At 41.6% G+C, this 72,089-nt stretch overlaps 1 protein-coding gene across 1 annotated transcript; it reads left to right on the top strand.

Moving 5' to 3' along the window:
• The first annotated feature begins 38,032 nt into the window (after positions 1 to 38,032).
• zgc:171482 (zinc finger protein) lies at positions 38,033 to 71,705 on the top strand. The gene is made up of 6 exons (XM_054600645.1): positions 38,033 to 38,137; positions 41,384 to 41,476; positions 48,398 to 48,539; positions 52,637 to 52,894; positions 60,255 to 60,351; positions 71,636 to 71,705. The coding sequence occupies exons 1-6, from the start codon at positions 38,033 to 38,035 to the stop codon at positions 71,655 to 71,657; spliced, it is 717 nt and encodes a 238-aa protein (XP_054456620.1). The 3' UTR covers positions 71,658 to 71,705.
• The last annotated feature ends 384 nt before the right edge of the window (positions 71,706 to 72,089 follow it).

The following is a 72,089-nucleotide window of genomic DNA, read 5'->3' as shown; positions in this document are numbered from 1 at the left end:
CATTGTTTCATTATCAGTCCATATTCTGCATCTCACCACGTCTCCGCTTCCAGGCTTTGCTTATAATAGTTCCGGGATGACAGTACAAGTAACTATAAGACTTAGGACCTTGTTTTATCACTTGAAAAATAATGTGCTTTTTTGACACAGAAAGTCACTGAAATTATGCGATTACAGAACTTGTGTCTTTCAGGTTGACAAAAAAGGGTGTAAGCACAGCCACATATCTCTTGTGATGATGCAGGAAACCTCAAAAATGTGTTTGGACTTATTATGTAAATGAAGAATTGAATTTTACAATATATCAGTAAGACCTAAAAACTCTTGCTATCATTTTTGTAATAAAGCCTTCAGCAATAAATATTCTAACAAATCTGCAATAACAAAGTCCCTAAATGTCCCACACTGGTCTTTGTGTGAATACAGACTGCATAAGCTTAATCATCTGATTCCTTTCCAAAAAACGGTCTGTTCTTTCCCCTACTGCCTAAAACAATAACCCCACCAAATGCAACTCCAACGAGCCAGCTTCAGAGCTGTTCGTTCTTTAGCGTTTGAAGTGTTTATGGACATTAATGATCCAACTTTTTAAAAGAGCAGCACATGTTTGGCATAGAGGATCACTTGGGCAAGAAGAGAAAGCATGTTTCAATAGAGAATATTTAGTAAGAAGTTTGGGATGTAAGAGTTGTGTGGTGAGTACCCTGTGAAATCAAAATATGAACTGTCCGACCGAAGAGACATCTAAGAGATTCGATGTAAGCAGCACTTGAAGTAGAGGTAAGAGAATCTTAGCTGTAAAAACAGATGTCAGGTGTACAGATCATGCCATGCTTCTGTCAGACTCCTGCTTAACACACATCTGCTCCTTCAGGTGATGTACAGTGCTACTGAATCATAATGTCAAAGCATTAGTCGGTCGTAAATTGTTTAAACGGGACATATCATAAAAAAACTCTCTTTTTCAGTGCTTGTACACAATTTGGGTTTCTGCCTTCCAACCCACAAACTATGAAATAAGACGACCCAGTTGGATCTTTTGTTGACTTGTGAACACTTGTGAACCAACAAGCCACTCAGAGTTAGCTCCTCTATTCTATGACACTTGGAGGTTCATTAGAATACACTACCCCCCATTCTGAGTCTCCTACCACAGCTAGTGATTTACATTTGCAAAGGTGTGCCAACATTTTCTCACAAGCCAATCAGAGACGGCCCTAAAGAGAAGGTGGTAAAACAGAGTCTATCAGAAAGAGGATGAATACAGGTAGACATACAGTATGAGAAAAATAATGTGTTTTTTGAACATTAAAGCTATTACGAGGAACTATACTTTTGTGTTGATTTTGGCAGTGAATGTGGACAAAAATGGTCAGAAAAGTGTTTCTCAGAACCAGTCTCTTTAGAAAACCTCAAATTTTACTTCAGCAGTAGGGCTGCATAATGTATCTGATAATAAGGGAACAATTAAATGAACTCAATCGCCTGCAATACTGCCAACTATAATTTGTGCTCTGCTCATAGAAAACAGCCAGCCACCAGCCTGTGTGGAGTCTGAGCTGAAGGAGTTTCTGATGAACCATGATATCATCTGATTTTGCGTAGAATGTGACCCGGTGCAGCCAATGACATTACAGTGAGCATTAAGAATAACAATATAGAAGTCAATCATCTTGCTGATGGTCTTGTTTACTTATGTAAGTCAGATGGGCACATCAGTATTAAAGTGAGACTGTTTCAATAACCAGTCAAAAGTATCTCCCAGTAACTTTAAAGCATTTAAACATATTTTAGTAGAAACCCAAAATACAAGTACGTATGAACCTGAAAATGAGCCAGATATGACCTCTTTAACGGATTCATCCAGCAAAAACGCCCAAAAGTTGCTGTGTTTTCATCATACCTTTGTCATTAAGAGTTTAGTATTTTTTGAATAGTTGGTTGGACACAATAAAAAGTTCAAAGATGTCAACTTGAGCCCTTGGAAATTGTCTGGCGCATTTTGTCATTGTTTCCTGGCATTTTTAAATTATTAAAAACATAACAGATTAACCGATTATAAAATGTATCATTTGTAGGCATAGATAGAAGGACAGGGAGTATGCAGATGAGTAAACAGATACAAACAGCAGAGGGCAAAGGAAAAAACAGAGCTTTGTATTGCACCACAGAGCTACTGTGGCTGTCTAGTAGGACCGAGCCAGATGTAAATGATTTATGCTGCTTTTTTTGTTCTCTGCTCAGCTTACATGATTTTTGGAAAATTTGTGATCCACTCGAACATGTACTGAATGAAGGAAATGAATGCTGCTTACTATCTGCCATGAGTGGTTTTCTCATGTTCTGCATACAGATCGCTGGCCAAGACAAGCACAGGGTCAGTCGGTTCAGCGGGCCAATTCTCTATTAATCAAGCATCATTTTACACTCTGGTTGCCTTTGTCCCGATCTTAAGTCATTTTATTCTCTCTAAATCACTCTCTTTTTGATTCATCTAAAATCTCAACTTCAATCTGTTTATCTGTGTCTCTGTTTAAGAGATTAGAGTTTAAGGGATGACAGACACAGAGCAGAGTTTTCTGGAGACCTTTAGGACAGACGGAGACGACACAGGAACATACTTTCACCACACATCAGTCAGCCTCCATGAGGCCACACTGAAACTATGTGAGCTCTAGAGCTTGTATTTCAAACATGGGAAGGTCTCGCAACTTTGTAAAGGATGCAGCATGAATATAACCAAAATTGGGCATAAAGGACTGAGAGGAAGAACATAAAACATACACAAACTGGGAGAGGGCTGAGATAGTACACCCTGACTTCTAAGTTTGTGGTTTCTTATGTCAAAGCACGTTTCGGTGATGACACGCGAGTGCCACCTTAATCGCCCAAAAACGTTTATTTATATACATTACATTGAGAAATGGTGTCAAAATCAGATTTTTTACAAACACCTTGTGTGGTACAAACCCACAAGGTGAAACTAATATAGTGGAACAGACACTCAGCATGTCCACACTTATCATGTGTAGATACAGTGAAGGCAACTGCATCTGAAAGCACTTAAATCAATCATATACTGATGAAGTCATTGCTCTGTGGATTTCTTGAATGACTTAAATGACATGGAAAAGCACTGAGGTCTGCACATAGTGACAGAGTGAGTTTGGACTGCGTGTTTGGATGAAGAAAAGTTACATCGGAGGTACTTCAACATGTTGCAATCTCACATAATAAGTCACGGGACACTTAAATCTCCATGCAGCGTTTTAACCAACACCATACTCCAGATTTTTCTGGTATTATATCATAGTATTGTGTCTTCAGGTGGGTCGGGATGAAGCTTAATGATCAGCAAGGATTTTGTAGCTCAAATGCAATGAAAAGACGAAGCCCTATAGGCCAGGTACTATATATGTATGCGTCTTTTCCTGATAACCGTATCTCCTCTTCCTCCCCTTTAATACATATTTCATTATGCTGCATGGTAAAGATTTATCTCCCCCACTTGCAGTGTCTGCCCCCCACCCTTCAGAGGGATGAAATATTTGTTTAGACAGACTAAGAAGGATCAAAGTCTCTGAGAGGGAGTCGGTGCAGATATCCAAACCGCATAGTGGATCATTAGACTCCTTTTTAATTACACTGCACCACACAATGTTCTTTACGTTAGCCAAGCACGTCCCATAGCTGTACTACCTTATGCCATGGCTGCAGGGGTTTAGCAGAACAGGAGCAGGTTAATTCATCATGTAGAGAAATAGAAAATATGACAGAGAGCTCAAAGGGCAAACAACTTCCTACGTAAATAATGGGAAAATGTCCACTAAGTGGAATCCAAGTGGTGTGTTAGTGAGAGTGCCATAAGGCGCACATGCATTAGTATGTAGACGCTACATATTTTATGTCATGTGTTGGTTTATGTCAATTTGTCAGCCTTGCTTTCAGATGGACCACCATGCATCTTTGTGGTTTTCTAAAGGTCTTTAAGGGTGTTATGAGCCCAAGGGATCATGGGATAAACATGATCAAGGGATCTTATCAAAAGACTATATAATCCTTCTTCTTGCATAATGTATATGTATGTAGCTACCTTCTGCTCCCCCCTTCATTAGAACTGTAAAGAGGTCCTCCTCAGCAATACTTTAAACTGATCCTTTGACAAAGAAAAAGTCCCGAAAAATGTACAAATCCAGATTAAGAGCAATGAGTTAGCATTCCAATCTTCAGTAGCTCACACACTTTCATGTATGTTGCCTGAATGCTTGCAAGTACTTCGCAGTGAAGGACTCTCAGCCACTAGGAGTCTGAAGACGCAAAAGCAAGGCTGTACTTGGAAGCATTAAGCATTAAGACACAACTAGTTGAGCTTGCCTGTAATGATAATCATGATTTGTGAACAATTTTTGTGCTGGTCCCCCTACTGTAGTTAAGTGCAGGGGTGTTATTTTTTGTGTTTTATTGTTGATTTGGTCATGGGATTTGCGTATTAGATAATCTGTATATTTAATAATAATCTAAAATAAATTGTAATAATATGAATAATAATTTTGAGATATAAATTTGTACGCCTGAGTGTATAATACAGAGTTACATCAGAGGACAGAACACAGTCATCTCCTGGTCAGTGCCGTCGATAGACCAGTAAGTGATGATGAAACCCTTGGTAGTTTTGACCTTCAGCTATCTGAAAGAGCTCCCAGAGCTCCTTCATCACACTCTTCACAACCTCTGTCTCTGCCTGTCAGCACCAGCTTATAAAGACAGAGGCGTCACTGGTCGACAGCACACACACAAACATACACACATCTGCAGACACACATGGCGATACGTTACCTAGACTAGACACTAGCAGTTAGCTCAGCGGTTACAGAGTAGACGTCTACATGGTAGCTGCATCGTGTCTGGCAGAAACAAAAGGGAGAATCCTGTGTTATGAATGTGTGCTGCTGGTAAAAGGGGACTGAACCAACACTACCAGCGTGACACCTCATCCCTTCTTGTCTTGTATTGTTGCCTAAACCCTTTTCCTGGAAGCATACTCTCTTCCTAAGCGACATTCATAAACTAGCCGTCCATCCACCATTCATTCCTCACTCTGACCTCCGGGCATTGACCAGTAAGCCCCTGCTTACTCATCCCCCTGAGCCTTTGATGAGCTGTCCTTGGTGAATGTGTCATTGGCTCTACCCAGGCGACCAACCCTTGCCTGGAAGGCACGGCGTCAGGTTTTGATTCCACGCCAACACTCATCGCCCAAATATTCAGATGCTGTGACCTGATCTTTAGAAATTTCACTGCTATGAGAAGCTTCATCATGTGTTTTTGTCCTCTATAAGCCTTTTGGTGAATCACACTTTACAGAGATAATCAAATAAGATTACACAGTGTACTAAACGGCACAGTGGTGCAAGATATGAAGTACTGGCATCTCTTTCTACATGTAAAAAGAAATACATCTGGAATGTGTCTTAAATATTTATAAAGGAAAAGAAGATAATGGATGATGATCCTTTCGATGAATCCTGAACTTGAGCCTTTGCAGTGTTGAAAAATTTAAATTAAATTGAACTGACGACAGTTTAATAATTGATTGAATGCCCTTTGCCCAATATTTGCTGGTTACATCTTAAAATGTGAGGATGCTGCTTATTGATCATGGAAAACAAACCATTAAGTCGTTACCCTGTGCTTCTCGAATGTGGTACCAAGTTGATGCCAAAATTCTGAAAACATGATGGTACTCGTCTTTCTACAGTACCACGGGTACCGGGGAGACGCGTTCAATTCCAAAAGACTCAGTAAACTCACTATTGACAAGGGTACATAACCTATTTTCCCCCGATGATGCTACATTGTGAACCAAAAATCTATGTTGTGTTAGCCGCCGTTTTTTTTCATGCTGCTCATTCGGACAGTGTGGCTGCTCTAACTTGTTAAAATGGGCGTCGAAATTAAAAAGCCAGAGGATCTGTGACGCAACAGAGCGTCGGTACCCTGTACGTCACCATAGCCAGTATAAACTGTGTGAGAGTGACGTAGTTTATTAGGTGTTGTATCTCCCTCATCCTTGTGTGTGTGCTAAACCCAGCCAAGTGTGTGTGTTTATCAAGGTTAAGATGGTATTGCACATTTCATGTCTTGTCATAAATGACACCAGTGATGGTGATGAAACTGGTATACCGCCCACCCCTACGAGAAAATAAATAAATTATTTTTTTGAAGGTGATGACTTCACAGCAATATAAAATAGATACTATAGAGGTAATAATGGCCTTTTTGACCTACTGGGTTTCGGTTACCGAGAATCGTGGACTTTCCACTGGTACTGGCATCAACTACTAAATTTCCAATATGGTTACTTCCCTAGATGACAGTTTGTGCATGTATCCTAATTGCGGCCAATGTGTGCATGTGTCCTCAGGTCCAGGTCTGCAGGAGAATATGATCAGTTAAGAACCAGTCCAGCCTCAACGCCCCTCACCTTCTCTTCTCCTCTCTAGCTGCCTTTTCACCGACTGTAGATCTACTGCTGGCAGCTCTGTTGATGTAGAGGGTCGAATCAACAAATCAACAGCTTCCTATGCCAAACTCATCACACAACGTCCAAACTGTGCTGTACGGGCTCATCCACACGTAGACAGATATAGACAGGAGTTTACACACATACATGTATGTACCTGCAGCATAAACACACATGCATTTGTACATGCCTGTGATTAACCTCATGGTTACACTTGAAACACACAGGTTTGTAACTGATGATGTGTGAGTGTGTTTATGTATGTTTGCCAAGCGCTAACATGATACAGTCACTCAGTTCACAGCCAGCAGCTCGGCGGCTGCCTGATTTAATTTTTCAAAGGCTAATAATAGACTTTTACAGGTTTCCCCACACCAAAGCAAACACAAACACATTTTCACATCAACAGGCGCTCTGAGAGTCAGTCAGATTAGCCGGAGACGGCGCACCAGAAGCAAGCTGAATCAGTTTCTAGCAGAAAGCAGTGAAATTCTTCAAGACAAATAAAATAATCTTTCCTCATCATCTGTTTCTCTAAATGCAATTCATCCAAGGATAAAAAATACTTAAAGGAAAAGTATGCATTTACCATAAAAAGCCTGTTGTGATAAAGGCCTTAAGGGTAAAAACTGGGTCATGTCTTTGTCAAAATAACTACAAGTGAGATGGATGTGTGTATTCAGTGAGACAGAGACAGGAGGTTTGCAATTATTCATCCCGTCCCCCCAGAAAATGATCGCTTTATTGGCTTGCTGTCAACAAGCAATGCCTTTGAAGAAGATACCGTATCAGTATGTGCATGTATATATGTGTTTGTGCGTTATGACCGGTCATGGTCAATGACAAATAGCAATCAATAAGGGTGTGTATTGGGTAAAAAGTCTTGGGTAAGTCAAGGTCAAAAACAAAAGAAAAACATAAGGCAGGTGTCACAAATTATAATCAGAATATATCTTTCCAAAAAGTACATGGGTGAAGGATGAAATGTCTCTCATTCTCTGAAAATTCTGGTTGAAATAATATCAAGGACTCCCATGTGGTAACCTTGAAGAAAAGCCTGTGCTGTGTCACCTTAGTGTATGTATGTGTGTGTGAGTAAGAGCAGGGGCCTCTCAGAGCACTAATGACAGCTGATGATAGGCTGAGGAGAACAGCTCTATGACTGATGAAAGCTGCTGCGGCACTGAGGCAGAGAGAGGGGTCAGATTGTGGCAGGGCCGAGCACAGCGCACAAAAGATAACGCTAATGACACAGCTATTTCACCGTTTAACACTTGCTTGGCCAAAACGCTGACAATGATAGTGGCTGCTTGAATGAAAGTTGATTAAATTTTAAAAACCCTGAAAATCTCATTTCTAAGTAGCTTGTTACTGGGAGTGCTGGGAACCGACCGGATAGGACCAAGTTGAGTTTGGATTTTTACACCCTCAGTTTGTACTTTGTAATTATAAATAATGAATGTTATTCAAAATACATACCATTTGTAAAAATAACTCTTCAGAGGCTTTCAGCGTTAGGTGCGTAGGTCTGACGTGTTTTACATCCATTGAGTCGCTGCAGGTCGAGGGAAATAACAATAAACGCATTGCCAATCTGGGTGAACCTATTCATTCCATGAGTTGATGGGAGTGGTTGCCTGCAGGATGACATTAGCCATAAAATTGGGCCCCGGTGGCCACTAAAGCAGTTTGATGAGAATAGGAATGATGTGCGCGGTATGCCAAGGCCTTGTCAGTCACATCTTATTAACTGGGACATTTTGGATTGGCATCCAAAGCAGTGCTTCCCACCAACTACCAACAGCAATTGAAAATTCCAATAATGTAATATCGCCTGGGTGGACGCTGTTATATCCTTCAAGCGGAGTGAAAGATACTCATAGAAACAGATGACAGAGTTCAAACTGTTCAGATGGCTCAGGAGAGGTCCGACACGGTAATAAAGCTTAATATTGTTCTTTTTTTTGTATCCTGGCTACCTGTGGAGCAGTTGGTTTTAATAGGGTAGCTTATAAAATACTTATTTGAGGTACCAAATTAGTTGGATCTAAGACCAGAACATATTTACACTCTTGCAGCATGTTGTTGGACAGCTGAAAAAAGGCTGATGGCCTACTCCATCAACAAAAAACTTCAAAGGCCAGTCGAGACTCTACTGTATAGCCTCAGGCAGATTACTCATCAATCTGGAGACAGCACTGAGGTGGTGCTACACATCCAGTAGATAGCATCATACATCAAACAAACTTTGGAAATACTAGCCTGCTCTTATGGCTGCTACAAAAAGCTATCTGGTTTTGGCCCACACACGGCCTCACATGGAAAACATACATGGGGAATGCTTAAATACACTAACAACTTGGTGTGTTTTTTAACTGGGGATTCTTGTTTGATTTTCAAAATCTACAATCTCACTTCACAATCAACACACTGAACAAATATATTGGTTTTATACTCCTACTACAAGGTTATACTCATTTGACAGTTGATCCTTCTTTAAATTCAAGGGTCAAATATGCACCTGGTGCTGCTGGATTGTGAATAAAACCTTCAGTACTCCCCTTTCTTGGTAGGTTTCTATCCACTCATTCCATTGCTAAATAGTTGGAGAGTGAGTTAGAAGGGAGTAGGTGCTACACCCAAAGAGTGGGCTAGAGCCGTGGTGGTCATTCTCTTACTCAATTACACCTGATAAGACCTGTTTGGAGCTGATCTGTCAGAACTTATCTGATGTGATAAAAAACATAAACTTCTGCAGTGTGTGTGTGTGTGTGTGTGTGTGTGTGTGTGTGTGTGTGTGTGTGTGTGTGTGTGTGTGTGTGTGTGTGTGTGTGTGTGTGTGTGTGGCGCAGACACAAGTACACATGATCAGTTTTAGAGACGTGAAGATGATTGGAGACACGGAGCCATAAACTCTAACCAAACTAATGTCTCTTCTAACTCATTACTAAGTGAAATGCAGCCCGCTAATACTATCCATGCAGAGCGCTCTGTGTACAGTAGGTGACAGCATACAGATACTCTGTTGATACAGTATACACAGACAGCAGACACATCCTGTATGTATTATGGAGGATACGGCACCAGTGAGCCCACACGCCACACACAGAGTCTTCAGCCTTCAGGCTGAGAGCAGAAGAAGCCTCCATGGTTTAATGCTGTAATAGCAGCTTAACTGTCCGACACAAACACAAACAATATGGTCATATCCTGCACAGATGCAACAAACAAAGGAAGGGGAAGAGGAATACAACAACAACAACATTAAATACCCAATGCTGTCATTACAACTACGACTTTCTAGTGATAGTATTACACCAGTCCACTAGTACTTTTACACATTGTTACAGTACTAAAAATAAGATGAGCGGAAAAGAACTGCAGTCATTAACATATTTCATGCAGACTGGACTGCTAGCAGAATAATGAAAGGAACAATAGACAGAAGTAACAAGAAAAGTGGGCAAAAACAGTAGAGAAGTGAGGTTAGAGAGAGAGGGGGGGTGTGAGAGACCAAACAGGAGAAACGGGAGGGAGAAGGGCAACGTCTGAGTGTAGGAGACCCAGGAATGTTAATCCTCTTTGTATGTCTCCCACCAATGATTAAACTTTTCTAATATCAGGCATGACAAGAAAAAAAACAGGTCATATATGGGTCAGCTGTGGGAGAAGAGGAAAGAACAAGACCAAAGTTTTATGCTCTCAGCAGCACAGCTTTAAAATCATACGATGCAAAGCCACAAACAAGCCGGTGTTACTGCCTGCAGGCGTTCGTGTAGGGCAACAGAACAAAAAAGCCTGTTGTTCGTTAGCATGCCTCATGTCTACGCTGAGTGTACATCAGTGGTAAAGCGGACATGCGTATCTGCATCCTAAATGAATCCAAGTTACATTGAACGGTAACATGCTGGCCTGGTTATCCGTTCACCACAGCAGCCGGGGCCACGTGACAAAATGTGAAATACATCATGCCTGCTGCTACTGTGTGAAAGCTGCCGGAGAACCTGGCAGGCTGAGTGGAGGAGTCACAGAAAAAAAAACCACTTAGCGGCTACGCTAGGCTAATCAGAGGTGAGAGGTCAGCGCCAAACTGTGTGTGCTTAACCCCTACGCTTCCTGGAAACTGTGCTCACTGGAGGAGGATGGAGAGGCGACGAGCGCACATTTTCCATAGCTCGGGAATCCCTGTGGCTCCAGGGACTGGGCCTATCCCTCTCTTTCTCTTCACTTTTTCTCTCTCTTTCCCCCTGCTCTCACCACTTTCAATGAGCTGCATCATTACCAGCAGATTTAACCACGGGGCAGATGAAGAGCAACACAGGGAAAGTGTGGGGGCATGGGGTGAGTTAAGGGGGGGGGGGGGGATGTTTGTCTCCGTTACGCACTGGTGTCAGCAGGGAGACAGATTGGAGAAGTATTTCCTTGCCTGTCAAGAGGAAAGGCCCTCTCACAGGAGGGCTCAGACATCATAAATCCTCTGTGATTCTTTCCATGCCCCTCTCTCTCTCTCTCTCTCTCTCTCTCTCTCTCTGAGCCCGAATTCTAGTTGTAGTGTCGAAAACAATCCGATTCATAATTTCCCCTGAGTGGCTCTGTGAGTTAGCCCATCAAACAGCTTAGCGGGCCTCACTTTCACACAGTCTTTATTCATCAACGTCTGTGGTCGCACGCTCTAAACCTGCAGTAACCTCCAAGACTGTCCGGCACCCAGAGCAGACGCACTGGACTGTCTCCACTGATAGTTCATTAAGTTCTAACGGTGCCATTTGTCTCTCCGAGTGTGTCATGTATCACTTTGTAGAGTATTTTGTTCAAGTACTTTTTCACGGGGCCTTTATTGTGAAATACCATAGACACCCATACACTCACTTAGGCTCTTTCACACGCTCTCGCTTGGCTCTATATATTCTTCCATCAAACGCAGCGCGGCCCGGATCATTAACATTCTTACATTGAAGAGTAGTTTTATCACTCCAACCACACAGAGCAGCCTCGCTCTTTGAAGTCGTGGTTATAGTCGGCATCGGCTCTCGTGCCAACTGCGCGTCTATCTGTGTGACGTCCAACTTCTGCTAATCTAGTGAGAACTCCGTCACTGTGTAAAGTAGACACACGTGTTTCATATCGAGCACCGCAAACAACGACGAGCAAAAATAGTCTAATCAGGTTGATTGAGAGCCAGAGAGCCACTGTGTATCTGCTAAGTATCTGACAGGAGGAATTACACCCTTACCTCTGGAACAGTTCACTCACCGGGCCATTCATGATCTACAGATTCTTGGCTGGATGGTGGAAAACCCACTGCATTAAGCCCTACCACTGGAGCCATCATGTGAAAGTACTGTTCACACATACAGACACATATGATAAAATAAGACACTTTATATAAAACGTTATCTATAGAGATACAAGGGTGTCAGCCAACATGTATTTATCCTGCACATGACTGCCCTCTTCTGGTATTTGTACCTTTAAGTGAATTCTGAAGTGTGTGGTTTAATGAGTTTTACTTTCGAAGCGTACGTATTAGAATTGCTTTACAGTTTACAGTGATTGTTCCAAAGGTTGTTGGTCCAATCATGATCCAGTCGTTTCTCTGTTTATTAACGAGGTGTCATGAGGATTTGGGTTTTATGAGAGGGAAGACGTGATACTCTGGCCTAAAACTGTAGCTCGGTGGCTCCCAGCTATTTATCCTTAAACAGGGAACAATGAACAATAACTCCTGCTCTGACTGCAGGGACCTGGTCAGGCATTCACTGGCACATCAGCTCATACAGATGTGAGGATGCTACAAATCCTACTTTTAAAAATCCAAATCCTACTTTTCACTCTACCCACTGCTTGGAACAATGTAGTGGTGATTTGCAAATCTGTACTGTTGCTCAACTCTCAACAGGAAATGTTTTGAATTTTAAAAAGTAATTTTTCCTCTCTGCCATCAGAGGGCACAGAGCTAACGCAACACAGCTGTAAGCTACAGTGTTTTGGAATACTTAAGTAAGAAGAAGCCTTTTAGCCACTGAATTACACAGTTAACAGATACATCTGGGGATAATGTAGGCTGGAAACCTGTGTATGTCATACAGAAAGGTCAGGTGCAATGAAAACAGTCCTCTTCTGCGGTCTTCTGCTTGTGGACTTTTTGGCCTTTGTCGTCCCCCCCTCATCACCCCTTGTTGGACTTCCTCCCCTCTCAGGTGCCTGCAGAAGCAGAGACAGTCCCATGTGTTCGCTCATCTGTCCCCCGACACACATTCCCTAAACAAGCACTCTCCAAAACACTGCTGGTTGTCATGGCAGTGCTCCTGGCCTGAGTAAATAAGAGGGAATGATGTCCTTAGAGGAAGGGAGTTTTGAATGTAGTTAGGCAGTAGTGTGTGTGTGTGTGTGTGTGTGTGTGTGTGTGTGTGTGTGTGTGTGTGTGTGTGTGTGTGTGTGTGTGTGTGTGTGTGTGTGTGTGTGTGTGTGTGTGTGTGTCACTGTACGGCCTCCATGGGAGAGCTGCCTGGCAGAATCATTGCGGTCTGTGCAAACACACACTGACGTCTCGACTTAAGTCAGCCATGCCAAACACACGAACATTCACACACACATACTATACAAACACACAAATTTGAACATACACATTTTGTTCGTGTCCATCATATTTAATTGGTGTCAGTGTTATGCAGATGTTCGCTACTGGCCACTGTAACTGAGCCACATGTGCTCATTATTGTAATTGCACATTTCCTCATGTTTGTTTGCTTGTTGATCTGAAATAAACCACATATACTGTCTCTGGCTCTTTATCTTGTTTAGTCTGAAACAACCAGAGGTTAAGCATGTTTAGTCTGACTCATTATTTTCCCTTTAATTTCCTCAAAATGCTATGGCACTTAAAAAAAGAAGGGAGCTTGGAGCATCCAGTTGCCCAAAAACAGGTTATGAGTCAGCGTTAGGTAATGACTAATTACAATGCATCTAAACCAAGACACACACAGACACATTTAACCACCGACATTAACACACTGCTGGGCTGAGGCACAGATATTGAAATTTTTTATGAGCACATTTGTTGTGAATTATCATGAGGGTGAAGTAGCAGCAGTGTGCACAACGAGGCACATGTTGACTGAAAAAACACACATTTGTACTTCTATATTTCTGAGGACCCTCATTAAGAGAACTTAACAATAATTCTAGGTAGGAACGTTCCACTCTCAAGGTCTACCACTCAAAGTGTACCTCACAAGATAGACGGTACAGTTCACAGACACACACACACTAAAGCAGCTAAATGCCAATTAGACCTCGATGAGAGACATGAAGTGAGGAATGTAAGAAGAAGTGAAAGTTTAGTTTTTTCGATCTCAGAATTGGAACATAGTGGAACCTGCGGACCGTCCTGCTACACCTCAACCCCGCTGATTGCAAACCACATATTCCAACATCTTTCCGGGTGGGATTACTTGATGCCCCCCTGTTTTGGTTATTACTGCTCTATGCATATATATGTGCACGCATATGCACTCATATTTATGTGTGCATGTGTGGGTGCAGTAATGTAACTGTGTGTGTGGACTCAAGTCTTTGTTATTGCTTAAATAAACCAATGATTATGTCTCTGGTCTTTGGGGATTTTGTTCATTCGGAGTGATGTAGAATAAAAGCACTCAGCGGAATACTAAGGTTGAGCTGAAATCATCTTTGATTCACTTTGGCCTACTTTTGAAACTTTTTTTTTAGTTCTCCTAATCCCGTCAATTTTCGAAAGACCCAGTTCTTGTGCCAGCTGTCTTTAAACTTACATGAATATCGTGTAATATAAAATAGGCTTCATTTGAGTACAGGAATCATGATATAAAAGACCTTTAACAGATTTAAGAGCAGCTCATGTGAGCTGCCTGTACAGTGTTTTTCCATGAAAGACATATATATGACAACAGAAAGAAAAGGCTAGAAAGGACGTTTACTAGTTCCTTGGTTACCACTAGGTAACTTAAAAACAATCCATAAAACGCACCTCAGTGCACTTAACAGACACATAAAGCACGGCTGGAACACCCACCGGACCAATTCACTTCCATGGCAGAACTACACATTGCGTCATCAAAAAGCAATGACGCCCGGGTCTATCTAAATCATATATATGCCCAGCTCTCACTTCTGGCACTAACCAAGTCCAGTTGGCCCTCCGTTACACACCTAATCATCCGGGGTCCAAAGACCACATCTGGAGCAAACCAAGACCTCAAGGCCTGAGGCGAGCCAGAGTGCAGCCCGTCATGGTCAACAAACGCACCGGCAGAACAGCTGAAGCACCTCGGCTCCAAAGTCTGCAGGACAAGTTCAGAGTGATGTTTTAATCTGCTTCTCCAATTTGTAACAATTAAATTGTCCATCTGCAGCTAATATAATTTTTAAATACTAAATATAATTCAACCCTCCCTGTCCCTGTATGTTCATTAAAACGTGTTTGTGTTGTGTAGACAGAAGACTGGCGAGGCTGTATTTTTTAAGTGTTTGGGAAAAATGTGGTTCTATATTTGTATGCACATACATACAGTATTGACCTTGTGTGTGTGTGTGTGTGTTGTTGGGAGGCTTTGTCTATAAGTGTTTATGAGTATTATTTATCTCCAAGCCTACATCAGCATTAGCAACATGAGTAAGGACTGTGTCAGTTTCAGCACCCAATAAATACCCCCCCCCCCCACCCCGTCCCTGGTGATGACAGATGTCCCTGTCCCACTAAAAATCTTGTTCCAAAACACAACTTCCAAATGCCACGTCAGTAAGGAACACATTTTCATTAATAGACTTGAACACACACAAAGCACTACGCTTAAATATATATGGTTAAACCACACACAGAACAGGTCTGTGTGCTGAGAGAACTCACACACACACACACACACACACACACACACACACACACACACACACACACACACACACACACACACACACACACACACACACACACACACACACACACACACACTTTACAAGGAGACAAAGCATAATGGGAACAATCCGAAAATGTAACAACACTTTTTAAAGAAGTTGCTTCACAGTAGTCCCACAGTCAGAGGAAACTTTAGAGTGGACAGGCAAAGGAGGCTTTCTGCAACGTTATGAAAAAACGTATTGAGAAGAGCCTCAGAAGGGCAAATGTGAAGCAACAGGACGCACAGCAGCCAAACAGAGAGAGTGTGTGATGCTGCGTTCAGCACTCTGCTGCATGATGGATCTCCAGGTGCAATTAAGCCAACAGCCTGTTATCAGCAGCTATGATGGATGTACAGTACAGTAGCAGGAAAGCAGACATTTCCCAGGGATCTTACATTTTTTTCTCCAGGATGCTTAAATGTGTATCCACTTGAGAGACACAAATCACTGACACCAGACCTATTGATAGAGGGCCAAACAGAAAACACACATCAGGGAGAACCACCTTGGCACAGCTGCCAATCATGTCTTGGAAGAAAGAAAACAGAACAGGAGGAGAAAAAACTGGAGGAAATGATTGATATTGAACTAGCAGAATAACACGGACACATAGTCACATATATCAAACTCATACAGTGAGGTTAGCATGGCCCTTCACAGGTAATGCTGTTTTTGCTTTAACAAGCCACCACTTCCATTTCCCGTAAACTTGTCTGTTTAAACATTTGCTGTGTAATATAAAATGTTCTGTTTGGTCAGGCTAAATAGGCCATATGGCTAACCTACATGATGAATAAGAACTATGAGCCACACATTCCAATGTGCAGAGCAGCAGGTTGTAGAACTCCTCAGAAGTGATACTGTCACATTAACATCATTTTTGAGGAGTGATGGAAGACGACAGATTGAGTAGTTAATATTAATTCAGAATTACTCTTCTTGTAACACATTTTGGTGTTAACACAGCAGTTCCTTGAGCACCTTCAATTGAGAGTTCATTTCAGTTGGCCCGTGTCTTACACGTTTCAACATATTCTATTTCTTCAGTTTGAATCAACATCGGGGAAAATAAGGACGTTAACTGGTTTCACTTGGCCTACCCGCAGACATTTTTGTTCAGATTTACAGCCAAATAATTAAATGCACTAGATTTTTAAAACTAGGAAAAACATGCTATTTCTTTGTGCTGCTTTGCCCGGTACTAATCAATAATGGAGCACAGATAATTATTTCCAGACAATAGTATGTCTTCATCAGTGTCGAGATGAACACAGACATGAGCCAAATCGAGTCAAGTCAATCAGTGTGCTTCAGTTTTTCCATTTGAATTTGCTTTATGTGATCTGAAAGGCGCTTGATCCAGCTGAGCATTGATAAAAGAAAAACTAAGAGAGAAGCCAAAAAAGAATAACCATGGCACAAAAAAAAACAAAGAAGAGGACTAAATTCCGACTAGGGAGCAAACCATCAGCAATCCCAAAAGGGACGACACAATACCGGACATTTAGAGGTTCATACCGATACCAGTGAAATTCCAACAATTCTAAATCCCCAATTCGATACCACTATTAAAAAAAAGAGTTAGAGTTAGTGTTTTAAACAGCTCCTAATTTCCCACTCTAATATTTATTTTATATTGAATTTGAAACATCTCCTTCAAACAACTGTTCATTGAAGTTTCTTGCCAAAAACAATATTATAAAGACATTTTGAACACATCATGAAAGTTATAATTTACCCTCACCCAGTATTCATTTTTGCTGAATAGAGAGTTGTGTTTATGCCTGTGAGTGAGGGAGAGAAAGTGGAGAACTGCATGCAATGTTTCGGTCAGTTAATAATAATAATTCAAATGTCACCGTTATGAATGAGGCTTCAGAGCTTCTGAGCTTATAACAATTCAATACATCCCTAATAAACTGGTTGATCCACATGATTTGTCCGATTGATGTTTGTGGATAGTAGATTTGCATATTCTGTTGGATGTTGGATTAGAGGATAGGAGTGGAGATTTGTGGTGTTTACATCTTTAGTCCCGACTTGTTTATTGCACAGCTTAAAAATCACTTTGTACACGTCCTCTGGCTCTCTATTTAAGTTCGGTTAAATAACAAACTCAAAATGCTTAAATGCTTTATTTTTGCTAACAAGGCCCGGCACCTTTCCTGCTACATGGGAAATCAATTAACAGCTACCGACGTATGCTAACATGCTACTTTTCTTTTTTACACACTGCAACTATGCAAGAATAAAGAGAGAGAGAGAGAGAGAGACTGACTACGGTGCGAAATTCATAGCAGGCATTGCATAGTTGATTATATTATCATGGCAAACCAACATTGCGTTGAGAGATAATAATAATAATCAGGTTTTATCACCCAACACTACCGAGAGACATTTTTTCCCAAATGTTATTGCCAAAAAACTTATCTTATTTACAACACTTTTTAAAAATAATTGTTGCCCTGATGTCCACATAAAGTCGGCAACATAGACAAAACTGGACAGCAAATAACTTTGCAAAGATGAATGCATTTATTAGTAAGTATGCTGTTATTGTTGTTGTTTGTGTGTGTGGTAAGTGGGTGGGTGGCTTTGTAACATGAGTTTATTGACTTCCACTTTATTTTTATGAAAAGTTTTTCCATCCGGCAAACACACACTCATCCACACGCACACACTCGGTCCCTGGGGTCATTGGTGAGGGTCCCAGATAGACCCTCAAACCACTTCTGTAATCTCATCATCTACTGGGCCAAAGGACTGCTGGAGAAGAAATGTTGAACACAAGTCCAAACCTCAACAAACACTCAGAAAATAACTCACACACCCACAGAGAGAGTCACGGTCACACACACACACAAGCACATACACAGTGGGAACTATGGACAGACTGTGCAGCAAACAGTCCCTGTAAATGTTTTTATTCAGTTCCAACCACAAGACCATGAGTTCAGTCTCGTTAGCCAGAAAGCTGAGTCCCTTTTGTTTAGAAGAAAGAGACTAATGTCTTGTTGGAAAGGGTTGCCCTGCTTTACTTTCATGCCGGTGGTTGTTACGGATTTCTGGGGATTTAGAAATAAAGCCACGTGAGGATCATGTCATTGTTCGGAGCGGCATTGGATACACAGGGAATGGAAATTCAGAGAACTTAGGTAGAGCTTGCAGTTCAACATGTTTGGAAATGATGATTGAGAGATTAACGTAAAGTCAAAGTCAACTGAAGGCATGCCTATTGTACCATGCGTAGACATTCATTTAAATGTGTGTGTGCATCCATGCATATGGGAATTTTTATAATCTGATGCTTGTGGGAAAATGTATAGTCTCAATACAGTACTCCAGAGATCTAGATCAGATCCTCAGGAGCTAAAGGAAAATATGGGATTCTGGGAGTGAATACGTGGAGTGGAAGGCTGGGATGTGCAGAGCTATAAACTGAGGTTTAAGGGGTTAGAATGACACCGTCCAATCAGAACCCGAGAGAAGCTCAATCATAAAGGAACCAAAGTACTACACATGCCCGAGAACATTAGTGACACACTGTAAAAGCATGCTCAGCAACCAGCAAGGAGAAGAAGACAAACCACACACAGAATGTAAATGCATGTGTGTACTGTAACATAATTAAATTCCTCCAGGCATACGAACACACACACACACACACACACACACACACACACACACACACACACACACACACACACACACACACACACACACAGGCAGATGAACAGCAAGTCAACAGAGTGTTTAAATTCCAGGGAGACATCTGTAATGAGGACTGAGTCATTTGGATTTAATTACAGGCAACCAAGTGGAAAAGTTGGAGTAAATCAACTCAAAGTGATTTCAGTAAAGAAAACTCAATTCCAGAGTGTAAACTTAATTCGACCATAAATTTAATTAATGTTGGTTTAAATGGAGGCACTCATCTGATTGTGCATCATAATGCATCGCTGAGGTTGCGGCTTCACTCTCTCCGTCTCTCGCGCTCTCTCATTTGTCCTTTCTCGTCTCTCAAACCACAAGCATGGAGCGAAAGAGCAGTGCTCTGGTTCCCTCTTGTGTCTTTCTATGTATCCTACAACAGGCGAGACAGTCCTCTACTCTTTGTTTTTATCAGAAAATTAAGATGTAAAGAAAATATATTTAAGTGTGTTCAGTATTTTTTACATCTGTATATTGTTGTATTAAACCCTGTTGAATAACCTACGTAAGGATGGGCTGTATTTGTGGATGATCCTGATGAAAAATGGGTTAATCATACAGAATGAATATGCATATAATATATATAATATACATACAAATATACTAACTTGTGTTTCTGTGTTACTCAGAGCCAAAGATGTTTTCAACTTTGGAAGGCTTGAGTAAAAACTATAAGGCAGAGGTTCCCAAAGGTTGTAAGATAATTATCAAGATCATTTAGAGGAAAAGACCTCTTTTTGTGAATCAAAAATATACGTTTCTTTTTTCTTTTTAGGTAATTTACTGGATAAATTTACCTCTACAGGCCTCTCAAAATAAGTCAAATAAGAGGGAAGTGTCACATACAGTGTATCACAACTTGTAGAAATATGTATCCTTTAACAAGGGGTTAACAAGTAGACTTAGCTGTCTTTAAGGGGTTCACAAGCTAATAAAGTTTGGGAACCATTGGTGTTAGGGCACATTGATGGAAAATGCACTGTGCTGATTTTACCTCTAGATGGCCACAGCCACCAACTGCATAACCGGAGGGTCAGAGAAAGGAGGACAGTATTTGCAGCGCAGCAGGACACATTTATGTGCAGTGAGGTCATCAAGAGTCGTCACTTTCCAAAAGCAGCATCCTTTTGATAATATCCAGAGGAAAGTAGAGAATTGTAATGGGTGTAACTGCAAACTTGTGCATGCTATTATGTGAAGGAAAAGAAAAATGATTTGAAAAAAACTTGTTGCAGCGACTAATGTTGGCAAGTGTTTGCCTTCAAATTAAGTTTGGGTACAAAATGAACAAGATAGACTTTGTATTAGGTAATTTGTTCCTCACACATCCACCACATGACAGACTCTCATGCATATTCCAATTCTGCAGGTGTTGTTAGTGTAAAAATACAGCTCCAGACATCTGATGACAAGTATCATGTTTGTACAGTGGGGACGACATAGATCCGTCTGCCACCTCGCTGTGAATCATGTTAAGCAATTTGAGTTGTGAGAAAATGGGAAGGTTAAAAGCTAATGACTTGAAAAATGATTTAATTAAATACTGGCAGGGTCTGAATAAATTAAGCCATTTTAGGGGGGGATGAAATTAAGTATAAGGAGAGCTGTTCATGCATAGAAATGTTCCATATAATTGCTTGCGTACAGCATAAGGCACATACATTTATTGCAATATTTGGGAATGAAAGTAAGAGCAGGGCTTTAACGTTTGAGTTGCTATAATAAGATGTGGATAATAAAAGGAAGAAGACATTAATCACAAGGGTAAAATTGTGTTGGAGTTGACACAATAGATATCAATTACTCTTCTGTCCTCGCTCCTTCTTCCTCGTCTGGTGTTCAGGGTGACGACAAGATCACATTAACTTTGATTTATCTCCTTCTCGGCGCTCTCAGTGTCAGCTGTACTCTATATGTGGCTGTTTGTAAGTGATCTGAGCTGTAAGTGTTAGACATGCTGATGCTCCTGAAATCAAATCTCTATCTCTGGATCACCCCCTCACCTGTTGCCAATAAACACATTGGAGAGAGAACATGGACCCATATTTGTCCGTATCCTCTTAAATCTATGTTCCCCTAACTTATGACAGACACACTCCACACATCCATGCACTGTCTGCATCTCAGTACTCAGTGTCTACTTCTGTATCTCTGACCTGTGGTGGACAAACAAAGGCACATCAGTTTTGTAAATACTTTTTGGACTATGATTCTTGGAGCTGGCTTAACTTTTATTTTTTCAACTACAATGAGCAACCCAACACGCTCGGGCTTGCCACCAACTGGCAGCGCCGGAAGGCTGCCCCCGAACCTTGGAGCGGCATCAAGCAGACGGGGCCAGTGTCCCCAGCAGCCAAAACCCAACAGATGCACGGCACTGAAGCCGACATCACAAAAATCTGGGGACCAACATTTGAAATGTTCTCCCTCACACATAAACACACACTTGTTCACATCTAAATATAAACACTCCCTCAGCTAGGGAGTTAGAGGATGAGTGGAAATAAAATCTGGTGCGCATTGATTTAATCTCTGCTGATTTCTTTTCTGCCTTTGTAGTATCTGTTTCTGCATGGCTTTACAGAAAGTTAAACTTGTAAGTAGATGAAGTTCCAGACAATACTGCAAGACTATTGTAAAGCCTGTGTTAAGAGTGATATTATAATTAACAACTCATTATCAGTTATATTTTAAGACTGCAGACTTGCCTAAAGCTTATATTTGATGCTAGCATGACAAGTGTTCATACAATATGCTTTGGGTCATTATTAATAATTCATAACACTCCATATTTTGTGGATTACATGCATACATCAGATGGATTTGCAGCACTTCTAATCATTGGGATTCAGATCCACCGCAACGATTATGCAGCATATACAATCTGGACAGATTAATTTATAAAAATCAATTATTAATTTACAAAAGAATCAATGGCTAGGTGGGTGAGCGAATGAAGGAAATGTCAAAAGAGTGTAGTATCTCACTGCACACAGTTTTGCTGAAGCTGTCATCCAGGGAGAGCCTCTATCATATCACTATCTAATATTTCAATATTGGCTCTGTCAAAGTCAAATCTCAAATTCTAGCTCATATTAGATTCTTTTTTCCATTGTGTCTGTCTGCATCTCTCTACTCTCTCCTTAGAAAGACACTTTCAAGACTATACAACATCTCCTGACTTATCAATGCCATGCAGTGAGGATTTCCTTACACAATAGTGTGCTGTGTCAACCCAGTGATATGCTCAGAGAGAATATATATATATATATACAGACGTAAGACACGTTTTGGTACTGTTCTTGTTTCATTTGAACCCAATCTCTCTCCAAGCACTGCTCTGTGCCTTCTCCGTCAGCCCTCTAATAGTGGATTAGTTTGGGCTTGTAAATGCTGTAAAGCGCTGAGAACTATCATTGATCATGCTGTTTAATGAGAAAGCACAGGGTGATAGACGCTAGCACTGTCCCTCCTTTCCTCTCCTTTGCTCACAATTTCCATTTAACAAACTAACACACTTTCTCTTCTTTACTCCAAAGCACCTGACAAACACAGGAACTATAAACTCTCCCGTCGTGCAGCCACGTCAGCTGGCATCAGCGTTAAAGGTGATGCATTTAGCTTTAGAAAAAAATTACCCAAAGGGCGAAAGTGAATGTTATGTTAGGAGCAATGGCTTGACTGCCAAAGCAAAGGGGGAGAAAAAAAAAAGAAAAGTTAAACACACACTCACACAGGCACATCCTGCCCTCTTTCTCCAGACCAATGCTGGCACTATACATCCTCAGGCACGCCTTGGCTGGTGGTTTGATAAATTGGCCCTTTCATCTCGTCGATGTGCATTGTGTCAGTTGGTTCGTGTGTATTTAGATCTGTCAGTGTATGTGTGTGTGTGTGTGTGTGTGTGTGTGTGTGTATGCGTGCGTGTGTGTGAGTGTATGTGTGTCTGCCTGGGTACATTGTCTGAGCTGTGAAGTGTTTGGCTTCCTCACTGAGGACGGCTGTCACATCCTCAGAAAGCGTATAATAGGTGCCCATTCTCCCGGAATAAATGCATATCCATACAATAGCGAGAAAATGTGGCATTTCAAAAAGACCCGGGATAATCGAACAGAAAAAATATAAAAAGTCAAGAAATGTCATTCTTTTCAACTAAGCTCTAAATTTGGTTCATATGATTGCTCTGGGAAGTGTTTGCGATTCCCACTGTGAATTAATGCCATTCCCCATAGATAAAGGGTGGCTATTGTTGGCGGTGCAAAGCTCTAAAAATTGTGAGGGCTGTGATTCATGGCTATGTAATGTTGTCTTGGTTTGATTATTATTCAAAAGAAGCAGTCCATTCAAATGACTGAAAAATGAATTAATTTGCTGCAATTTGTTTTTGCTGAGATAATGATTTGTTGAATCTGCAGTTTTTTTTTTTACACAAATGTGTTTCATTTCAGTGGGTCCGCGGAATAAGATGTACAGCGATAGACCGCAATCATCCTCATATTGTAACCACTCAGCGTATTGCTTTCAGGTCCTCAGCATAACATCGACATGTCTGCAGTAAAATATGAAGAAGAGAAATTGACGGCATAGAAAAATTGAGAATGGTGGAAATATATCCATTAAGCTTTAGTAGCAGATGGTATTTTGCTTTTTGGTTCAATAAAGTAGGGTGTGTTTTTCGAATTTGATTGACTTATTGTTAATTCCATTAAAAGACAGTAAATAGTGGAAAACGACCATCAAACATTTCCACCAATGTTCTGTCTTCTTATTACAGATTTTGACATTGACAGTGTTTCAGCGCATTAATAAAATCCTAACAATCAATCGTTAATCCAGATGTGATAAAAAACATGCCAGAGGACAATTATCCATTAAGATCCCTGTAGGATAACCACAAGAATCCCTGGCAACCTGTCCAAGAAGACACTGGATATTGTCTTCAGCCAAATGCATGCTGGGAAAAACTGTGCAGAAACTCTCAATACCGACACCATCCTACCCACAGGAAGCATGGCTGAGGAATGAGCCTATTAACAGAAGACAGGCTGTCACAGTGGTTCCTAAATGACGTTTTCAAGGATACAAGCCTTTAAAACTAAGAATAACTTGATGGGTGATCAGATGCGTTCATGGTCACGACCCCAGAGTAAAAAAAAAAAAAAACAAAAAGAAAAACCCATTAAAAACAGCCTGTTCAGTGTAATGCGATAAGGTGACTGTACATTTAATTCGGCTACCATTACATTATGGAATCACCATGTCAATATAACAATAATTGTATTACATGGCATTTTTGGCGCCCTTTCAGTCCCCCTGTTCATCTTTTTATGTAAGATGATCTTCATGTGGGTGCACTGTGGGGGAAACCTACTCACTCGACCAGTGCTCCCACGCACTCACTCACGCACGCACTCACTCGCATTCAGTGTGTCGCACACGCTGCGTGAGCCGAGAGGCGCGTTCTGGCTTTCATTCATCCCGGTGAAGGCTGATCACACTTTTCATCTTCCACCCTCCTCTCTCTCTCTCTCTCTCTCTCTCTCTCTCTCCTCCTCCTCCTCCTCCTGCTGCTGCTGCCCTCCCTCACGCCGGGATAGCTCACTTTGTTTTGGTTATTTCTCCTCCGCGGTGCCTTCCGATCGGAGTAGTAGTGGATGATATCAACAGAGCTTCGTCTCCTCTTACCTCCGCTGTACTACGGACCGGAGCGGAGGGCTAGAGGACGCGCGCATCACGACGGAGAGCAGCGCGGAGCAGGGAGTTATTTTTTTATTTATTTTTTATTCTTTATTTTATTTATTTTTTGGTGGGTACGTCGCGATTTTCAAACAAGGCTCTGAGAAAAAAAGATCTGTATTGCGGAGCAGCGTCACCGGGGACGCTCCAGCTGGCGGGACACGCGTTAAGTTTGGACGGTTTTAACGGCTCAGGTGCGTTAAAGGATTACAGACATTTCTCGGATGGTTGTCGGAGAGGAGTCACTGCCTCTGCGCAAGGTGAGTGATGGGGAAATACTGACAGATGAGTTTGTTCAACAGATGCATTATTGACCGGCACTGACATCCTTATTCTGGCGTCTGGATCATCTTTCTGTCTGTGGCAAGCAGAATACTGAAGGCTTTGGCACCTTGCATCACTCAATGTCTCTGTGAGATGTCTGCTGGGATAGGGGTGTCAGTAGAGTTGGTAGCAATCTCTGCAAACTTTTTGGTATTAAACCTGTAGATAAATATGAGGCGAGGTATTGATCTACATTTTCTAATCTATTGCTGCGTGATTGTATATTTTAGTTTTCGTGCTTAGCCAGTACTATCCTTCTTTGGGTACTTTATTGCACAATTTCTCATTAAAGTAGCACTTTGAGTTATCTATGAGGTCAATGCATGCGTTGCTGGAGCGTCTCAAGATGTTGGTCATGAGGTCCGAGACTTGGGGTTGCATGCAACTTGTGATTTTATAAGTTGGTTATGTCTGGGTATGGTTAACTGATTAATTGTTCGGTCAATAAAATGTCAGCAAACAGTGACAAATGTTCAAGGTGAGGTCCCGTAAGTGTGGTGATTTGTAACAGTGGAGATTTAAAGAGATTCAATTTACGGTGACAAAGACAGAAGAGCAGCTCATCCTTATGTTGGAAAAGATGAAACCAGAGAGGATGGTGTTTCTGCCTGATAAATGACTTCAAATATGAACTGATTATCAATACAGCAACACCTTAATCTTCTGGCAACGGACTATTCAAATAATTCAGCTCATTTCATTTCGGCTCCAGAGTAGTTCGAGTTAATATAGCAACCTTGGCAGCCCACTGTAATTTGAATTAGATGCAGGGATTTTTCCTCATGAGTCAAAAACTTTTCATTCCGATGCAAATCCGAGCTCTGGCCCACGTATAATAATGACTTTATGTGAAATATGAAGACACGTGTCAGATATATTATGGATTAGGTCGGATACTTGCTCCATCTAGTTTCACTGGCTCCTCTCCATCTCATTGAGAGTGCGCTCAATGCAAGTATTTGTCACTTTGGGAAGAATGCGTCAGTCTCACACAGTGCATCTGTGGCAGGATGATACCAGCTTATGGCCTTTACACAGCACTCGCCTGTCTGTCACCAGGACTGAACCCCTAATACACACAAACGCATGCACACAGACACACACATTCACACACACAGTACGAGCTATCCCTAAATATCACTCATTCAGGCACAATGAATGTCATGAAGTTAACAATTTATTTATTTTCTGTCATCACACCCAATTATTCTTTCCGTACTCAGAAAATGACATTTTATTGACATTGAGCTTCTCTCTCTGCAGTCTATACTCTGCCTTTTTCATTTCCACTGAGTTGCACTGGGTTTATTTTTCCACAGCCAAACGGACTGAGCAGAGCTGAGGCTTCATGCTTTGTTGACATACAGTTATTGATCAGCTCGTATTGACTTTTACTGTACATGAGGTCACTGCAGCAGACGGGGCGGCAGTGTGTCTCAGGTTTACAATAGAGAGAAATGCACCTTGAGATGAGGATTATTTTCATTGTTGTGAATCTGTCAAATAATTGATTAACCTTTTTGTCCATGAAATGTCAGAAGTTTGTTCTAAACGCCCATCAAAGGTTCCCAAAGCCCAATAACACTTTTTCAAAGCGCTTGTTTTGTCCAAACTACAGCTCTATAATAGTGCTGGAACGATTAGTTGATTGAATAATTAGTGCAAAGATAGTAAATTTTGATAATCAGTTAATTAAAACTGAACTCAAGCAACAATGCCTAATATATCCTAGTAATATATCCAGTTCCAGCTGCTCAATAACAAGGGTTTTCTTCTTTCCTTTGTCTTTTGTGATATTATACATCTTTGTCTTTGGCTTTTTGGACTTTAGTCAAACACAAAAAGACATTTGATGACATCTTGTGCAAATTTTGATGGACATTTTTCACAATTTTCTGACTTAATGTAACCAAGTAACCAAGAAAATAATCGGAACCAGCAAGTTCTCTGAGGACATGACAATTAATCACTTATCAAAATTGTTTCTGAATACATTTCCTACGTTTGTTTCAGCTCTACACCATATTCCATTAGTTTACAATTGGTTAAAAGTTTTTTTTTGCATGTTTCATCTTGCTTTACCCTTTAAGTTTGATAGAACAGCTGGTTAAACAGTAGAGATAATGTTATTGGAAACGATATAAATGTAACCTGCCACCTCCTGCACTGCATGCAACTTCAGAGCTAATACTAAAGTGAAGGAGGGAAAAAAACAAAAGAAAGTAAAGCCAGTTAATTAGCATGTTGATAATGTGGAACATATGCAGTGTAGCTGTTGCCAGCTTCCAGCCATCAAGAAGTACATAAGCCTATTTCATTCTCCCATTTTCTGTCTCTCATGAGGTGCTGAACGGCATCTGGGGGAGAATCTGATTAACCGACTGGCATAAATTACCCAGTCCTGAAGGAATAAACAGAAAAGCGATGTTGTTCTTGCAAAGTGCCCGCTTTCCCCTTTATACATACAAATAAAGCATATGCACACCCGCACACACAAAGATAGACACACATGCACGCAAAGTCCAAGAGAAATAATTGAGGCAAAGAATGCTCCTGAAAAGTCGCTTTTTATGAGGTTAGGATTGATAGAACGAGTGTGCGTGCGTGTGTGTTTGTGTTTATGGGTGTGCAAGTGCTCTAGTTTCTTTAAGACTGATAGCATTTCACGTGTAGGTGTGTGTCTTTTGTGTGTGTGTGTTTTCCTCCTGGAGTGCTCCATAGCAACAGGCAGCATATCCTCTTCAAATACCTTTATCTCACACACCGTATGCTGTGACCTTTCTGCTCACTGTGTGCATGCCAGTCTTTGCATGGGTGCATCCGTGTTAATGTGTGTGTGTGTGTCCGTGTACATCAATGTGTGGGCCATTTGACCTTTCCTAGTGTACGCTCATTAATAGCTGCATAATAGCTAACATGGGACCCCCCGATGGGCCGGTCTACACGATCAAGATATTGAATCGGTCTCATAGCAGCATTAGTGCAGTGCCAACCTTTTCCAGAGAGCTTTGTGTGCTTCTTTCCCTCTCAAACAAAGCAGATATCGTCAAAATGTTGCAGTATTGATAAGGATCCCGCATGCTTTGAACAAGTGGCAGCTTATAAATCTTAGATTATTTCTTCAGTCTCTCAGCGGGAACAAGAACGACATTTTTAATATATATATGGAAATGGTTGTTGTAGTGTTATGTTAATATCAGTGTTGGATTAATAACTGGTTGCATATTTCATATCCGGAAATAGCAGACAGAGCTCTTTAGAAATCAATTTTCTTTTGCTCCATCACCATGCTTCGGAAACTGGCCTGCTGCCAGAAAGGGAGGGAATGAGGGAAGGATGGGGGGATATTGTGGGTGCATTATTGAACTAGGGAAGAAAAAAATGTTAATCAGATGTAGAATTCATTCTTTTTCCATCTTTGAATTTGTCTAAATAAGTTATTTGCTTTCTCAAAACTTCGTAGACATTCTCACAAACACACTGAGGAATAGATGTGAGTTGAAGAAGCACAGCACATGCACTTGATCATTGGTCATGGCGTCCTATTTATACAGGCAAGGGGGCTGCAAGGTCATGCCCCATTTAATCTGTGTGTGTGTGTGTCTGTGTGTGTGTTGCACAGCATGCAGTCCAAGCTCATAAAGTACATAGCAATAGCATATTCCTTTCTGTGCATGTGTGTGTGTGAGAGACAAACAGCATGCACTGCAAGCTCATACATATATGAACAGCATATTCCTTTGTGTGCATGTCTGTTTGGACATAATTTGCACAGCACAGTAGCACAGCACAGTATGACGTTTATACGTATGCTATCTTTGTAGATGGGGGTATTGTGTGTATGTGTGAGGAGACTACGTAACTCATTTCAAATAACTCACTGCTTTGTTGTAGAATCTGTGTTGTACGTGTAAAGGCTGCTGTCTTCTCTAGATTTTCTTGGAAATGTTTCTGCAAGAGAAAAATAAACAAAGTGTGCCATCTAATTTTCAATTCCCGGATCAAACTCACACTCATTTTTAGAAAACATATTGTTTTTCTTTGAATCAAATGGCAAGGAGGCAGAGTTCATGTAACTGAAACCGACAGTGGTTAATAGGGTGGTGTGTGGGTGAATACTACTGTTATTATTACTTTTTTTTCATTTGATCTTATTTGATTGACCCAAAAATTAATCTAAAATAGATCAAAGTTTTAGTTGCTTTTCTCTTTCGGGTTGTTTTCAACACAGACTTTATTTATTTTGTTCGATCAGATGATTGCATGATCAATGCCTCTCTGTTCTCGTAGCTCCAGTTTGCTGGAAGCACTGTTCTCTAACAAACACTCAAGGACCAAACAAGCTCTGGGCTTAACAGTTAAACCCAAAAGCCAAAATCAATCCTTTCAATGTAATAACACTCACACTGTCTTAGGGAATACAGCTGCCGGCACACTGAATAAACAGAAATGTCTAAAGTGTGAAAGTTAAGTTCAATCAACCCCAAGGTTCATATCGTCAGCTTAGCATGTAAACAATAGTAATAGTCTATGAACACTATTGCTCTGGTCTCACTTTACCCTGACCTTGACCTGGGTAATTATTCCAGAACATTTTCACTGTGGGACATGCCGGCTGCCATGTTTCATCAGAAACCAAGGGGTCTATTTGTAGGTTTAATAGAAACGCTGTAAAAGAGAAAATGCAGTCACACAAATGCAGAGACACGCACATCTTATAAAAGGTGCATTCATGGGCTGTTTTTTCCACCTTTTGCTTATTATGGGGATTCCTGCAGGCATGGCAACTTACATTTACTCAAGCAAACACACACACACTCTGACAGACACTTAAAAGCATATATAAAATCGGAGCCCTGTGATTGACAGTTGATCCTACAAGGATATTTGTGTACATGTCCCCTTAGGACCCAAATACATCATCAACACCCAGCCGTGTCGTACTGAGACTATTTATACTCCTGCTTAACAGTCAAGCCAACAGAATCTTTTACGGTAATATTCGTGTTGGTCCAGCTTTTTGTGCAACTGAACAATGAGCTTATTTAACTAATTAGTAAGAGGGAAAGTGTCATATTTCTAACAAGTGTTTGCAGTCGTATCAGTAAAATAATGGAGACACAGAAAGTGGCTGAGAAAGGACTGAGAGATTTGAAGAGAAGAAAGTCATAACAAAGCATTATTCGGCTTGTGTCACTTCAGTTGTTCCACTTAATGCCAAATTATGCCTAATTTGTTTTACACTTCTTATTTTTATTTCCAATCTCTGAGGTGATGCATGTCTGTGGTGCTGAGGTGCACTGTGTCTCATGGGAAATCTGTTGGCTCCCTTCTTCACCCCGATCTGCCTGCTAGTATAAAATATATTGAACATGGAAATACATTGTAAGATTGCTCATGAATCAGTTTTCGTTTTGGGTTTAGAAAGATACATGTTAAAATATTGAATTATAATATCATTCTAAGGTGCTCTGATCCCAGTTTCACTCTGTGCTCACCAAAAGCAATGTGCATATAAGTGTGTGTGTGTGTGTGTGCTGCCAACAACAACAACCAAAATCCTTGAAGCGAGTATATTTGTGCTTAGTGCAATACCATGTTTAAGACCCTCTTTTTATCGATCACACCCTCTTCCTGGTGTTGTTGGATCCACAAACCACGCTTTGACATCAGTGCAGTCTCAGGTCTATACACGTGGTATTAAATCTGGGTGTGCAAAAAAAGTGCAAAAAATATGAAATAGTTTAAAGCTAAGGGGAAAATATGGAGATGAGAATTGTGCCAAGAAAGTTACACCAAACATTATAAGAACAATTCGACAGAATGTGCCAAAGTATAAAAACAGAGCAATTAGTTGCTAATGGAACAGATAAACCCCAACAGTTTTGTAGCCGATCAGCATAGCACCCCCCATATGTTACAGTAACATAATGACCCCCATTCAAACTTCAGGCCGCCTTTGTCTCCCCCCATTAACTCGGTTACTGAACACACACACACACTCATAGGAAAAGGGAGGTGGAGATGTGCTCGGTTAAACTGGGAAAGATTTACTTTGCTGGGGATAATAGTCTGCATTCACCCTCTAATGAATCCATATTGTGGCCTAAAGCGGTAGATCTGCTATTAATACCATTAACAAGTAATGGCCCAGAGAGAGATTTTCAGAGATAAAAGTACCACAGCCGCACCAATAAAAAAGGTCTGAGGGAGGCAGAGAGGTTACAAAGTCTATGAGATAAATAAATGAGATGAATAGAGTTGACTTATACATAGTTTGCTTCACAAACTGCCTTGCCCTGAGAGAGCACTAGTGGGGACCTTCTGTTCAATCCTATTAATATACTGAAACTAGACAAAGAAGCAAGGAAAAGTCTCACTTGTAAAGTTCATCTGAAAAAAAAAAAAGATTGACTTTGCTATTTCACTGCAATATGTCATATAAATATGACTAGTATGGAACAAAAGAAGGGGTTTTCAAGGAGTAGGAGTCTACAGCCAAGCTCTGTACTTAAGCAATGTGATTCATTAAGCTAAATGCTAACATCAGCATGCTAAAATGCTTACAATGACATCGCCAACATGCTGATCTTAAACAGGTGTAATAATTACAATATTCACCACCTTAGTTAAGCATGTTATCATGTTAACATTTTACTGATCATCACTAAGCACAGAGTATAGCTGAGGCTGAGGGGAATATCACTGAACCAAAATATTAAACAAATTGACATTTCCACCTGGTGATAGCTGGATCAACAGTGATATGATCAGCAAAGTTATTAGAATTTATAGAGAGAGGCACATGAATGTGAGTCCAAACAATTCAGATGTTTCATAAGATAAGTTAAAAACCTGGAACTGCTGCATCACCAAGGTCATTGGGATCCATAGCAGGGTTGGCATGTTGCCTAAGCTAAGATAGTTACCATTAAAAGGTCAGGGGGTCACTAAAGCTATTAAAATCCATCTTTAAGGTTGACAAGGATGTCTGAACAAAATTTCCTAACAATCCATCTAATAGCTGAGATCTGACCGGTTGACATTGCCGTCAATGGAGACACGCAGCTGGCATGGCTTAAAAGACTAAGAACTGAAATGCATCCAATCAACACTTGATTACTCTGTAAGTTTTGATACGTTCTGATGTTCAATAGTCCGGGCCAGTTCTCAAAGTATTAAGGCAAAAGAAATAGTGAGAATGCCTTTTCTTGTTTTTAAACCTTATATATTCAGTAAGTCTTATAAGGATCCTGATCCTTTTAGCAGGTGTGAGCCGAGATTGTACATATACCCTTATCTTAAATATAATAGAACATTTCTGCAAGTATCTGTAAGAGGAATGGATGTGTCCAACTTCAAGTTGCATTGCAAATTAACTGCAGCAGTAAGGTGCATAATACAGTGGCGTATCTGCTTTGCTTTCACAAGAGTAGATAAGTCTAGCCTTCACCATCCCTTATGAATAATCCCTGCCCTCAAGGCCACATCTCCACCATTGGGAGAGAAAAGAGCTAGAGGAGATGTGGGGGGAAAGGAGACAGAAAGATGAGAAGCATAGTGTGAATATGTGTGACTGCTTTTGAATCTGTCAATATCAAGATGCTCCATTGTGCTCTAAAATAGAATTTGGGGCACAACAAGCAGTGAGTAAAGGGAGAGACAGTCATAAACTACAGACACACACACTGACTCAGAGGGAGAAGTGTGTGACCTGACCTTGGCATTAAGTGTGGTTTTCTTTTCTCTGCCGCACTCTGTCTCTTCTAAAGAGAATCTACGGTCTTGGTTTGACTATGCTGAAATGAACAACGAGGGAAAAGGCAGGAACCCTAAACATTTGTCACCCATTTTGGTTCTTTAGCTTTTAGCTCTTTAGTTTTATTTTAGCTCTCTAGTTTTATTTTCCAAAGCGAGACTTGTGTGTTTGCACCCTGGATGTATTGGAGTCTGTGTATGTTTGCAGTTTGCCGCATTTATCAAGAATAGTACAAAGCAAACTCCTGCAGTGCAAAAAGAATGAATGTGGATTTGGGTTCAGACCTGGGCTCCGGCTCCTTTGAAGACGTTATTCCCTCAGTCTAGTACCTCTGATTGCTACTGTACAAAGGCGAGGTTTGGAGCGTGTGTGTGTGTGTGTGTGTGTGTGTGTGTGTGTGTGTGTGTGTGTGTGTGTGTGTGGTGTGTGACGAGAGAAGAGAGAGTGTTGGAAAGATTACATTACAAAGAGTGAAACAGGGAAAATAAATGTAATGTGGAACATCAAAGTGACACGGCACAGTGCCTTTGCTACATAGGGGTTCCATATTATTAACCCTGTAACCTTTTCTTTTGTTATGCCCACTAGTGACTCATTAAACAGGTCATTGGCTCACAGGCTGATGTCAATATTTCATCGACTGTATGCATAATTTGACAGTTAAATCAGAGCAGCACATTCCAATGAGAAAGGAACTACTATAAATATAAAATGTGACCACATAGAGAGGGAGAGGGGAACAGACAGTTCAAAGCGACCTTTCTGATGGAGCAGAAATGGAAAGATGAAATCCTTACTTAAAGTGGAACTTCGGTATATTTTAACCTTAAAAAAAATATTTCTATTTAATTCTATTTCCCATGTTTTTGACTAATGGGAACTAAACTAACAATTTTTTGAAATTAACATTATCATTATCATTGTTTGTCTGCTCAAAGTGTGTGTTTTTGCAACTTAAAGGCTCAGATTCTTATGATAAGTGTCCGACAACATTATGGAAAGGACCCTACAGAAGTATAAAACATTGTTCTTAAACTTTCGCTTGATCTGCTCTGTTTGCTATTGGGTCATGTATGACTTGTTACCGCGGCCTTCTCTCAAATTCTCACCCATGTCTACAGTGTCCTCCTGCAAAAAGTCATAAATGACACAATAACAAACAGACGGGATTAATCGAAAGGTAAAGAAAATGTTCTATTTCTCTTTAGGGTCGTTTTCATAATGATGGCAGACAGTTATAATAAGAATCTGAGCATTTAAGTGGAAAAAACAAGCACTTTGAGTAGACATATATTGATGTAGAATTGCCCAATATCATTACATTCGTTCTCGTTCAATACTCGACCAATTTTTCCAAAAATTGTTACCCCCATTGGTCACTTAGACACAAAACATGGGAAAATAGGGTCAAGTTTAAAAATACCAAAGTTACCCTTCATTAGAGGTCCTCCTGCCCCAATAACCTGCTGTTCTCTCTCTCTGTATCCTTCAGTCTCTCTATATGTCCCTCTCTCTCTTTTGCTCCATAAACTGTGGCCCCATTTTCAGTCTTCCACCGGTTCATCTCTAGTTAAGATTAACCAGCACACCAGGGGCAGCAGTAGCTCAGTCTGTAGGGACCTGGCTTGGGTCAAGGACGGACCAGGTAGGGAGTCTGGACTGCTAGCTGGAGAGGTGCCAGTTTACCTCCTGGGCACTGCCGATGTGCCATTGAGCAAGGCACCATACCAAACTAAACTGCTCGGGGAGGGCTGGGCTGAGATGTGTGAAAATAAAGAAATTTACAACGGACTGAAACAATGATTTCAAAGAGGACAAATGTGTTTTCAGTTCATAACTGAGAATGTAAGAACAGTGTCTCTGAAGCTCCCCGTTGGTAGAATACATTATACTATATCTCTGTCAGTACAATGTGGCTCTCATTAAGTACAACACTATCTAGTTGCAAGTTATACTACACACTAATTAATATTCTAAGCCAAGGCGACAGAAAACAGTCTAAGTGGTTGCATTTACTAGAAATGAACAAAAAGCCACATCCAATTCAATGCCAGCTTTATAATGAATTGTGGACCAGAGGTGGAGATTTGAGGGAGAGCTCCGAGTGCACGTCCATGTTAAATACTTGATGTGGTCTTAAAGGAAAATCCCCTCAAGGTTATTTCTGTCTTCATGCCTTTTGATGTGTTTTTTTCCGCTCATTAAAAACACACAATTCAAATGAAATAAAAGATTGTATGTTTATGGATTAAAACCAATCTTGTCATTTGTAGTTTTAATGATGTATTATAAGCTGCTTAGAGCTAATGTAAATAGGTCATAATTCATCTCTAATATCTATTTTACGTGAAGACATCTCCTTCATACAGTTGGATTCATTCAAGTTTCTCACCAACAACTACATTTTACGAGATCACACGTGAAAACATCATGATAACGTTATAATTTAACTTCGCCTATACTCATTTTCACTGAGCAGAGCCTGAACGCATCATAATGTTACCGAATGGAACCTTCGTTCTCCTCCTGTCGATTTAAACATGGATTGGTTGTTTACAAAGTTGCATTAATTATATTCTTAAAACATCACATGATGTGATACAGTATGGTGGGAATGAAACCCCTTTTCCATTAAGACCAGTAAACCCATGTAACATGAAGACATCACGTCCAGTGCACCAATTATAAACCTCCCCCTCCCTCTCTTTTTTCCTCTCTCAAAACTCTTTCATTATTTTCCCCCACTATCTGTCTCTCCATCTTTTTGCTCCGTTGGGCCTGCCATTCTATTAATCTCACCAACAGATTACACCTATTAATTAGTCCGCATCTCCCATCTTGCATGTAATAATCAAAGGTAATAGAGATATTAGGAAGATAAGGATATTTCTGCAGTAAATCACTTTTAATTAGCTTGAAGATTAGAAGATGGATCAGCTTCTGCCTGGCTGACGTCCAGACAGACAAGGTTTATTTCTTGTCACAAAAAGCAAATTCTGCAGCAAATCTCATATTTCAGTTTGCAAAATATATCTGTCCATTCGTGTCTTATAAGACACTTCACAAAGTAAAGGTGATAATGCATCCATGCCTCGAGACGAAACAAGTTTCCAGCTGACATTTCAGAATGAATATTATCCTTTTTAGATGCTTGTAACTTGCCTAGCACGCATTAAGGTAATATTAAAGTGTGCTGCTCTACTACAAATGTATCTGCATTGCCATTTCATTTTAATGTATTGGGGTCATACTGTACTGATGGTTTAACTAGATAATTGAGGAATTGTCTATATAGCATGTCTGTAGTTAATTGGAGGGTCCAGGGTGCACTAAACAGACAAGGAGAACAGGCAGGGGTAATTACCAGTAGTGTGTTAAAGCGTGTGTGTGTGTGTGTGAGTGTGTGTGTGTGAAGGTGCTGAGCGAGTGCATTGGCTAAAAGGTAATTACACACTAGACTAGAAATAAATAATACCAATTTCTGTCCCTGCGTTTCCCTGCTGACACATGGAGTAGATTTTGTCTGATCTTATCACTAAGGTGGCAATTCTCGGGACACCATGCCGGACTAAAGACTACATTCTGTCAAAGTTACTGGAGCTGACCTCTGCAACATTCATGTATCTCGCTCTATAAAACATTTGCACCCTGTCCTGTCGCTTCCTTGGGGCAAGGGGCTCCTCCAGTTTAATGGTTGATGTTCCTGGACCATTCCCTACAGACCCGTTACTCACCCTCACCCTGTCAGAGCAGTGCCTACAGGGCACACATAATAAAGAGAATAGGAAATTGAACACAAGGCCACAGAGCACATCATTAAACCATTTTCTAATACAGTACTCAGTATAAAAGGGAAAGAAAACACTGCTTTCAGAGCCACGGCTCCCAGTGGGATACTCTGGTCTCTATGGTTTTACTGGTTAGGCAATTCTAGCACCGACAAGGTTTTAAGACACCCTTTCTCAGCGTAGAATCTTGCTGGAGACCTTTTAACAATTTGCTTCAGAGGCTGTAATACTGTCAGAAAGTTGCTATTGGCTACACTGTAATGCTCTACAGCATTTTTATTTTAGAGTATAGGATTTTTTGCAAAAGGGTGGAAAGGTGTGTCTCTCTGTAGTATTAGCTTGCAAAATTAAATGTCAAAATTCTAATTTTGGTTGTTATAGTTAGGAGCTGCAGAGTAGAGCTCTGGGAAGAATGTGTACTAACTCAGTGTGGAGTTGAAAAGATGAAAAAGTAAAGGAAGATGTCGGGAGATGTCCATCAATATTTTGGCCTAATAACCAGAAAGTAAAAGCCCAAGTTTCTTAAACTTTCCCAAACCCATGAAGCAATGTTCCTGCACTTCTTTGTTTAATGTGCATTACCGAAGGCTGCGGTGGAAATGTCAAACATCCTGCTTCACCTCTGTTCTGTTCACGGGTTCATATTGTAGATTTTATTCACTTAATTTATTTGTTTATTTTAATTGATAGTTATGTTGCAGATTATGATGTAAAATACCAAATGTACACACTGATAACCATAACTCCCACCAAGGCGTTATGTAATTTAGATTAGGACCACCTTGCCCAATTACAACATTAAAAAGACTATTCTTCACAATGTGTACATTCACTTTTGATTATTATTAATACTTTGTAATGAAACATATTTGCAATTGGTTGTGAAACTATTGAGGTTTTCATATATATATTATTTTAATTTTTTTAGGTATATATATATATTTAAAAGTTTATTGCTGTTTAAAATTCAGAAACTCAAGCCAGAGCCTCAGGGCAATGTTTCTAAGACGGGAGCCAAAATCATCCATGAGAGGATGTTCTGACAGAGAGGATCAACATATATTTGGGCTGAACTGTCATGACGAATCTGTCATTCTGCAGGAAAACTATTTCTAAATTGAGATGAGATACATGCATGCTCATGCACCTCTAACACACACTGTAAGGTTCACTGACATTCTATTCCGTTCTGCATATTAATTCTATTCATATTTGCGTATGTTTGGGCGTGTGTTTGTGTAGTCTCAGATGAAGATGAAGTCTGCAGGCGTCGTGGATGGAGGCTTGTTCACAGAGAGCTATTGTAACATCTGCAATGCCCAGCTCATCTCCGAGTCCCAGCGCACCGCTCACTATGAGGTGAGTCCGTCTCTGCTCTTAAAGGAATGTTTGCACGAAAAAACGTTTCCACAATCACTGCTTGGAGAAGCAGATTCTTGCAATGTGCACTTCACATGGCATCTCAGCCTTATTTGTTCCAATTTGTGTTTGTGCCGTTCTAAGCAGGGCTCATCCATTATACATAGACTTAATGTAGCATGGTAATGCTAGTCACTTGCAAACAACCACACACACACACACACACACACACACACGCACACGCATATATTTTGTTTAAATTTAGTCTACCTCTCTGCAGACTCCCTAAGAGTAATTTAATTAACAGTCATTCAGTAATCAGCCCTGTGCATTATTTAACGAGGATATGTGTGCACACATGCACATCAGCTTGCAAGCATGTACTGCATTGAGGTCGTCCTTGATTACAAGACACAATTGGGATTAACAGGCTAATGGGGACAAGACCCTTATCTGGGGAGAATTAAGCAAGGACAACGACCCAGTGTTTTTGTCTGATGCATGTCTACCAACCAACAGAACCACACAGCTTTGAGTTTTACAGAGTAACGGGCAAGCTGAGTCAGTGCCGTTCTAAAAGGTCTCTGTAGAGGTCGGTAGATCAGGGAGACAAGGCAAGAAATAATTTGAATACAAGGAGTTTTTGTGTGTTGGTTTCAATAGAGACCCAGAGACAACAACAACAGGCTAAAGATAGGAGTTCTATCATGGGGGATGAATTATGGAGGAGTCCCGGGTTCTGGAGTCCTTCCCCACTCCACTGGCATCAACGCACCTCATGCTCTTCAAAAACTGCCTAAAACACCAGTAGACTAACTTGTGCAGTTCAGCCGTTTAGTAACAAAGGGTGGTAGTTGCTAGCTAGTTTTAACTCATCCTGTCTGTCTACACGTACTTGATTTGTTATTAAAAAACAGAAAGAAGAGACACATAGACAAGCACAGTCCATTAGAGAAGGGTGCACACTGAGGGTCACTGCAGCGTAACCATGGTGACACAAGGTCCCCCTTTCAGCCCATATCCCAAAACCATCAACTGCATGACCATTTATTTACCTACAAACACAAGCATACACTCAGCCACACACACACACACAAGTGCTGACAAAATGAATTCAAGTAGTCAAGTGAGGAGGCATGTGAGGTAGAGGGAGTGTGTGCGCGTGTGTGTGTGTGTTGTGTGTGTGTGTGTGGGAGGGGCTTTCTAGTCCTGGGGGCAGAGGATCCAATCTAAGCACTAGAGCAGCAAGTACAGTGTCTTGTCAGAGTCTCCCGTTTACTTTTTTTGTGTCCTCTTCAGCCATGATATACAATATACATTTCAGCTAAACAACTTAACTGGACTTAACAACAACAAAACATAATTCCACCAATCATATGATCCACATGTTTGGTGGAAACAGTGAAGTGATTCCCTCACAGGTATCCAGTTGTGGATACCTGAAAAGATTTGAGACATTTAATCGCTTCAATATCTCATCAATCCAAAGTTTAACATTTCTCACCAGTGATGCTTTTCGTAACCACAATCTTGACTTGTCTCCCTGCACTCTGTCGTGCAATCTTGTGAATTGGACTGTTTATGTGGCACTAAAGATACAATCTCTTTGACAGCGTCAACACTTGCTTCTGGAAAATTGCACCAACATGGGATTTTAAAGATAATAATAGTTGTTATATGGTAGAAGGGAGTGAAGGTCACCCAGCATACCAATAATTAAAAAAAGGATATGTATCGAGCAAGATAGCCATCTCAACCACACAGAGCTGTCTCACCACATACACATGCACTAATCTTTACCCTGCAGTCCGTCCAGTGACTGTCTTTGTTTGCCATTAAAGTGACAGTAAGCAGCTTCAAGGACGACTCAATGTCCTTTCTTATAACACGTTTCTGCTTATAACAGCTTGTAGAGATTTTAACAGAGGCAAATAAAAACATCCATAAACGGTGTGGTGAAAATACAACATTTACAAGTTAGTAAGCAGTAGAGATATTCCCATACCATTTCTTCCTTCCTGATACTTGAACTTGCGTATCAGCCGATACGGGAGAAGCAATCTGATACCATCCATCTTCCATAACCGCTTATCCAGTTAAGGGTCGCGGGGGTGCTGGAGCCGATCCCAGCTGTCAATGGGCGAAGGCAGGGTACACCCTGGACAGGTCGCCAGCCTATCACAGGGCTACATATATAGACAGACAACCACTCACGCTCACATTCACACCTACGGGCAATTTCAGAGTCATCAATGAACCTAAGCTGCATGTCTTTGGACTGTGGGAGGAAGCCGGAGAACCCGGAGAGAACCCACGCTGACACGGGGAGAACATGCAAACTCCACACAGAAGGTTGTCCAGCCCGGGAATTGAACCCAGGCCCCTCTTGCTGTGAGGCGACAGCCCGCAATCTGATACCAATGTGTTTAAAACCGAAAAAAGTGAAACAGGTCATAATTCGCTCTCCAATATCTATTTTATTTTGCAGTGAAAAAATCTCCTTCAAACAACTTTATTTATTCCAGTTTCTCTCCAGAAACAAAGTTTTACAAGATTACATTTAAAATAACATCATGATAAAGTTATAATTTACCTCTGCCAAGTACTAATTTTTTATGAATGGGGACTGAACTCAAAATCAAAATGTAACTCAATGAGATTTATGCTAATAAATGTTATGGTTATGTGATATGGAATTGGTGCATTTTAAGCCTTATTGGAGGCATTTTTGATACTGGTATCGACAAAACTCTAGTAAGCACCACAAAAGCCCATCAACAGTATGCATACATACTTGACAATCTTCTCACCAAGTACTTTTAATATGCAGACTAATTTTAATATATTATCTGTTTTTTACCAATAAATTAATATCTATTTTTTCACCAGGATATTATCGTTTCAATATAATTTGAGATTTCCAAATGATTGCCTCACTTCCTTTGGCACTTAATGGGCCCAGTGTGCAGCCCTATAGGTGAAGCAAAGAGTCATCACATGTAACTCCCAACCACTTCCCCTTTCCCAACATCTTATTCAGGGCCCCCATAGAGCTGAAGCTGGCCCTGGCCATTAGTCAACTGGCCAGGAGCAAACTGTCTGAAACAGAGATAAAAAGCTTGGAGGGAGTAGCCAAGGGGAGTGACAGTCATTGATTTTTTTTTTTTTCACTTGGCTCACCTGATGAAATAAAACTAGGTTAATTTGCTGACATCTTTTCTCTCTCTGTTTCTGTCTCTCTCTCAGAGTAAGAAACATGCCAACAAGGTGCGTCTGTTCTACATGCTTCACCCTGAAGACGGAGGTCCACCTTCCAAAAGACTGCGGCCAGATAACCCAGTATGCTCCCACTGAGTGTGTGTTTTATGTGTCTGTGTTGCTTAAAATAAAATGTTTAGCTTTTAAGAATCATTAATGAACTAAATGAGCTGAAGTATCTGATGATGTTTTTAGGAAGGACAATTATTTGCATGCTGAAATGGGTGAATTTGGAGCATGTTTCAATGTTTGTAGATGACAAAAAACCTGAGCTGGCTTGCCTCAGTCTAATCCTTTCCTGGGCCTGTCTACTTGCAGGCTTTGCCATTGAAGCCAAATGCTCATGGGAATATCCGTTTGATCTGTTCTGTGCAGTTGTGCGCTATAATTCTCCCGAAAGAGGTTATGCCTTAGCTGTGGTGTTTCTGGACCGATTTAGTGCAGGCAGACGCCACCAAGCAGCTCTGTATCAGACTATTGCAGGCTATGGCTAGGGAGGTCAGTTTATTACCAATGTTTCTGTGTCTGTCTGCGTGTGTGTGTGTGTGTGTGGGTGTGTGTGTGTGTGTTTCTGTGTGTGTGTGCTGTAGGTGGACCATTGTGTCTGAATACATCTAGAATCCTGTCATGCAATTTCAGCGCCTGCTGAGGTTGCATTTGTGTCCACAGTGAATTGATGGGATTCTAACATGTACAGTTTTTTAGGGGTTGATTAGATTTTGACTTTTTATTTGCGGGTCTTTGTGTATGTAGGAAAAAGAAATGCAAACGTAATAGACTATTGTGAAGAGGGAGCTTTACAATAGTACGTTGTGTGCCCCATTTATCTGGCAAGCCTGGAAGTCCCACATGCCAAAATACACACATACACAGACAGAATACATGCGGTACACACTTTGAGGACACAGCTGGTGGAAATATAAAGCTAACTGACAAATCTAGCTGTGCCAGAGAGAGAGAGAGAGAGAGAGAGAGAGGCGAGAAGGCGGGGAAGAGGTGGAGCATCTCCAAAAACATTGTAGTGCCACAGCCAAGACCCTGAGCGGGAGCACAGGGCCAATTATCTCTGAACAGCAATGACCCTCCGTCCTCCACTGATTCATAGCAAAAACTAAGAAACTAATATGTTTGTAAACGAACCCAATGTAAGTGATGTTCGGTTGCACTTGATGAATGAGCAATATTAAATATAAACCTGATGAATAATGTTTGCAGCAGCCACCAAACACCTTCAAAGGAAACAGATTAAAGTTATGTAGTTTACATCAATAAACTCCAGCAATGCTAAAGCTGTGTTAGCTGTGTCCCAATCCAGCGGCTGCAGCCTTCGGAGGAACCAGCCGAGCGGTCCCCGAAATGAGACGGTCTGGTCCACAAATTATTTCCTATTTACATCACCAGCATTTCGCGCCCCCACCCTTTTGCCGCTCCCGTCTCCTAGCAACCAGCTGCGGTTGTCATAAAAGAGTATAAAAAAAAAAGTTAAAATATTAAAATGGACGAGCTGCTGTAAATAGCGCCGCGGCTCTCGGTAGCGTTAGTTTGTTTGTTAATAGTGTCACGTAAATTAACCGATCATTTTAACATAAGTGTGATCTGATCAGGCCCTTATTTTTAGTTTTAACACTTGTATCTGTAAATATTCACTTGAGTTAAAACCCAATAATTATATTTAAATGTTAATTCTCCCGTTGATGGTCCACTAGTCGCCATGTCGATTAAAAAAAAAAATCAACTTCACCGGCACGCAATGCATTTTGGGATATGTTGGGTCACGAAGGATCCATCAGTTGTATCCTCTGAATCTGGGAAAAGTAGGCTGCATTTGTCGGCTGCATTAGAAGGAGTCGACGAAATGGGACAGCCCCGTCGCGGCCGCTGTGACGTAATCGGTCTACAAATGCACCCTCCGAAGGATGCAGCCGCTGGATTGGGACACAGCTATAGATTGAATGTTAGAAGTGGACATATTCGTTTGGCATTTTGGCAATAATTTTTTTGCAACTGGAAGTGACAAAAGAGGGTGAAGCTAAGAACAACCGAACGCTGAAGAAGAAATTTGTAGGTGACCAAAATGATACAATTAACTTTAATGAACTGGAAACACACTGTGAAAGGGTCGAAGTTGTAAGACGGAATTTTTTTACAATGTTAACTGAGGTAATAACTCAAGTGAGAAGGTTTTCCCATAGAATTCTATGTAATCAGACTTATTTTTGCAACCAGAGGAGTCAGTTAGAAAGGATGCAAGTTTAAGGCACTTCCAGATCGGCTTCACGGTTCAGAACCGGAGGTCACCGCCTGTTATGCACATGAAGACAGATCTGGTTTGACAGTCTTAAATATCAGGAGCCAGAACAACCAGGTGGGGAGAGAGTTATCTGTTTTGATCACATCTTTGCAGACCAAACACAAGCATGCAAGCTGTTGGAATCATTTCATACTGTAAAAACTGAAATGAACACTTGCTATTATATTTCTTATTAAATCAGTCAAACCCTTTTTCTTAACTCAAGCAGTGCACTAAGATGTAAAGAGGTGATTCACGTGCACCAGACTGCAGACAATCATGAAATAGGCATGTCAAGGGCACATGAGGTTACGAACACACACTCACACTCACTGTAGAGATATTCACACCTGCGTCTCCATCTGTCTCTCTAAGTGAATAAGACATGACTCAGCCCCTCCTGGCTTTCACCTCATGTGGGACACTACACACAAACAGACCATGTGTGCACACACACATACACACGTACGGTCATCTGCCGTACTGTGAGCGCCACAGCAAGCAATTTGTTCTTAACCTTTCATGCAGAGATGTAACATTGATTATGTGACAATGCTGGAAAAACTGGATATAAGACGAACGCTTCTCCAGAGATGAAATTCTCATCATACGGTTTGGGATAAACTTTTCGTCTTTCATCTCTTTCATCTTTTTATTTTCTCCCAGGGGGAGATTTGCACGTCTTTTCTTTGCACTTCATCTCCGTTTTTTTGTTTTTTTTCCCCTCTGCTCGGGTACTGATTGACATGGTGCAGTCCAATGGGAACAACAGAAAAGGATTTTTTGCAGAGTGAATGAAATGCCAGCGTCTGCCCAGTGCAAAATGCCATGCCTTGAGGTTTGTGTGTAGGAGAAAGTGTTTGTCACAGAACAAACAGAGAGAAAGTAGGTCGTAAAGGTGCTCCCAGATGAAAGGGGAGGGAAATGTATCCATTTGTCTCCCCTATTCTCCAACCTGCTCTCTCTCTCTGTCTCTCTCTCCATCTGTGCGGTTTTCTACCTGCAGAAAGCGCAAGAGATAGCAAAACGCTTTTTTTCCCCCTTGCCTTTTATTCTCTTCTAATGCTATATATGCACTGACGGTCCTTTCAATTTACACTTTCCGCACTTCTTCAAACTCCAAATGAAAGCGTATGTTTCCCTGTGCTGTTTCCATGTGTATATTTAGCAATGTTTCCCACAACGTCCTCGACACAGAGCAGGGGGAGAAGTAAGGAGGAGCAGAGAGAAAGCAAAACAGAAGGAGAGGAAGATTAACACAGCTAATTAGGAGTTCTATTGTTAGCTGCGTGAGCAGGAGGAAGCCACCCAAACACAAAATATTCTGCAATACAGGCACACTATCAGGCAGCGGATAAATCCGCATACATGCATCATGTGCACACACAAACAGAAACACACTCAACAATTAGGTTGCATGCAAATCAGGCTCAGCGGATGTGTGAGATGCGACAGGTAGAGGAAGTGAGGAACAAAATACAGGGAGGGATATTGAAATGAGCAAGGGTAGGAATCTCACAAATCAAAAACGTAGAAACAGCAAGGTTGATGACTTCCAGCGGAGATAGACGACGGAGGAAAACAGTGAATCAGAGATGCTGTTTATTGTTTAAAGTGGAGTGGCAGCTGTAATGAGCTGACAGTGATTCATATGTCAGTCACCCACACACACTTGAGATTGATTAAAACTTTCCCCGCACTGTCAATAAACCCCTCGTGTAGCAACTGTCACTGAGCGACAGGATTTTGTGTTCCAGCCTTCTTTCAAGAAGATGTTTCTTTGTGTTTCAGCCCCATCTCTGTCGACTGATCCTTTTTACTTTTCAGTGTGTTTTGACAGGTGAGACCACTGCAGACTGCCACTGAAATTCATGGCAGCCTCTTTGTCCTGAGTTAAAAAAAAAACATGCAGTTGTGGGACTGTGGCTCACTGCGGTTGATTTTTTCTCATCCTGGTACAACAAGATTTGAGTAGAACAAGATCTCAGCAGCTCTGCCCATGGGAGGGAAGAAGTAGACAGAGTAGGCGAAGAGGAAGGTGGAGGGAGAGAACAATAGGATGAATAGTGAAAGAGACAAGAGGAGGAGCGGAAAGTACACATTATGGTGGAGGTGGAACAGAACAAGGAGAGATGGTAATGAGGAAGCAGGGGGAATGTAAAGGTGGAGGAAAGGATGAAGTGACGGTGACAGAAAAAATCTCTTTCAAAGGGAAGAGAGGAGATTTGTCCTCATGGGCACTCACTGATTCTCCCATGCCCTGATGCAATCCTGAAAAAAAGATCATGAGATAAATATAAATACTGTAAGCTGGTTTTAGTTTACATACAAACACACTCACAAAAATACATTTGTACCAAACGGAGAAGGAGAAGGAAATTGAGTTACTGGTGGAGATGGAGGAGGGGGGTATGGGACGGTTCAGAGCAAGCCCTTAACGTGATCACAGCGGGGACAGACACGGGGGAGGAGAGGAGGCGAGGCGGTGGGGAGGAGGGAGGAGAGGGGGTGGCGAGGGCCTGCCAATACAGATAAATATTTCATCCCACAACACAGAGAGTCACTGAGACTGGTGCCCAGAGGGGGAGGAAGGAGGATGGGAGGGAGGGAGGGAGGGGAGGAGAAAGGGAGAAACAGAGAGAGAGAGAAAGTCTGAGAGTGAAGGCAAGGCAAAAAAGACAAAAAGAAAGAGAAGGAGAGAGTGAGAGAGGAAAAAATAGAGAGAAGAAATGAGAGAGAGAGAGAGAGAGAGAGAGAGATGGACCAGCTGAGAGACAAAGCCAGGCCTGGGAGGTAAAGGTGTCCTTAACTCTCACATCCAGTGTCTGTGATGCTAAGCGGTGCTGACACAAGACACACACAAGCACATTCACACAGAGACACACAGCACACACTCCCACACACTTAGCTATGGTGTCGCGGACACTTTTTCTATTATTGTCCTCTATTTCGCAGAGACTGGGGTTTTCTCTCCTCGGACTGTGGACTGATTCCTGGAATAGAGAGAGCGCTGGTGTGAAAAGACAGAAAGAAAAGTGTGCAAACAAATAGAAGGAATTCAGAAGAGGCAGCATGAGATCTAACGAGAATTTAAGCCTGGATGAACGGACAGTGAGAAGGTGGAAGTTCAATATAAGCAGTGAGAAGAAGAAAGAAACTGGGGGAGGGGTTGTGAGAGTGTAGAAGATACAAGGTTGCATTGACAGCATGATATTTTGGATATCTTTGAAGACATTTTTTTATTTATTTGTACTTTAAGTAGTCCTTGTTTTAATTCATGTATGTGGGCTGCCTAACATCACAGCCATATGTGATTGATTTCCAGCAAGCTGTCTTTCCAAAACGGTAGTTATTAATATGCTGTTAAGAGAGCCTCGTCTCCTCTGACAAGGTCTGTCCACAAGATATTTGAGCCTTGCTGCAAGGACTTACTTCAATTTAGCCACAAGAGCATTAGTGAGGTCAGGGACTGATGTTGGAAGATAGAGCAAGGCCTGGCTTACAGTCTGTCCTTATCCAAAATGTGTTGGATGGGGTTGTGGTCAGGTCTTTCTCACCAAGGGCCTTCCACAAACTGTTGCCACTAAGTTGAAAGAACATAATATATTGTTGTATGCTGTTGCATTTTGATTACCTTTAACTGGAACTACCAGGAGCTTCGTACAAACCATGAGAAACACTTAAATATGTGGACACACAGTGTCTGTCTCTGCAACAGATATTCTCCATTTGTCTCCTGCTCTGTTTAGTTCAGCACAGTTTGTTTTTTAGCCAGAAGTTTTGTGTTATATTTTCTTTAGGGTTATTTATCTGATATTCAGATACTTTTTTAAACATTTTGTGTGCGGAAAGGTCAAGGTTTGACTGGCAAGTGCTATGTTTCCATCGATCATTACTGGCAATTCCGGATGAATTCTAAAAATGGATTGGTGTCGTTTTTTCTGACATGCAGCCTAGAATATTTTTTACTTGAGATGAGTTGGTTTTCCCATAGTGGTGGGCAGAAACAAACAGAAAAAAAGATAGAGAATCCTGTGTGTGTGTGTGTGTGTGTGTGTGTGTGTGTGTGTGTGTGTGTGTGTGTGTGTGTGTGTGTGTGTGTGTGTGTGTGTGTGTGTGCATGTGAGTGTTTGTACATTTGTGTCAATCGGTGGTTGGTTTTTTTGTTTGTGTTCCCTGCCTCCCGTGGGGAGAAACTCTCCCTCATCATTAGTAATGAACCAGCAGCAGTGGAGAAAGGGCCAAGCCACAGTCTCAGCCCAGAGAGACAGATGAATATTTGATCAGCCTTTCCCTTTGCTGTGTGTGTGTGTGTGTGTGTGTGTGTGTGTGTGTGTGTGTGTGTGTGTGTGTGTGTGTGCGTGCGTGCGTGCGTGCGTGCGTGCGTGCGTGCGTGCGTGCGTGCGTGTGTGTGTCTGTGTGTGTGTGTGTGTGTGTGTCTCTTGGAAAGAGAAAAAGACAAAGCCCAGGAGGTCAGGGCAGAGTGTACAACTTTCCATTTCTCATCTCCCACCTCTGCCTCGTCTCTCCTTTTCTCACCTTCACCTCTCTCTATCTCTCTTTTCACATCATTCCTCTTTTCCTCAACCACTCTATTTTTCCGTTTCACCCCACTCACACACTCCCCTCCCCTGTGGTCCGTTTTCCTCTCATAACACCTCTCCCTCTCCACCACTTGCTTTTACCATCTCCCCCCTACTCTCCCACTGTAGGACTGTGCAGAGACGGAGGTGGACAGGAACAAGTGCTGCACCTTGTGTAATATGTTCTTCACCTCCGCCATCGTGGCCCAGTCGCACTACCAGGGCAAAACCCACGCCAAGAGAGTCCGCCTGGTGCTGGGGGAGACGCCCAGCCTTCCCTCAGCCATGACCAGCCCTACAAACACAGGTATCCCACACCTTCTACTGAGCTTGATTATTGCCACAAGACCAAACGCACACATCCAAACATGCACTGTTACTGAATTGTTTTAATATTTGAGCTGCAATGCTTCCATAGTAATCCCAGCAGGCTAATGGTGTAAAGGACCATTGTTGATCCAGGATCCGTACAGATCCTATATTCAGTAAAAATATGCAATCAGGACATCAGCATTTATGTTTTCTGTTTGCCAATTACTGACAATGTTACATTGTAAACAACCGATCCGTGTTTAAATTGAAACGGGTTACGATGGCAGCATCGCTAACGACTGATGTACAAGGATTCAGTTACATTATGATGCGTTCAGGCTCTGTTCAGGGAAAAAGAGTATTGGAAAAGATGACAGACACTATCTTGATGTTTTCATATGTTATCTTGTAAAATGTAATTTTGGTGACAAACTTGAATAAACATAGTTGTTTGAAGGAGATGTTTTCAAAGCAACATGAATATAAAGTGAATTATGAGCTGTCAAAACACAAACTCTAACCATCTTCTAATACATCATTCAAACTACTAATGACAAGATTTGATTTGATCAATAAAAATACAATTATATTATATATTTCCTTATCATTTGAATAGTGTGATTTCATGAAGAAAAAAAACACTATAAATTACTATATCAAAGTAAAAGTAAAAATCTTAGCATTTTTGATGGTTTGTACTGACTTCAGAGCAGTTGAAAAGATTTTTTGAACGTCTAAAGCCTTGTAGACCAGCTGCACTAACCGAACAAAACAAAAAAGGGATCTGTATCTAGAATATGGATCATCAATGATCGGCAATTAGTATCAGTGACAAAAAAGTGCGATTGGGGATCTCTCAAAGTTATATTTGCTCCCTTTTTTTCTTTTGTGAAGATTCAATCCGTGATCCGTGTCTCCAAGATGAGATCTGAACCGTGAGTTTTATGATCCGTTGCAGCACTACAGCAGGGATAGCAGCAAAAGGAATCATGGAGTGACCGAGTGCCAGTTGAGTTTTGGGAAACAAAGAGAATAGAGTATTAATCCGATTCTTTGAGTTAGCTGTCTTTGTCTTTCTTCTGGTCAGACTTGAAAGTGAAACATGACACACGTAATCCATAAAGCATCTGACTATAAACTTTGATCATCAATCAACCCTTTCAGCCCTAGCTGATCAATACATCTATTGGATTCCAATCATGATGTTTTCACACAGAGCCTGTCGGTCAGTAAAACACAGCCTCACCTCTACTCGTACACGACCGTGTAATCCAGATATCCAGTATTTGCAACATGTGTCACTGGACTGAGAAGTATTTTTGAGTTCAAAGCATACATTTTTATCAGAAGTGGATTTGGAAAGCTTTGGCCATGCTTCAGTCAAAACGTCTAGCCGTGATAGCAGAAGGAAACGTCTGGTAATGCTAACATGCCAGAGGCCCAATAAGTGAAACTTTGAAGGTGAAGCGCACAGGCAGCTGGATTTTATGACGAGTAAATTGCAATAACAAATCAAGACATCCGTGAATTAATATTTTTGTTCATGCTCATGATTGTTAAAGATTAGCTTTTTTTTTTTTTTTTTTTTTAGAAGTGTCAGTGCTGGTGAGTCGTCTCCAGGGGAGCTTTACATAATGTGATTCAAATTGGATTCAAAGTGAAAATTCTCAGAGCTATAAACACACAATCGCTACAAAATGGAGTGTTATAAATAATCTAGCCCCTGAGTGACTTTGTTACACTTTGGCCTACTTTGGAAGAGTATCTCTACAGTAGAGCCACTGCCGTGGAGTTCTGTGGTTTTGTGACAGTGGAACCTGGAGGAAAAAGAGAAACAAGAGAACGAGAGAGAGCAAGAAGAGAGGAAGAGTGACCTGAGAAAGAAGAAGAGGATTTCAGGAAAGATTAAAGTCAAAAGGAGCCTTCATGATCGCTCTGAGATGAGCGCTCCACAGGAGATGCACAGCCAAGCTGACAGGCTTGTGCACACAGAAACACACACATGCACACACACACACACACACACACACACACACACACACACACACACACACACACATAAGCAAGATGACTGATACATGCACGTTCATATTGGACATTCACTCGCTTGTCGGGACACAAGGGTACAAACATAAACTAGAAACACACTCAAATATGTGCACAAACATCCACAGTGAGGAGAGAGGAAGTAAAGGATGTGTGTGTTGAAGAAGCCCTTGAGAGGCAGAGAGCAGAGACTGTACCTGTGTTCCCTCCCCTTTCACACATCACTCACGCCAAACCACCACCTCCTCCTCCTTCTCCTCCTGCACACACACTACATCATGCTCACTCCCTGTGCCCCGCTCCACAAAAAACACTTACTTCTGCTCCAGTGTGCAGAGATCAGAGTCATGGGAAAGGAAAGGGTGGAGGAAACGAGGGATGAAGAGGGAAAAATACACCCGAGGATCTCTCCTTGTTGCTGCACAGCAAGTGCTGCTCCACAGAGCTGTCAGGGCTCAGGAGCTTCACTCATGCACGGACACACACACACACACACACACACACACACACACACACACACACACACACACACACACACACACACACACACACACACACGCAGGAATGCTGTACCAGAGATTTTAGGATGGCCTCGGAGATTAAAAATTGAAATGACAGTAGAAGAGTTACAGGGTTGAGTTTTTGTAAGTGAGATGATGGTGTGGCGAAGGCAGTGTGAGTGGGTGTGGTTTGTGCGATGAGCGGATACACAGCCATAGATACAGTAACTATGTGAACAGAGAAGACACATCAAGGTATGAGCAGCCAATCAGCGTGTAGGGCTCGAGTCGAGTCAAGACAGGCACGTGAACACCAAAAATATACATAAACTATCACACCTCGCACTCATCGTCAGCTGGTCAACACTTCACGCACGCTATTCATTTGTTGTCAGTGAGCTGGTGGTTGTAATGAAATAATTGGGATGACTCATTCAGGCTTTAAAGCATGTGTGAGTGGGCTTGTGTCTGCGATGTAAAATGTTAAAACTTGCTGTATTGTGTCTGTGTAGTCATAGACGTTATAACTCTAGCGTTGTTGACACTCTGTACATGGCAAATCGGCACATTTGGACATGCCATCTGGCATTATGAGCGTTCTCACACCATTTGGCTGTGGACTTAACACCCCCTCACTGTGATCAAATAAACAGTTTGGGTAGAGATGATTTCTTCGGTACATGTACTGTACCTTACACACACACACACACACACACAAGCAGCCTGTTCCTGAGCTTCATTCATGCACACACACACACACACACAGAAGCCTTCACACATTTTATCAAGCGTGGATTATGCATTCAATCCGCCACTCAAACACCCACATGCACACACGGACACGTGTGCAGCCACACACGCACATTCACAGTCTTCCCTGCGTGAGCCACAACCGCGTCCTGCGGACAAGGCAGTGCCTGTTGGCTATTAATGGGCAATCACCATGGTAACCAGTGTCGTGTCATGAGTAGCAGGTCACCTGGAAGTCTGCCCTTTTTTTTTTCTTTTCATTCCCCAACAGAGAGGGGAGGGGAGGGGAGGGGAGGGAAAGAAAAGGAAATGAAAGGAAAGGAGAGGAGAGGAGAGGAGATAGTTAACAAAAGAGTAAGGTTCAGGGGTACAGTAGATGTGAGTAGAAAGCACTTGCAGATAGGTCCCTAGGGTGCTGATGGCTTCCTCCCGACACTCGTCAATGCTCCACAGATGTGGCCTGCAGCAATCTATTGCTCTTTGATCTCAGTCTTCTTTGCTGCTTTCCTAACCCAGAGCTTACAAATGAACAAAATGTATTTCATCTGTGTCTGTAAGAAATACAGTGTGTGCATCTTTCATTTTAAAGAATATATTGCAATTTATTTTTCATTTCTTTTATGTTATTTTCGCATTGTATTCGATTTTTTGTTAATATGACCACTCACTCTCTTCCTTCTCTCCTCCCCTTTCTCCTTCTGCATTCCCTCACCCCTCGCTCCTCTTCTCCACCTCCAATCTCTTGTCTTCTCCCCCCCAGATTCCTCCCCTTCCACCCCGCTGCCCACAGACCCCGCTGCGTGCCCTCCTCCTACCCCTGACCTGGCTTGGCCCCTGGCAGTGGTCGGCGGAAACGGCGGAAGAGAGGCGGGGAAGTACTGCTGCCTGTGCGGAGCCTGGTTCAACAACCCGCTGATGGCCCAGCAGCACTACGAGGGCAAGAAACACCGCAGGAACGCAGCCAGAGCGCGCCTCCTGGAGCAGCTAGCGGGCAGTCTGGATGCCACGGAGAGCACAGGTCAGCCCCTTGGCCCCGAGCCAAGACACAAGTGACAAGTGAAGGGCAGGAGGGGTGTTAGGACTTTGTACGAGGAAAGATGATAAGGGGGGAGATCACATTCCAGATCTGTGGCAGTGAGGGGGGACTTCAGAAATGTTCAAATGCCTTTCAAATGTGGTGTACATTTCACAGATATTATACTGAAGTAAGCCACACCACTTATTCACAGATAAAATTAGCACCATCGGCCAGTTACTGTAAAGATCAGCTTATTCACATTTACCCTACATTTGTTTAGAAACATGGGTTCTATGTGGCTGACTCCTGTGTCCTTAAACCCCATGTTGCCATTAAATCAGTCCAGAGCTTCTCCCTTGGATCAACCCCCCCTCTACTGCCCCACAGTTTATATATACAGTAAAGAATGAATGTTCCACAGATGGTTGGAATACAAAAGTTAAATGTGGAATTGTACAGTTTTATAGTTCTCCACCCATTTCCACCAAAGTCTTTATGTGCATTAAGCCAGTTAAAACAGTTGTATTACAGAATTTGTTGTCCAGAAGCAGCTTTAGTGACTTTTGATGTGATTTATATTAGAAAGCCTTCGTAACAGATTGGTGCATGTAGTTTGAAAAGCATGTGCGATTACCGGGTGTGGGTTGAAAAAGAAGACGCTGTCAAGTAGCATTGTTGTGATTGTAGGAGCCAGCATGTTTGGTTCTTGACCCTTATAAGGGACAGTAGGGACTGACTCGGTCAGTACCTCGGCCTCTGCTGAATCAACTCTGATCATTGCCTTAGCAATCAGTCCCCAACTGTAAGGAAATGTAACACTAAATCATTAGAGTACTCTTTTACAGGTATTGACTTGGTAAATTATCTAAAGGGGCGGATCCTAAGCCAATAAAACGGCAGTGTTAAGTCATCTAACATCCCAAGCAAATAGTTGTCGCTCCCTAATTAACTGTAAATCTCAGCCAAACTGAAATCTTGACACATCTGGGTATTCGTATCTGTTTGCAACAATCTAACCTTCCCATGTCAGTTGTCTGTGGCTACAGTCCCCTCATATTACAGCATGGCTGTGCTTCTTAGCATTAGCATTGCAATGTGTTAAACTGTCACAGAAAGCAATGGGGCCTCTGTTAGCATGCTGCATATAGCATGCTTAGGGTAGCTCAGGCAACTAGATCACAACATATCACACACTGATGCTGAAGGGTGAACATGGGACCCAGACAGCCTGACAAAACCAGGAACTTAAGTAAACTATTAAACTGAAATTATTCCTTCATGTACATTATGAATTGGTAAAATTGAGATCAAATTACAGTTTTCATAGCGAGTCCTGGGTTAAAATTACAATTCTTTGTCTTTCTCTCCCCGTTAAGTCCTTTCATCGCCCACACAAACACTTCCAAGCAAAAAATGTAGCATCAAGAGGACACTGATACACATTTCATACACACATACCAAAAGGGTATTCTAATTGAAATATAAATAGTCTTTGGCAGAGAAAGTGCTTTTCTTTTTCTGGCTCCTATGTGTGGTATCGGCCAACATCATCCTACTGCGTCACGCAGCTCCCAACATGCAACATTAGTGCGACACAACACCTCCACTGTGTTAAACCACATTCAGGTTTAACACATTCGTATAGCAGCCACAGACAAATACGAAAATCCTCTGTGAGCCGAAGCCGCGCCGTTCGCTTTGTGCTCCAGGTGCCATGACACAAACCATCATCTCAAGAAGCCAATCATATTAAAAGCATGAGTCATGTCGCCGCCTACACTGGCTCAGAGGCTTTAAGTGGTGTCATGTTGTATATCGTCCTCCATCCACACACTGTGACCCACATCCCACAACCTCAGCTGCTTTTTGGGAGGTTTTGGCTTCAAATCTAAGCATGCAAGCATGAAGACATTTAAAATAGTGAGTATATAACAGGCATATGAAAGCCAGATATTCCTTTTGTTTGATCAAAAATGATGATGCACTCTATGACACTCTACTGCAAAATCTATTACACGTCTTCTTTTCAAGGGCAATGAACTGGTTTAAGATTTCTTAGTGAGCTCGCTGCTGACGTGATCTATTGTATGTGCCATCAATCAAGTGTTTGGTGTTTGTTCTGGTGCCTTTGGTCTGAAACACTTTGCTCATCACAATGCAGCTCCGTTGTCATGTGTCGATTGTTCTTCTTCAGTCAGACACATTGCATTGCTGCAAGATTCTCACATCTGATTGGCTTTTATCGCCACTTCAGGTATGGAGTCACAAGTATGCCGGGTGTAATCTCAGAGGAAGGGTCCAAGGCAAGACGGCAGCTGAGCTAAGAGAGAGGGGGGGTGAGGAATTCATTCCCCACCTGCTGATTGCAGATTCGTCTCTGTCCTTTTGTCCTCCTATTCCAGTTGCGGAACAGTTTTCCCTTTACACTGCTGTTTATCTTTTCCCACCCCCTTCCTGCTGCTGTACTCTCTTGTGCCTGCCGTTACTGTGGTTGTATTGTGTGAAAATGTGTGTGTATGTGTGTGTGTGTGTGTGTGTGTGCATCACTAGGGGCTCCAAGCTCTCGTCATATCTCATCTGTCATCCTCATTAGCTCCCCACGAGGCACAGGTGAATTATTTAAACACAAAGATTTCCTTTTTCTTTCCAAACTATGGCCACAAAGTCTGCCCGGCTTATTGTCTGGTTGGGTCCTATTGATGATACTGACCTTTACTTGTACTTGCATATTCTTTCTTTGTCTCTCCCCCTATTTGCTGCCCCCGCTTTCACACTCTCACGACCGAAACATATCACAAAATCCCAATGACATTTATATCAACACTTTTCCTTACACTTGGATTTTTCTGGTGTAATTGCGACAGGGCACAGGGGAGGACGAGGTTGTCGTTATTTTCCACAACTAACTGCCAGACAAAACCCTTGGAGATGGATTACAGATGGACCAGGGAGTTGCAGTGGTGGGGGGGGGGGTTACTGACTGGATGGAGCCCGGCTGACTCGGCTGTGTTTTTACATAAATCACGACAGGGGTAGAAACCCCTCAAGACGGAGCCGGTGCTTTGTCTCCTCTCTCTGGAGACCGAGTAGTTAATTAGAAGCACTGAGATAAGCGTCTACAACTGGAGTGTGTGTGTCTGCCTATGAGTGTATGTGTGAGTGTGTGTGTGTGTGTGTGTGTATGAGAGAGAGAGTGCCCAAGAGAGGGTGGAGTACCAAAGCCGAGAAAATTGTGTGTAATCGATGAGTGTGGCTGAGTTGGGAGACAGAGCTGACTTGCGTTCCCATGAGACAGCACTCACTGGGACCCAGTCGGATAAGCAAATCAACCTTATACAAACAATATATACTGTAGGCATTGTTTATCCCACATATGAACTGAACCTGGGTATCGCAGTTAAATACTACTGACCGAAATGTGTCGTTTTTTGGCATCACATTTTTAGGCTTGTTTACTTATTCTCTGATCAGATATTTCCTGATTTCAGCAAAAACAACTTTACTAACTGTAAATAAAAGTCTTTAAAGACCTTGGCTTCTTTATGTTAACTATGGTTGAAATGAATGTGTGAGAGGGGTGACCCGTTGTTACCCGACTCAGCAGTTCATCTCAACTCTATGGAGCATTTTGGCCTTTTTCAGCCCAAAACCTGCTGAATGCTACCTACTCAACACCATTTGGCAGACAGACAGTTAAAATGAGCTGGTGAATAAGAAGTGGAACATTTACAGGGTTAGAAATTTCCCTCAGGAGTTAAAGGATGTGAACACTGGACATGCACTTGTCAGGCGGCCAGAAACACAACTCCAAATTAAAGCTGATGTCACGGTGTGTCAGCTACATGTGTAAATAAGGATCTGTTTGTATATGTATATATATGTATATGTTCGCCATATCATCTTTTTATGTCTATGTTGCCCCAATCTGCAAAAAAAACAATCATTTACTGCTTCAACGATGATTAAATTAGCAGTTAGGCCTATTTATTTAAATGACGAAGGGTCAAAGCATGTTTATATTTTCCAAACTAAGGTATTGAAAAGTTTGACTAAAAGATTTTGATATCAGTTCCAAAATGTCGGCTACATATGAGCACTGATCAATGCATCAGCAAACGTGTTCACACAATACCCAGCTATAAAGTATGATCAAATTGTTAAGATGAGACAGAGGACAAACAAGGATCCACAGCACAAACTAATGAGGCGTCAGACTGGAAAATGTAGAGGAATCTGGAATCTTTCTTTCGTTTATGATAATTTTTGGTCTAAAGCTGATTGTCTTTCCACTTACTAATTAGGTCCTTCAAAGTTTGTTGTTTGGTAAAATTCCACTTGGATTCAATCCGACTCTCACCCTATGCTTAACCCCTCTCTGCTATGGTATTTGTGATATATTCCTGTGAAACGTACCGTCAAGCCTTTGCTGCAGTTGGTTTTGATTGCATCTCAATGGGCTTCTTTTGGATCCAGTTCCTTTTTAATCTTGCAAAGCTTATGGTAAACTAATGGTGTACTGCAGCACAAAGGCTCCGAAGAGCTCCGAAACCTATTATGCCTGCCTCCACTGTGAATTAAACTATAGATGAATACATAGTATATATAGTGAGATTCTTCTTTTCCGTCACGGCTCATAGGAAGGAAGCAGATAATAGAGTAAACTCTACCTTGAATATATCCATATTTATTTTGATGTTAAGTGGTGGTTGTAAAGTGTGTTTAAGGCTCCTTTGCTCCCACTGCGTCTTAAAACCAACCAACACTTTAGACAACAATGTTCGTGCAACACCAGATTTTACAATCAGCAGGGCTGACCGCTACCTGTGAACCCTTGAGACTCACAAATAAAACAGGCTGCAGTTAGAGCTTGGCAGCGCATCCTGATAGAACAAGCCATGAACATCCCGCTCTAAATGGGTCATTAATGTTGCCTGAGCTGAGACTTTGTTGCTACATATCAGACTCAGGAAAATGCAGGAAGATGTTACATTTCTTTGCAACAAGGGTCTTGAAAGGAATTTTTTTTTTCATTTTCTGTGCACAAAATGTAGCTCATTACTTTTTTGACAAGTATTTAGGCGTCTCCCTACCATGGGTGTCAGCAACACCAGAGGACTCTGTGCATTAAACGACAGCCACAAACAGCTCCACACCCACTCTGCCTCAGCTCATCTCACCCCCTCTTGTCTCTCTCCCTGGCATTTCTTCTTGTGTAATTAACAAGGCTTGGAACACCCTCACAAATACTGCTCATGCTCACAAAAAAGAAAAAAAAACACATTCACAACCCTGCGCTGCATGATGTCAGTTTCTTTGCATACACACTTTCCATGCATGTAATTAACATGGATTACGCCACAGTTTTTTTTATGCCAGAACTGCTTTATTAACCAAAAGCACAGTGTCTGTGGATATGGCCATGTATGTCTGTGTGTGTATATGGGGATATGTGTTCAAAAGACTGGCACATGCGCACACTCTCTGGCACACACACACACACACACAAACTGCAGCATATTGTACATCAGTGCTACTCGGCTGGGCAGTGGGGAGGTGACATCAATCAGGCTAAAAGCAGGGAAGCTGCCTTTATGTGTGTGAGCACGCACACACATACACACACACACACACACACACACACACACACACACACACACACACACACACACACACACACACACACACTTAATCGTGTATACAAGAAAGGACCTCTTTGTGTAATCCTTGCAGCGGTATAGAATTACGAGGAAGAGAAAGGAGAACGAGAAAGAGAATTATCATTCCTTTCTTTTACTAAATTATCTCTCCTCCAATTAATAGCCTTTTCATTAAGAGAGAAAAGAAGCAGAAGCATTTGGCAGAAAAAGTGGGAAGAATCTCATCTTTTCTCTCTCTGTCACACACCCAGACTTAGTTGTTAGCGCCTAATCGTTGCAAAATGCCAACATATAAACCAAGACTTACTCAGGGCAACTAATTCAGTCGTGACTTTCTTGTAGGCTAAATGACTGTTTGTCCTTAATCACCGCTGAAACAGACGGAGCGACTCAGACAACGGGGAGAAGACATGCCACATTATGCAGCTCTAGCCGAGTCTTAATGACTGACCCAACACTCCTGACTATATCACAACTTCATCTTCCAACATGCTTCACCAATTACTTGCCACAGAAGGTCAAAAAGGTGATGGAATACACAGACAACTCATAAATCTCAAGGACAGTGATGACAGCAGAGAAAAGGGCACCCGCACATAAGCAATCGCACCCGATTTCAGTCACCTCACCCAAAATTACACATTCATCAACAAAAAAAGAAAAGCTTAGACAAGTTCTGCAGTGGCGGCTCTGCAGTGTGCAAAATGTGAGAAAACAAAAATAGCACTAAATTGCACGTCTGACAGAAAATACACAGCCAATCATGTCACGTTGCTGATTGGCCCGTCGTCATCGTCGTCGTCACAGAGAGCATTTACTCTGCCCTCATGAAAGAAGGAATATTTGTGCTACCATGCTGTAGTTTCCATATGTGTAGGAGGATGTATGTTTGGGGCGGCTTGGTATGAAGGTCATGTTTTCTCCTGTTTTCATTAAAGCCCAGCATGCATTTTTATACCACTGCTGCAGTGTGACAAGTCATCATCATTACCACATCTCAGTCTCCTCCCCTATGTCTTTTTAAACACATCTTATTTTTCTCCGTAAATTCTCCCTCTTTTCACTCTTCACTCTCCACCTAACCCCCCCCCCCGCCCTCTTCATTTCCCCATCACCCCACTCCGCTCTGTATCTCCATCCTCATCCATCTATTTTTGGGTGCTGATCTCGACCACCTGCAAACCCTCTAATTAGTTCACATCTGTGTCTGAGCCGCGCCATCTCAAGCACACATTCACTGATACAATACAAATGTGCATGCGTGCACAGCCGTACAAAGTACTACACATGTGCACATCCTACTGCACCGTTATTCTCTTAGCCCTAGTGTCCTGATTCATCTCACTCTGTTGAAGTTCAAGTTTCAAACGCCACCTTTACACACAAACGCCCACATGGGCACTAACAAGAAGAAGATGATCTAAGGATCTAAAAATGTAACTGGCTTTCTGCTAACGATTATTCCAATCAATCACATTTTTTCCTGCTCTCCAATAAGGAATATTAGAGAGGCACTGTGTGAATGTAAAAATATGTCTTAATAAGACATCTTTTTTTGGTTGCTGTTGCTCATGTTGGCCTCACTGCTTCTGCTGCAGATGATCCAGATGAAGATGACGATAGTTTTTAAAGATTCTTTGAGCCATACTTATTAAAAGTGCTCCCATAGTAACCATGGTGCTTGTGTGTTTGTGTCTCTCCAGGGCTGCGTAGTAGTTACTCTTGCAGTGTCTGCAGTGTGGTCCTCAACTCCATCGAGCAGTACCATGCACACCTCCAGGGCTCCAAGCACCAGAACAAGTGAGTACAACAATGAATGACTCGTCTGACCTTCCATTCATCCATTCATCCAAAATGCTGAGAAAGACACAATCCGACAATCACATCCACTTCATGCAGCGATTTGCGAGTTGTGTGGAGGTGTGAAAGTAGGCAGGTTTGAACTTCACTCTCAAGGTCTTTCATTTTTAATACATTTGTAAAATAGATTGCCCTGAAGCTATGAAGACACACAAATACACAGCACTCTCTGTAAGACATAAAGGAGTCAGTGCGATGCAGTCAGGAGGAGGCTTTGAAGACAGGCTTCTATCGACTGTGAGGGCGGCCATTTCAAACATTTATGAACGCTTTTGAACTCAACACAATCCTTTTCATGTTCTGCCCCATAGAGGTGATGTATATGATGTCACACTACGGTCATTAGCTGTTAGTTATATTATGTTTGTTACCTAATTGTTAGGTATGTTTAATGCATAGATGGTTGCAAATTCTGTTTCAGTCTTGAAAATATGGAGATTGTCTGCAGTTATATACCAGGCGGAGTAAGTATACGTTTCAAACAAACTGCAGAGGGCTACAGACCAAAGACATGGTTGGCATTGCTTGTGATTAAGATTTATCCAAACATTGGACAAGGGGATCAAAGCATTTGCAGTCCACTGGGCAACATTAGATGTTGTTTGTATTAAAGTACAGTGTGTCAGGCTTCATTTGAAATATCTAATGAGTGAAACAGAACAGATTGCTTTCGCAGGATGAAATACATTTATAATACACATACACGAATGTGGAGCAGACTGAGGCAGCATGACAGGATCAGGGTCATTTATTGTAAAGAATGACAGTCGCACAATGAGCTTTGGTCATTTTTCATAACTGATTTGAGAAACAACCAATGTGAAAATGTGTGATATGGAACGGTTACATTTCACGCATTTCTCATGAGATGGCTGTAAGCATGGTTATAGGCGCTGTTGTGGCGTGTGCGCATGTAAGTGTCTCTTTGTATTTACCGCAATGTAATGGAAATTAAGTGTGTTATGAATGGAGTATTTGTTAGATAAAAGGTTGCTTGAGGATAGAAGTTTGTTGTTGTGGCTGTTTCTTCTATCCCTTTTGTCTTTTTTTAGAGAGTTGAGGCGCCTGAGCTGAAAAGTCTCTATTTATCCACCATAGAGTATAACTTGTCTGGGCTGCACAAACCCAACTTCTGCAAACAAGTTAACTGTTAGTGAGTGGTGGGTGTAGTGAGAACAACAACGGCAATAACAAGGATGAGAAAAGCATAGAGGGAAGGAGGACAAGGCAAGAAAAGAAAGTAAATATGAGTGACTAGTTACAAGAAAGAGCGTACAATTTATATAATTGATATGGTAATCATCATGTATACCCCGTTAGCTGCTTAGACTATACAGTGTGTGCTAAATATAGACACTAGTTATATTAATAACATGTTTTTTTCTCTTCTCTGTTTTGTTTTTATCTATGCATTACCCCAAAATTAATAATGCACCAACATTAATTATTAGGAGTTCTTCTCAGAGAGACAACGCTGTCTGTTGTGTGCAAAGGGAGCGTGTTTTGTGGTGACGCTGTCCTGGGTGCTGAAACACACAGCAGAGGAGATTGATAGATATGATAATTTATCAACATTCTGTGGAAACCTATTCTGATTAAATCATATATTGAGATATCGTGATACACAAATAAGTAATCTAAATTCAATATAACCAAGCACATACTAACTCATTTGTTCAGAAAGTTTGATCAAACTAATCTTAATTATATTACTTATCTTAATCTTATTACTCACTTGAAACTGATTATGTTCATTTTGCACGGAGTTTTTAATTTAATGAGAAAGTACTCATTATTTTTCATTTCTTGAAGTATTTAATTCACACAGGAGTATAGAAAAAAGGCTTTACCATGTGGTATTTCATAGAGACAATTCATTGAATAAGTAGGAAACATTTTTATATCATGACAAATATCCATCCATCCATCCATCCATCGGCTTCCCGGCCGGGTCACGGGGGCAGCAGGCTCAGGAGGGTGTCCAGACGTCCGTCTCCCCATCAACGCTTTCCAGCCTCGCCTTGGGAACCCCGAGGCTTTCCCAGGCCAGACGAGATATGTAATCTCTCCAGCGTGTTCTGGGTCTGCCCCAGGGCCTCTTATCAGTCTGTCGTGCATGGAAAACCTCTAAAGGGAGGTGTCCAGAAGGGATCCTGATCAGATGCCCAAACCACCATGGCTGGCCGCTTTCGACGCGAAGGAGGAGCGGCTCTCCTCAGAGCTCCCTCCGGATATCTGATTTCCTCACCCTCTCTCTCAGGCTGAGCCCAGCCACCCTATGAAAGAAGCTAATTTCAGCCGCTTGTATTTGCATCTCATTCTTTCGGTTCTACCCAAAGCTCATGACCATATGTGAGGGTCAGAACATATTGGACAGGTAAATTAATCCCTCTTCACCACACTGGTCTGGTACAACGCTGGCAGCAGAACCCCTTGTCCATCTCATGCTCCATCTTACTCTCACTTGTGAACAACACCCCGAAATCCACCGTTTTCCAGCAAAGAACCATGACCTCAGACCAAGAGGTAGATTTTTTGTCAAGTTTTACAGCTTGTGTTTTACCACTGCCATTTTAATGCAAATGCTTACCGGGACTCAAGCGCTATGGATGCAACGGGGTGCTCAGCTTGTAAAGACGCAAGCGTTTTTTACTCCGAACACAACCTGCTACGAGAGAAAAGAACTATCAGCTGTATATCTAGTAGAAGGAGGTTATCTCCCTCTGTCCTTTCCTCTGTGTGTAAGCGAGCATGTGTATTCATTATGTGTGGGAGAGAATAACACAGTTGTGTCCATCAAAGCTTTGAATATCGTTGAATATTTCCAACTGAAGCTTTGAAGCCCTAAAAAGGGTAATTGGGACAGCCCTACCTAAACCTTTAAAATGGTTTGTTTAAGGACACACTTCTTGATATAAGAGTTAACCTCAAGGAAGTTAAAAACTACATTTCATAAATGAGTGACGCTAAAGCTAGAGGTAAGGTACAGAGGTAAAACTGTGTAAGAGACCTAAGACAATAAAAGGAAAGTTTAACCTTAAACCCAACAGTCAAACTTTTTTTCTCTTACCTAGATTGCTAGCAGTCTACTCAGAGAGCTTCAGTGTGACTTGTTTAGGTGCAGAAATAGCAGCTCACATCAGTACAACAGATCTTGATGGAATTTGCTTCATGGAGGTCAAAACATCAAAAAGTACAATAAACATTTTCAACAAATATTCAATGATTACTTGATATACTACAAAGAAGCCCATGTGATCTTTCTTTCTTAGCAGAGAGATACCTTAGTCATGTGTAGTTTGGAAATGACCACCAGATAGCTGTGTCATTGTAATCCCAAAGAGAGCTGCTCTTCAGTAGCAAGAAGTAGCAGTTTGGTGTTTTTGGATGAGACAAAAGATTACAGATTTATGTTTACAGAAGGCCGGTCTAATCAACTAACTCATACCACAAAGCAGGATACTGAATGCCTAATGCAGCTCTTCACTCACTCTAAATCAGCCTGGATACGGTTGTCAGCTAAACTCCTAAAAAGCCTGATTGTCGAAATGTATAATATCTCTGCACAGAGGCTGTAAATCATGGAAAAGTGCCTCATAACTCACCGCTTCTGTCAGTTATACTGTCGTAAAGCAGAGAAGAAGGCGAGGAGAGAGTAAGCAAGACTGATGGCTACAAGGGAGACAGTTTGCACCACAGATGCAGAGAGACAGAAAGACACATCATGTTTGAGACAGAAGCAAAACAAATGATAAAAAAGCACAGAGGTGGAGAGAGCATTAGAAAGTAAAACTAAATTGTGGCTGAGACAAAATCTCCTTCAATTGAACTGAAAAGTGGAGCCAGACAGATAAGGAGCAGATTTAGAGTGTAAATTGAGGTGAACCCAACCCAGTGTGTTGCCGACTACTGCAGGGCTTTGCTGCTGAGGATGGAGAGGACGGATTGACATGACATCGACGGATAGAGGGCAGTGAGAGACAGACAGAGAGAGGTACCAGGGAGATTTAAAGGGGTAGTGCTGATAGGTCACCGGTTAGAAGGGGAGAAAGTACCTCATCCACCTTATCACAAAGGCTTATGGGAAGTATTCTGAAGAGGAGTTTGGTGGAGAATTGTGCAGAGCTTCAGTCTTATTTCACAGCAGCGACAGAAGGAGAGGATATAATACTGACATAGTGTAGCACGGTGAGTGTTTGGGGACATCTTAATGGGAAAACACGTTTAGGTAAGGTAAGGAGGCCCCATGATGCCTTTGTGGGTAAAAGTGGGTATTATTGAAAGAGGAGGAGAGCAGGATTCTAAGACATTACAGGCAAGTTTGGAAAGATCTTAACAGCCACAGCTCAGTGTCCACCCAAAAAGTGGAAACAGACAACTCCCTGCAATATTGATTTTCACATTTTCATACAGTACAGTGGAAATAGCACATCAATCTGTTCTGTCTGTGACATCAAGCATGCATATGGGTCATGATATGAGATTCATTTCAAATGTAGTTGTATATATATATATATGTTTATAATGTAGTTAAACAGCAGAATAGCAATTATGTTGACACCAATATTTAGAGGTTGCCTCTCTATTTTCAATGTATGGATTGTGTTAAGTTCTCTTGAGCAGCGTCTGCAGGCTTACAGTGTGCATAAGGTGTGAAAAAGTCCATGAGAGAGCCCTCAAACCACAAGCGATTTTACAGGGCAACAGCCCTCGCAGACTTTTTTTTTTTTTTTTGCGAACGCATGCTGAATTCAGTTAGGTCCGCCAGGGTGAACACCACACTGGTTCTGGAAATAAGTCTTGCCAGCTCTGTTGCAGCGACGGATCGATCCTCTGGGAAAAATAGAACAAGACCAAAGGTTCCACCTCATCGACCTCACTTCCTCTGCCTTTACCCAAGTCACTCAGGTGAAACACAACATGGGTAATGTGTGTTAGAAACAGCTTCAGGCTAAGTCTCTCTTACTCACATACCCTCACCATCTCTACATCAATGTGCATTACATTTTAGCCTTTGCAACACAGTAGAATGTGAGCATACGATAGTATGATAGCAAAGAAAGCCCCTTTCACACTGTCTGCTGACATGGGAGTGTAAATACTCTCATACACACAAACACATGAACTTCCTGTTTGCAGCATAGACGACAAGACAACCTCTAAGGCATTGCAAGTTTGGTATTAAGAGGAATGGGGTGTATGTGTGTGTGTGTGTGTGTGTGTGTGTGTGTGTGTGTGTGTGTGTGTGTGTGTGTGTGTGTGTGTGTGTGTGTGTGTGTGTGTGTGTTCTATGTGGTTATGTGTTGGTTTATTTATGCAGCACACGTCATGAGCACAAAGTCTTATTCTGGTGTGTTGTGCTGCACAAAAATTGAGGTTCCTATTTTTGAACAGCTTTGTGTATATGATAAGAATGTAGAAACGTGCGTGTGAGTTCTTATGGAAAAGAGGCTACTGAGATTGTTCAGTTCATATCTCTGGGTTGTTTACAAGGTGGACAAGGCTTTGCTTAAGTGACGCAAGCTCCTCCACCCTAACTTTGACTGAGTGTGTCTGTGTGTGTGTGTGTGAGTGTGAGTGTGAGTGTGAATGTGAGTGTGAGTGTGTGTGTGTGTGTGTGTGTGTGTGTGTGTGTGTGTGTGTGTGTGTGTGTGTGTGTGTGTGTGTGTGTGTGTGTGTGTGTGTGTGTGTGTGTATTTGTTGTGGGTCGTGTGTGTGTTCTTTCACACTCAGGATGAGCTTTGGCTTGTGTAAGGAGCTTTCCAGAGCAGACGAAAGCACCGCTGACAGCGGCAGGGGATTAGCTCTCACCGAAGAAACATTCATGAAAAATGTGCATCTACGTGTATTTGTGCGTATAAGTGTGTGTGTGCCTGCGTGTGATGTTTGGCATTAGGAATGTCAGAAGAAGGACCAAGTGCAAACATTTGGCAGAGATACTAAGGTGCAAGAAAAAAAATACTTAACTGCAGGGAAAAAGGAGGTCTGCTCACGGTTAGGCTCCAAATAAACCATTTATTCCTCTTTTTCACTTTGCATGGCGACGTTGAGGTGAAACGTTGCCTTGAAAAGTGAAAAAGTGAAATCAAATATTCATGTGGAGCCTAACTGTGCAGGCCTCCTTCGTTCCCCGGCATTAGGAATGTGTAATTATAAAATAACAACAGATTTTTCTCTTCTTTAAACAGCTGGATGCATCTATCCGCCAGCTCCTCCTATCTGTATCGCGCATATGCTTCATACACAGTCAGCTGCAGGTCATTTGAAACGCTGCAGACTCAACACAGCTACAGACTGGCTGTTGTAATTGGACCTTTACAGGATGATGACAGTGGAGATATTAACTAGATAAACTTGGCAGAACATTGTCACAGTTTACAGTGCGTTGCAATTAAGCCAATGCACTTAGCTGGCACGCAGACAGGGACACACGTGGGCAGCAGACAGAAATGAACCAGAGAGATGAATATTAAATGTTGGTTCAACCCAAGTTCTTCAAGTAAAAAGTAATTGCTAGTTTGACAATTAAAGATCAACTTAAGGCTGTCAGGGAAGAGTTGAATTCATTTTTCCAGGCCTACAGCTGTGTAAAAATCTGGCAAGTGCTCTGATGGTGGAGGGCTCTTACCAGCAGTGACTGAATGCCTGTATATGCGTGCGTGTATGTGTGTGTGTGTAAGCGTTACACTAGAAGGACATCGCCACATAACAGGATAGAGGTGTGAAAATGTTTATGTTCTGCAATAACAGTTTGTAGTGTATATCTGCCAACATCGATGCCAATAATATCTGCTTATCGTCATGCTGATTCATCAGTCAGGTTCCATCATATAGATCCTTCTCTGCCTGACTCAACATTGTTCCTGTTAACAACATCCAGTAGTCAGAGCCAGTGTTGTTAGAGAGCTCAAAGAATACCCTCAAGGCTATGGTGGCTTTATGCAGCGATTACAGGCCTGAAAAGTTTTTGTCCAAGTGTACATGCATTAAAATATAATTCTAAAAACAGAACAAAACGAGAAAGAGCACTAATAAGCTCCTTGGAGTCCACAAGAGAACACAAGCAAACCAGTAAAGAACAGTTTACTTGATGGGAACTGTCAGCAGGGTTGTGAAACTGCGTGGCTTTAACTAGCCGTATAATATTATTCATGTTCACATCGCTCACTAGGATTGTATGGCCTTTGCTCTCTGGGTGCTTTTTCGTTATACAATCTCCGACCTCTGGTCTGCCTTTATGTGTTTATGCGCGTAGCGTGTGCTTGTGTATGAGTGCTACTGTGTGTGTGTGTGTGTGTGTGTGTGTGTGTGATGTTGATGTTAAAGCAGGCCCCAAGGGTATGATGGAGAGGTCGGGGACAATCCATTTAGCCTACTCACCCTGGTAATTATTCAGCATCAGTATCACAGAGGACACATACACACAAACTACAAAACAAAGTAATGCACATTAAAGAGGGAGAGAGAGAGAGAGAGAGAGAGAGACAGAGAGGGTGGCCACGAGTGTGAGAGATTACAGTGCTGAGTGTAAAGTAACTCTGAATGCAAATGGCTGAGCTATCGACCTGCTAATAGGGGAGGCTTGCTGGCTGTATGTGTGTGTGTGTGTGTGTGTGTGTGTGTGTGTGTGTGTGTGTGTGTGTGTGTGTGTGTGTGTGTGTGTGTGTGTGTGTGTGTGTGTGTGTGTGTGTGTGTGTGTGTGTGTGTGTGTTTCATGGTAAAGTATGTGTGTGTGTGTGTGTGTGTGTGTGTGTGTCCTCTCCCTGCTTGAGGCAAGGTGAAAGGTTAATTCAGGACAGTTGCAGGTCAGCTCTCCTCTCACACGCCTCCTCTGACACACCTGAACACACCTGAACACACACACACACACACACACATACATGAAGGCTCACGCCCTTGGCTCTCCTCATCTGCCCCAAAGGAGCTTGTCGTTGCCAAAGATCATGAACACAGTTTTTTGTTTACACACACAGACACACTGCCCTGAGCATCACTGTCTGTGATATTAATAAGGTGTGGAGGGTGAGGGGGGATCACGCCAGAATCATGACTTACACTCATCTCCCCTAGCAACCGCCACTGCCGTAGTGGATTTACCTGGTGTGCACACACACACAAAAACACACACACACATGTACACACAGCATGCCAAGGTGACCTTCACATCCTCACAAACACTTCCATTGGACACAGAGGCACATGCACTCTATCTGCCCTCTCTCTCTCTCTCTCTCTCTCTCTCTCTCTCTCTCTCTCTCTCTCTCTCTCTCTCTCAAACACATCTTCCTATATCTCACATCCCACATGTGTGGCCTTGGGACAGATTATAGGATTCATTTATTAATAACTCACAGACCATAACCCTTCTTTTACCCCATCTCCTGTCTCACCTTCCACTTCCCTGCTTTGCACTGTCCTTGTCTCCGTCACCTTTCCTGCCCTCCCCCCTACCATTTCTCCCCTTGTACCTCCTTGTTCAGACATTGACAGCTTTCAATTTGTTAATTGTACAATTCACACAATAGTGTTCGTGAAGATTTATGTGCAAAGTGCTGTTTGTGAAAGGTATCGTTACGCATGCAAAACAAAAACAAGTACTGGTTATGAAGCCGATGCTCACTTTACAGTCAAAATCATCCCATGATTCTTTGTGGCATGTTGTACCCATAAGAACAATAGTATCAGGGGACATTTTCAAAACAATACACAGATGACAGTGGAATCTGCCAGTTCAAATTTATGTTATCGAACAACTTGGTGACAAACGTATAAAGCTGAATCGAAAGGGAACAGAGTTCTTCTTGTGGCATTATGAAGGCTCCCTGCTGCTTTTACAACAAAGTTCTGAAACAATAAGTCAATAAATTGATTTGTCGAATGACAGTCTATTAATTTACATCGTCATTTGTAAAGCAGAGATGCCAAACATTTGTTGGTTTAAGCTTGTGAAAATGTGAAGATTTTCTGAATGGCTCTGTTTTATATTGTTGTAAATTTAATATTGTCGACTGTTTGACTTTGGAATCTAGGAAAAGGTGGTCCAAAGTTAAATCTGCACAGTCCCAAATAAATTTAAGGGATGAAAAAATAGATATTTATATTTTTGTGTTACTTACATACTTTTGCATGTTTTTCTTTTTTCTTGTACATCTTTACGTCTATAAACAAAACTGCACAAGGAAAAATCTGTTTTGTTGAACTGCTCGTGAGGGCAGAAAAAATAATTTAATGAATCCATTAATTAATAGACAGAAAATTAAACAACAGCTTTTTTTTCTTTATCTGTCAAGTCAGAAAAAATGCCAGTAATTCTCTGATGCAGCTAATGAAATATCACAATTTCCTGCTTTCTTTCATTTTACAGTTCATTGTTGTACACTGAAAATCATTGGTTTTGGATTGATGGTTGGTCACAAAATCTATTTGAAGACGTACCTCTTACTCCAAAACACTGGTGGGCCTTTTTCTGTATTTTACATACTTAACAATTAATGAGAAAATAACAGATAGGTATTGGATGCTTACACTTAAGCCATCACCTTTCATAAAGAGTTGCAAGTCGTAATTTTAAGAGTTGACAAACCCAAATGGATTGGAATCTCTGGACTAAACAATGAATTTATATCCAAAATAATAGTCAGTTGTAGCCTTTCTTCTGATTGAAAGTCTGTGCATAGAAACATATACTGCATCCTACCCCAATATTACGTATAATATACGCATTCAGAGTATGTAGGATAAACTAATATTTCAGACACAACTGCTGGACTGACTTCTCCCTCTCTTTGACCCCTCGTTCAGCCCCACACTGTTTTTACTCTTCCCCTCTCTCCTCATGTTGTCCTTCACTCCGTCCTCGCTGCTACCTGTCCCCTCCCAGAGAACAATAAAGGCTTCCAGAGTCACGCCATCCCAAACCCTCACAGAGTCCAAAGTGCTAGATGAGTCCTGACAGAGCCGACAGGGTGTAGAGGCCACTGTTTTAACAGCCATTACCGGGATAGTTGCTGACAGCTAGTGAGGCTGTGTATCCCTCCCGTTTGCTCTCCCTCCGTCTCAGTGTGAGTGGGGCAATGCTCCAAATAGGACACAGTGATGGAGAGGCATTTTTAACAAGGACTGTGATTAAAATGGCAGAATTTGTTGTGCTGTTAGGGGGACAAGTTTTTTATTTCAGGACCAGACAAGCATTTTATGCTTTATCAAAGATTCTGATTTTGTTTTTATCTCTGAACAAACGTAACACCAGAAAGCGCAAAGGCCATACTAAAGAGAGAAAACAATCAAAAACTGCACCGTGAAACAAAGTTAAAAAGGATCTCAGTCTACCAAAAGGAACAATTATGCAAGAGGGTTAGAGCTAGGCCATGATGAAAGAGGTAATGTCATACATGGTCATTATTGTTGGGATTTCTGTTGTAACATTCAGGCTACTGAATAAATGAGACCAACTCAGAATGATAACTTAATACTGTCGTTTCAGTTTTACTTTGCCGTTCAGCTTTACTGCCTTTAAGTCCCCCTGTCCTATGGTGGGGGTCCAAACAAATGCAACTAAAAGATACTCACTAAATTAGGTGGGTGTTGCCTGGAATGAGCTTCAATCCAACTTATCTCTTTGTTTTAATAAAATGTGGCGTCTTTGCCTCTGGGGTTGCTTTGTTTCATGGTGATAAAGCCACAGAATGCAGCCACAGCGCCTGTCATCATGAAAAACAATCTAGCTGCTAAAGATAAAGACCAAATCCACAGTAATTATTGCACCTTAAACACAAGGGTTTATGCTCATATCTTTATCCTTTGTTTCAACTTGGGGAGCAGCCAGTTAGAAGGCATAATAGACGGCTGTAATTATGAGGAGATTGTGAAACAGGATTATTGGTTAATGCCTCACATACATTACAGTAGAGCAGTCATTCCCGGTGAAAGGAAATTCTTTTCGGTGCAGTAGAGGAAATAAAGAAAAGCCGGGTTGCAGTGCTACATCTCTTCCATATTAGGAATGGCATGAGACTATGTCCTCATTGCTAATGTATTAAGATAAATGTGGAGAGATTTTCAGGTAAATGAGATTACTTCCCAGGGACAAAACATGGCAGAAACATTATTTCTTTCCCCCAGTGGGCATGATGTTCCCTGTAGTTAAAGAGCCCTGTCTTGTTGAATGTGCTTGTGTAAGAGGCAAAACAAGACTAACAAATTATTTCCTGTATTTTGTTTTCAGCCTGAAGCAACACCAGCAGTAAGCCACGGAGACAGGCCACACTGGAAAGAAGATGATCGTTGGAATAAACAACTTCAGAAAGAAAGGACTTGTGTCGCAAAGTATGAGAAAGTATTGCAGAATAACGTCAGTGTGTGTGCGTCTATGTGTGTGTGTGTGTGTGTGTGTGTGTGTGTGTGTGTGTTTGTATGTATGTGTGTGTCATGGGCATCCATGCACTCAACTGAAGTATGCATGTGTGGGTCATTGTGAGTGTGTTTATTTCTATCTTTGATCTAAAAGAATATATCTCTGAGATTTATTCAGCACCTAAGTGTTAATTGATATGAGTTCTCAACAGCTGTCTGAAGCAGCTGCTTATTGCCATAAAACTCCAGTGTGAACCACAATCTGAAAATTGAACTGATGTCAGTGTGTTGCCCAGAGTGGTAATAATTATTATAATGATAGTCAA

Source organism: Anoplopoma fimbria, chromosome 6 (genome assembly GCF_027596085.1).
Source record: "Anoplopoma fimbria isolate UVic2021 breed Golden Eagle Sablefish chromosome 6, Afim_UVic_2022, whole genome shotgun sequence".
Taxonomy (NCBI): domain Eukaryota; kingdom Metazoa; phylum Chordata; class Actinopteri; order Perciformes; family Anoplopomatidae; genus Anoplopoma; species Anoplopoma fimbria.
Note: the sequence above shows the minus strand (reverse complement) of the source record. Positions and strands in the feature narration are given on the sequence as shown.

Bases quoted from the DNA above. Each gene is read 5' to 3' on its own strand.
- zgc:171482 (XM_054600645.1), top strand. From the start codon at position 38,033: ATGAAGTCTGCAGGCGTCGTGGATGGAGGCTTGTTCACAGAGAGCTAT. The intron at 48,540-52,636 runs GCCTTCCCTCAG...TCTCCCCCCCAG, and splicing joins GGTGCTGGGGGAGACGCCCA to ATTCCTCCCCTTCCACCCCG. The intron at 60,352-71,635 runs GTGAGTACAACA...TTTTGTTTTCAG, and splicing joins GGCTCCAAGCACCAGAACAA to CCTGAAGCAACACCAGCAGT.